The sequence below is a fragment of the Barbus barbus genome (genome assembly GCF_936440315.1).
Source record: "Barbus barbus genome assembly, chromosome: 3".
NCBI lineage: Eukaryota > Metazoa > Chordata > Actinopteri > Cypriniformes > Cyprinidae > Barbus > Barbus barbus.
In genome coordinates, this window is record NC_136731.1 from 5,605,929 (window position 1) to 5,678,017 (window position 72,089).

Here is a 72,089-nt window from a genome sequence, read left to right on the forward strand (position 1 = left end):
AATTTTCACGCCCCGGCTCTTAGTGCATGGTTTTTCCTTCTGGAGCATCAGTGAACGTTTGAATCGAAGTTACACTAATTAAACAAATATATGTTCAGCTAATTGTCAGTCTCTTACATGTATGCTTCTTGTAGACTATATGTAAACATCTTTTATGTGAAATATCTTATTCAGGTCAGTACTAAATAATAACAAGCATTTTGTATAACCCCTCTTATTTTGGTAAAATAATTAACATTTTGCAGATTCTGCAAGGTGTAGGTAAAGTTTTGGCTTCAACTGTGTGTGTGTGTGTATATATATATATTAGTGCTGTCAATCGATTAAAAAATGTAATTGCGTTAATCACAGTCCTGGAATTTAGAATACTAGGATTTCCCTGTAAATGTTGAAATAAAGGAATGCATGACAAACTAATTTAAGGAAACCGAACCTTTCACATCTCCGCCAGGAATGAGACATAATCCTTATTATTCTATTGTTTTAATTCAGCCATTATCAGCCTTTATACTGACAATAAAATGTTTACCAAGCCACATCACTTCAATCCCAGTATACATTTACCCAACTATTATCAAAAGTATTTCTAAATAAATACAACAAAACATTTTCTTGCGACCTTACATGAAGTATTATGATAAAATGCATTATGAAGAAGAATTGGACCTGTTCTGCAAGTGCATTAGCGTCATGCTACATAAGACAATTTATGAGATTATTAGTACACTTTTACTCAGAACTCACTTTAAACCACCATCGAGTATTTGTAATAACTATATTAATAACTAAATAAAGTATCTCACAGAAGTGAGTACACCTCACATTTTTGTAAATATTTTATTATATCTTTTCATGTGACAACACTGAAGAAATGACACTTTGCTACAATGTAAAGTAGTGAGTGTACAGTTTGTATACATGGATATCCTGTGACGTCACACATTAAAGACGGCGCCATCTTTAGGACCGCCCAGGGACCGGAAGTAAACAGCAAATATGCCTTCTATCTGCTGTGCCGTGGGCTGTGATAACTTTTTTTTGCGCGTCGCGAACGGAGCGTTTCACTTACCCGGTGTAGCCTTCCTGTTAGTGTCAGACACTGTTCATTAATGTGTCATTGTACAGTGCTCATCTCAAAAATACCTGCCTTTACTAGAGGGAAAAAGCAACTGCATCCAAGTGAACTTGAGTATTCAAGGGGGCTAGCAGCTGTTCGAATTCATGTTGAACGAGTGATTGGTCTTGTGAGGAATAAGTACACAATTTTACAAAGCACAATACCCATTTCTCTCTGCCTGACTGCAACTCCAGAAGAGCTTACATCTCTTGACAAGATGGTCAGAGTGTGCTGTGCTCTGTGCAACATTTGCCAATCTGTTGTGCCCTCACAATAGCATGGGTGTCAGTAACATTGTTTTCCTTTGTGTCACAATGCTAAACAATTGTGTATAAATGTAATATATATTTGGATCTTTGTATTTTATACAAGTCTGTTACTTAGTTACTTAAGAGTTTCATGTAAAATTGTTTTGTGTTTGTCTTGTTTACTTGTTTCTAAAACAAGTAGACTATCACAAATGTGTATACATTGATATTGGCTGAAATTACTTTTGAAATTATTATTCATTCAGTTACAACACTTTAGTGATGTTTATTGTACATGGTCAATTTATACATTTTCCATCACATTCTATTAGGCAGTGTTGTAATGTAACAAAATACAAATACGAGCACTCCAGTCTTGATGAAATTCACCACTTTGCCATAAGCATCATGGAAGAAGAATCATATAGAATTCGCTGGGTGAAAACTTCCTGTGGTGTCCACACCATGAAGTCACAGTAACACACCTCTGCAATGTGCATTTGTGCCTGCACTTGATACATGTACTTGTGGAAATGTCTCAGTGCCATGACCCCATCCTCTTCTATGCCAAGACAGAATGAGGAATCCTTTCAGTGAGGGAGCAGTTCCTGGTTTTGAAGGGGCATTTTATCTCTAAAACGCCATCTCCATGGCAAGTGCAGGCTACCACACCATCAGGTGATGCTCCAATCCAGGGGAGTTCTGGGTTGATGATGAACCCTGATGCCCTCACCTGGAAGTCTTCATGGTGGTCTTGCATCATAGCAACATAGCTTTCCCTTGCTCTGTCCTCATTTTGTTGACCCCATCTAACAAAGATTGGAATGTAAGCATGCAGGTTAATACAGTATGGTGCAAAATGTAAGAGCTTGTAGAATACGATGTGAGAACTTGCAGAACAAAAAAATCTGTACTTGTAACTTGAAAATTTGCACTTGTAGAAATGTTTACACACCTGTCACAGGAAAAAAAATATTGACAAATTTGTAGATTGATATGTACATAAACATGACAGCTGCAAACATGTAATGCAAAAGCCGAGGCGCACAGATTTGCCACTTTGTGATGCAAGCTCTCTTGACAGTGTTTTTTTTTCTTTGTGTGAATTCAAATTCAGATCACGTGTGTGAATATTTTTTACAAGTGCAAATTTTAACATACAAGTTCAGATTTTTGTTCTGCAAGTTCTCACATTGTATTCTACAAGCTCTCACATTCAAATGTGAACATGTCTATCATTTACCAGGTGTTGCATTATGACAATAAAAAAAAAAAAAAAAAGCATTGATTTACTGGCTTATAAACAGCGGCTTCACAAACTTGCAAGCACTATTGTACACAAGCTGTAAGCCTTAGAACAAACTAGACCAAATAATCTTGCTTTATGCATGGTTGTCTTGCACAGTAGGTCTAAGAATAGCTCTCCTATGAAACTGTTCTGTTATCGATGTACCTTGTTGCCTCAGTGGAGAACCGAGAAGCACAGGGATAGCAAATTCTTTTGATCAAGGACGCAGGTGTGCCTGCTCTGGCTGCCTCACTGAAAACTGACGCTGTGACTCTTCCTGCCCTCTGATCAAACCATACTCTAGATTTACTTTGCTCCCTGGTCTCCTCCTCAACTATCAAACACTGGGCAAAAACTTAGTGACACATGACTATTTAGAGATTAACTACCACTGAAGTGTATAGATTGACTAAAACTGATTACATTCAAGAAAATCATCCATAGGAATACTTTCAAAATGGAAAGGCTTATCATTTATTTCACCTGAACTGATACACTGAAATATTAAGAGTTGTACCAAAACAGCCTGATCATTATGGATATTACACTCCAATACAAATGAAGTAGGTCAAACTAAAAGGAGAATGTTTATAATGTTTACCTGTTGCTTCGTTAGATATAGATCATCAAAGACCTTGGTACTCTCAATCAGCAGCAAGGAAAAGTCCATCTCCAGCCAGGCGCTTGAGTACAATGTGGAAAGAGAAGCTGGCAAGTCCAGTTGCATCACCTTTGGGATGTACCTGTGATAGAGAAACAGAAACAAGACATTTTAAGTGACAATATATAGTGTCCAGACTATTTAAAGTGACAAAAGATCAAATGTACAGTTAAATATTCGAGTCCTGTAGTAATTACTCATTATAATTAGCCCATGTTTTTGTTTTCCCCTGTCATAACTGAGATGAGTTGTAAAGTATTATGTGCAAGCCACAAAATAGCTTTTCAGTCTCTCTGTGGAGCAGAGCATCTTACCTGTGGGAGTGGCCCTCAATGACAGAGAGGATGGCACTCTTCTTTGGTTTGGACTCCTGCAATTCACTATTATGAAGCGCCTCAAAGAATGCTTGGCAGTCTTTATCTGATGGTCTGATATCAGGACAACCAGGACCTTGATCTTCACGGCTTGAACATGGCTCTTGTTTATGAGAGAAACTGATGTTGCAGATCTCTTCATATGGGACCCCTCTGACAGAGTTCATACTTGTCTGAGCCCAAGCACAAGGCTTCTCGGTGCAAGCCTGCCCGTTTTTAATATCAGCAGCAGCCAACACAGAGTACAGAAGAGCTGCTGCATGAGAGCAGACCTCTCCTAGGCCTGCCTTACAGGTGCAATGAGCCATAAGCACTGTCCCGTCCTCTTGGACTGTGATCCAGGGATGTGTTGGGGTCACAGAAAGGTTTTGTGAATGCTTAACCTTAAGTATGAAACACAAATTGAGAATTAAAAAATTAGTAATATAGCCAGATTAACAATGAAGTTCAACATATAACATTATCTAAGACTCCTAGCTATTTTCTACATTATGTTTTCGATTGGCAATTGTTAATTATTATCCTAGCATTGACCTAGCTTTGCCACCTAGCTAGCACCATGTAGCAAGTTAGTAGAGTAGCTAGTAGGGGTGTAACAATATATCGTGTCACAATATATCGCAATACAAAAATGCAACAATATGTATTGTGGATAGTTCACCCAAAAAAAAAATGACCCTGTGAGAAAATGTACGTTTTCAGAGTCAGTACTACATTAAACTACAATATATTATGTTGAATATAATGTCTAATAATTGGGGAATATTAGTGGGTCCTGATAATGCTTATGTTATAAGTCTTATGTTACCAGTAAGAAGTGGCCTAAGTTACATTATTTTAAATATATCTAGCCAGTGACAGAGTGCAAGCATATTCATCTAAAATAATTCTGTATTTTCAGGTTCAGAATCATGAATATATTTATTCTGGTGTCAGACCACTGTCCAAGCCTATTCATTTACACCCACAATGTTATATCAAATTTAGCATTTAATCAACAGTACATTTTTTCTTAACCTTTTGTTATATGTCTTGGAGTGTCGCAATAATATTGTATCGTGAGTTTAGTATCCTGATATGTATCGAATCGTGAAATTAGGGTATTGTTACACCACTAGCTAGTTAAGTTAAGTAAACAAATATCTTACCTTTCCTGTAAATAAGAAAAGTTTCTTCATCTCCAGATGATAAACTCGAGGATCATTCACCCATCCTGATTTAAAATACATGTACGCTTCAGTGCTCTTGTATGCCTTGAGGGACTCCCCGCTGTATGGAGAAGGATTGTGGACGAGGTAGATGTAAATGTCGCCAAAACACATGTTTGGCAAGTTAACAACAGATTTCAGCGGGGTCAGAAGTTGATTCGGAAGTAAATACGGATCAAAACCCAAAATATCAATTTTCTTGTAATAGCGTTGCTTTTCTTTATCAGAGAGATGAGCGATTTTCGTCTGAGTAACGTTAGCACAGCCCGTTTTTGCCATTTCCCCTGGAATCATAGACGTTCGTGGCGTGGGCGCTACGGTCCTAAAGATGGCGGCCACAACAAAAAGGTGACGTCATTGATACCCATGTATAACAGCGTAAATTAAAAATTTAAAATCAAAATAACTCAACACTAACATTAATGTCTAAACCGCTGGCCACAAAAGTGAGTACACCCCTAAGTGAAAATGTCCAAATTGGGCCAAATTAGCCATTTTCTCTCCCTGGTGTCATGTGACTCGTTAGTGTTACAAGGTCTCAGGTGTGAATGGGGAGCAGGTGTGTTAAATTTGGTGTTATCGCTCTCTCTCTCATACTGGTCACTGGAAGTTCAACATGGCACCTCATGGCAAAGAACTCTCTGAGGATCTGAAAAAAAATAATTGTTGCTCTACATAAAGATGGCATAGGCTATAAGAAGACTGCCAAGACCCTGAAACTGAGCTGCAGCATGGTGGCCAAGACCATAGAGCGATTTAACAGGACAGGTATATATATGCCTAACAATAAATATTCAATAACGTGTGTCCACTAAAGCCTTTTTAGTCAGCTGAAAAATGTAAAGCCCCATTGACACTACAAGCGACACGCAGCGACAAAGCGACACAATCCCATTCATTTGAATGGTGAGCTGGGGATTTCCTGCGACAGCGAGCGATATCGACTGTTGGCTACCGGATGGGGCGTGTCCAGCGACGCGACAAACTTCAGAATCCTTCAACTTGATGCAAATGAAGAGCGACTTTCTGGAGTGACAGCCAATAGGAAAGAAGACGGTAGAACTCATGTGAGCGTTCTCCTCTCAGATAAACATACACAATGGAAGAAAGTAGGCTCTGTTTCTCATTCATTTTTGTTTGTTTGTTTGTATGTATGGATTTAATTTAGATCATATTTAGTATGTTGCCTCCAAAATGTTTGTACTTAGCGGCAAGAAACCTGATTCGCTTTCAAGGTAACCAGTAGTGGGAACGCCCACTAGCGACCTCATCATCAGCCCCTGGCGACATGCAGTGACAAAAGTCGCTGCTAGTGTGAATGAGGCTTAAGGCACTCTTCTTAAAGCGACCAGTTGGTGGTGTTTGAGAACGCTTTGGTGGCACAGCGTTTTTCCAGCTGATACGCTTTGGTTGCTCACAGCAGTAACGTATTACTAGTATCTTTAAAAGTCATATTAAGAAATACATTTGAGAAATACAAAACAATATCAATAACCAAGTTTCCATCCAGATTTTGCGTTTTGTTGTCGACAGTGAATATGCGTGAAAAAAACTGTGATATTTGCCGTCTCCAGCCTGTTTCCATCCAACTGGTGTTTTACCGATAAAGTGGTGTGCGTGATGACGTCACGAATGACGAAAAGGAATTATCGCAGTTTGTGTGTATCGCAAAAGAAATCTGCCCTTGAGCCGTTTCCATACATAATTTTGTGTATGTCGCAAAATATCTACCTTTTGTTTTCCACGTGACACCCCCCTACCAAAAAAATAAAAATAAAAATTTTAAAAAAGACAGTTTATTGAAATTTGCCAGCTTACTGTTATTTCAATTTCACAAATAATTGCAATTGTACAAAATATCCGAAGACGACCACAGAATGAAGTAGTTGCTATTTTAATTTAGCTTAATACTCCCAGTTGAGCAGAACTAGGTTGTAGTGTAGAAAACAGAGTCTTTCAGCATTCTGCCCCATAAGACTGCTTCGTTTGTTTTCATAAATGGCTCCGACTTCGCTGAAGACTCTCTCACTGGGCTCCGAAGAAGATCTGCTTATCAAACATCATAGGAAGAGAAGCTTGAATGTGGCTTGATGTATTTTCCTCGTCAGCATCTCTTTTTTTCTTTGCCTCTTCAAAGATAGTTGAGTGATGTATCTTTAGGTGGGTCCACAGGTTGGAGGTATTTTTTGTTGTTTTAGATTTTGATCCCATGCTCACATTCATTTGGCATTCTTTGCAAACTGCCAGCCCTGGCAATGCCTGAGTGAAGTAAGTCCATGCTTCACTTTGATTTTTCCTCCTTTCAGTCATCTTAAAAAAAAAAAGTGTTGAAAATTAGTAGTCTTTCATGTTAATTTTAATTTTCATATTACAAAAAATAATTGTATTTATAAACAGCAGCAACACTAATGTTAACAATAAGCAAAATAAATGTTGTAACATAATATTAATATGTAATTTAAAGAAATAGTGATTCTGTTCAAATTCCTTTTAAAATCATAAATGAAAAATCATAAATGATTCCTTTTGAGCTAAATTAAACTGTTACGGCGATTCACTGAACGAGCCGTATAACAAACTCTGTACTGGATATTAAAGTCCAAAATATAGTGAAAACACTATTAAAAAGGTCGGGCCTGGTTAGTACTTGGATGGGAGACCGCCTGGGAATACCAGGTGCTGTAAGCTTTTGGGTTTTCTTCACTACTGATCTAATACACTGGCCTTTATGGTGGCTGATCTTTAAAAAGCCCACTCTTGGCAGCAGCCCTCGCTTACGGCCATACCACCCTGGGTGCGCCCGATCTCGTCTGATCTCGGAAGCAAAGCAGGGTCGGGCCGGGTCACTATTTGGATGGGAGACCGCCTGGGAATACCAGGTGCTGTAAGCTTTTGTGTTTTCTTCACTACTTATCTAATATACTGGCCTTTAGGGTTGCTGGTCTTTAAATAGTCCGCTCTTTGCAGCAGCCCTCGGTTACGGCCATACCACCCTGAGGGCGCTAGAGAGCCAGCAGGAAGGGATACATTTGAAGTACAGAGAGAGAGGATCTCTGAATCCTCTTTATTTGATTTAATCACTTGTTTTGAAACATTTTTTTATTTTTGTCTTTGCTTGGAAAATCAGTTGCTGGAAAGTCAGGGTTAACCATGGTAATTTCCCCCGACAGCTTAGGGTGTCTGGGGGACTTTTGGACTTTTTCTGTTTGAAGCGTGCAGCAGATACGCACTATGGCTGCAGATAAAGAAACGGAACAAACAGTGATGAAGAAAAGTTTTAATGGAAAGAACGAAGAGAGGGAGCAAAGAAGAGGAGAAGACAAACAAAGAGTGATCCAAAAACAACAGGAGACACGTAAAGTCATAAGAGATCTACAGAAAGAGAGAGAAGAAAACAGCAGAGAAATGCAAGAAGGTTCAAGAGAGAAGTACAGCAAAGAGCTGACTGTGGAGGTGGAGGGAGCAGAAAAGATTTCTATGATGGATTTATTGAAGGGAGTAAAGAAGGAGTGTGGAGAGGTGATCGGCTGCAGAGTGAGAGGTGAAAGGATTTATGAACTCACAATGAAGGAAGAAGAGGCAAAAAGGATGCTAATGGATGGAGTGAGAGTACAAGGATCAATGGTGCACGCCAGGGATATTATAAACAATGATATGGTTGTTTCTTTCATCAATTTGCCGGTGTACTTGGAGGATGAGAAGATACTCTCCAAACTGCAAGAGAAGATGGACGAGGACTGTTCAAAACAAGAGGAAGAAACCGAGGTGCAAAGGATTACAAATAAGACTATGAGGAACGAGATTGATGGACAAATACAAGACAAACAATGCAAAAACACGGGGGAGGACATAGAACAAGTACTTCGGAGGCATATGTCAAGGTGCAACCTGGCCAAGAGGTGCTAGGTCACAAAACCAGGTAGATCCAGAGTTCAAGCACACTGTGCTTACGCACAGCCCATTCCTGAAGGAGTAACAAAAAATTATGGAAACTGATCAGTGACAGGAAGCAAGATGAACTAACACATGTGGTTTAAATTGATACATGCATCATCAAATTTGGAGAACACTTGTGCAACAAAATGGGGAGCGACAAAACCAAGAAAAAATACATCAGAACTAAAATGCATGAGGCTGGAAGGCTGTTGGTGTATGCTAGGAAAGTGGTAAAGCTGCAGAGCATTAAAGACTTTTTCATACCCACAAACTCCTATCATGTTATCAAGGCTGGTAAAGATACCTCGGGATTCCGAGATGAAGTCTTTGCAGTTCCATCTTTGGCATTAAAAGTGGGGCACAACCTTAAGAAAAAATGGCTGATATTGCAGAATGTGAAGCAATGATCGCAGGAGAGAAAAATGATGTCCAAAATGTAAAAATGTTTCAGCAAATGTATACCACAAAATTGAATGAATTTGTGCCCGCCTCAGTCTTGAAGAAGCTTAATGAAGTGAAACTGAACTCTCCAGAACTTCTCCCTTTTACTGAGGATGTTAAAAACATGCATGTGCATCTCAGCAATCAAACTAAACTGTACCAAGAAAAGGTTAAACTTGAGAAAAGTCAGAAGAACTGTTCAAATCTTGCCCAAGTAACTCATCTGTTTTACATTCTGATGTCGCTGATGCTTTATCTGAAGTTGAGCAGAAGCTCTGTCAGCATTTCCAACGCATCGAAATTAGAGGCAAACAAGACAGAAAGCTGCCAATACTCCTGACCTCAAGTATGCTGGACTCCACAGAGCTACTTGTAAAGAATCGTCAAACATGTAGCGTACTGATGTAAGTACATAGCAGTTAAGGCCACCTAATATAAAGTGTGACCAAAAATTTTCGCAAAGCTCATGACTCAGACATCAATCTACAAAGGAACAGAGTGCATTAGGAAGGTTCACCACCAATGTGGAGCAAACATCCAAAGACTTTGTCATCCACAAAGCTGCAGAAACATATTGCAATGCTACCTAAAGTGCTGAATCTGACAGATACTGAGCTGGGCCAGTTGGCATATTTTCTGGGACATGATATAAGAGTCCTTAGAAAGTTTTTCCGGTTGCCTGAAGGGACGTTACAACTAGCAAAGATCAGCAAGGTGCTGATGGCCCTTTAACAGGGAAGAGCATCAGAATTAAAGGGGAAAAACCTTAAGGTAAGAACACATGACATAATTTTTTGCTCTTATACATATTATATATTGCCACTATTTAGTTCAATTTCCACGTCATTGTAATCGATGGCCATAGAACCATACAAAATTAATCTTTGATCAGTTCCTAGAGCTACATTGTTGTGCTCAGGGAATAGTTGTATTACAATCTTGAAGTTAAAAGGTGGCATGACGCCTTTCACGAATCCGGTTCATGGTTTTCCATCCGACTGCCAAGTCTCATTGTGTTTCCAGATTTCCTAGTTCCTGATTCTTGCTCACACATTTTGGATTAACCCTTTGCTTGCTGTTTCGGACTGTGTTTGCTCCTCGCCTGGAATTTTGCTCATGTTCACGTTTTAGGAGAAAAACTAACACCAGATCATCACCAGCTGATCACGTGAGCAAAGTGTGCACTTCTCTTTAAAACATACAGCACAAACAAATTAGCCTATATAATTAATTTAATTAAATTGCCATCTTTGCTGTTTGATAAAGGCACAAAGCAATATCACGGTTTCGATTTTAGTTTGTTGGCAAAATAGAGACCTTTTATTTTAAACTTATTTTTAGTTCATTATGAAACTGTGGTGGCACAGGGTAATTAATGGGGAACACTGAATGAATGTTTATCTGATGGCAATGATATAATATTACCCAACTTTACACACATTTGTCAGCTAATTTATCATTCAAGAATAAGCAGAGCAATCAGAAAGTTATTTACTCCGTACCGAATCCTGCAAATTCTATGCAAAACACCTGAATGTCTGATATTTGGGGGCATGAAGCAATGGAGAGGGAGAGCTTAATTCCAGCATACACCATTCTTTATTTTCTCTGAGAAACTCAGAAGCAAGAATGGTGGAGACATGGGCTGCGTCCGAAACCGCCTACTTCTGTACTATATAGTAGGGGAAAAGCAGTAGGCGTGCGAATATGTATGTCCGAATCCTTCGGATTCATAAGAGTAGGCAGGAATTACCTGGGTGACATTAATTATCGCGAGATTCGGATGTGCGTCTACTTAAAGTGCGTCCGAATATGCCTACTTCTCTACTATATGGTGGGGAAAAGCAGTAGGTGAACGAATAAGTATGTCCGAAACCTCAGTATTCATAGAAGAGTAGTCGAGAAGTTCCCGGATGTCCTACTGCTTCTGCCCAGATTCTTGAGTGTTCATCCGATGGACACTTTTCAATCCCAGAAGCCCCCGCGAGAGGATACGTCATCATCGAACGTGATGGAGATCAGCGACGCGGGTGTTTACAAATGTGAGTAATATCGATCAAAAACACGGTTACATTTGTTAAAATCGCATTTCTTGAGCTACTGTATAGTAAACTGTTGATTTGCTGAAGGTGTAGATGCTAGACAGTAACGTTACAGTGTATTTGTAGAGCTCCAGTAAACACGCACGTCTCCAAAGTGCATTTACATAAACCCCATACATCTTAAAGACCATTAAATGTCTATTTAATAAGAGACAGGGAAATATTCTAAAAGAATATTCAAAGGCTCTCAGTGAGCTGAAAACCTTTCAGTTACTGAAATGAATAACAAATTATTTTAAATCTTAAGGTTTCGTTTATTTTAATTATTGTAATTTCAAACGAAGCTGTTACAGCGCTTTTCTGATTCTTGATTGCTGTACATTGCTGTACAGAGCTTTTGTGGTGGAGCAGGTGACAGCGGGATTTGTGGGAAAAAAAGGAAAACAAAAATATAAAGTAAGAACTCATTTTATTACTTCTAATACAGAAATCAAATGACATTGTGCTGTTAAAATGACTGCTTGTCTATTATGTTTGTGCATCTTTGTATGATCTGAAATGTCTGCAGACTGGTGTGTGCAGTGAGGATGGAGAAGTCCACAGCAACATCCTGGAAATGATCCAGTGCCATGAATGAGACGCTCCATCACTCCACCTGACCTTACTGCCTCATCTGGACCGGATGCTGCTGTGGTCTCTTCATCCTCAGTGACCCCAGAGCCAGCGACAGCATCTAGAGAAAGACCAAAAGACACTGAGGATGTGATTTTATTTAAGTTTGTCCTGCTGGTTTCTGTTCATACAACATCAGTCAATGGCGCACGAGTTTCAGAAGCTTCAAAAGCATCGTTAAATAATGTCACGAAGAATCTGAAAGTTAGGCTCCATTGACTGATATTGTGTGAACAGAAACCAGCAGGACAAACACAAACAAACACACACACATACACACACACAAGGATTGAACAGTGTGGATGTGTGTAAATAACGACTGAATGTATATGTTTGGCTGAACTAACCCTTTAAAGCCCCAAATAGAAATTGTATGAAATATATGTAAGCATTTATATTATAGAAGTACCTTGAAGAAATAAACTTTAAGAAACAAGCAGCTTTGTTGAGCACAAACTTTTTTTTTTTTTTTTACATTTAATGTTTTGTAAATTTACAATTATGTATTTGGCAGCTAGATTTTCCCACATGCGTTCTCTTGCTCTTGCTTCAAGATTGTGTGTGGTACGGAGGTGTCATCATGGTCTTCCTGATCCTCTCTGTACACTCAGGCAACGATAGCCTCGATGTTCCTTTCCCTTCCATGATCAGATTCAGTCTGACTGCAGCAGTGAGGGACGTGATGGACGGCAGAGACAGGTGAAGGTGGACACGGTGGTCTTCATCAGAAAAAGCTGCAGAACTGGCTCAGCTGTGTTGAGATGCTGTAGGATGTGGGTTCACTGACTGTAAATACATGATTGTTAGAACAATTATGTTTGAATAAAGCTTTTTCATGTGTTGTTGACTTGTTTATTTATTGTCACGGTTACTTGTAGTATCCTCCTCTCTTCTCTCACCTACCCATTTCTCTTCTCTGGATGTGAATGCAGCCACTGACACTTTATGCTCTACCTTAACCTCTTGTCTAGACGACATCTGTCCTCTCTCCTCCAGGCCAGCACGGGCTGCCCCTTCTAACCCCTGGTTATCCGATGTTCTTCGTGAGAATCGGACCAAACTCAGAGTGGCAGAGAGAAAATGGCGCAAATCAAACGATCCGTCGGACCTGAGTAGGTATCAGTCTTTGCCTTCATCTTTCTCTACTGAAGTCCACACTGCCAAATCCTCACATTTCCACAACAAGATCACCAGCGCTCCAGACATGCGTAATCTCTTCAGAACATTTAATTCTCTCCTCTGTCCCCCTCCTCCACCTCCCACCACTTTGATAACCGCTGACGACTTTGCCTCTTTTTTCACAGACAAAACTAGAACAATCAGTAACCAGTTCTCAACTCCACAGGACCTCCAGTCAACCACATCCACCGCTCTAGCTCCCATCTTCTCCTTCTGTCTCCTCACCGAGGCAGAAGTATCCAAACTTCTCCTCTCCAACCATCCTACAACATGTCCTCTCAACCCGATCCCTCACACCTTCTCCAAACAATCTCTCCCACACTCTTACCGGCACTCACACACATTATCAACACATCTCTCCTCACAGGCATCTTCCCCACAGCATTCAAGCAGGCTCAGGTAACCCCACTGATCAAAAAACCTACATTAAACGCTTCTCTTTTAGATAACTACAGACCTGTCTCTCTCCTTCCATTCATAGGGAAAACACTCGAACGAGTTGTCTTCAACCAGCTCTCGCGGTTTCTTTCACAGTACAACAAGCTGGATGCTAAACAGTCAGGTTTCAGGAGTGGCCACTCAACAGAGACTGCGCTACTGTCAGTCACTGAAGCCCTGCGAACTGCAAAGGCTGATTCCAAATCATCAGTCCTCATTCTGCTGGATCTTTCTGCTGCTTTTGACACTGTCAATCATCAGATCCTCCTGTCTACCCTCTCATCACTGGGCATCACTGGGATTCCACTTCGCTGGTTTGAATCCTATCTCACCGGTAGATCCTTCAGGGTGGCCTGGGGAGGGGAGGTATCCAAACCACATCAACTGGTCACTGGAGTTCCTCAGGGATCGGTTCTTGGACCCCTCCTCTTCTCCACATACACTACATCACTGGGTCCCATCATACATGCACATGGCTTCTCCTATCACTGCTACGCCGATGACACACAGCTCTATCTATCTTTTCAACCAGATGACCCAACGGTAGCTGCACGGATCTCAGGCTGCCTGGCGGACATCTCGGCATGGATGAAAGAACATCACCTACAGCTCAACCTGGCAAAGACGGAACTTCTTCCCTGCCACTCCGACTCTACGGCATGACTTCACGATTCAGTTCGGCTCATCAATGATTACCCCATCAACTTCGGTCAGAAATCTTGGTGTAATCTTTGATGACCAGCTGACCTTCAAAGAGCACATTGCAAAGACTGCTCGTTCCTGCAGGTTTGCACTACACAACGTCTGAAAGATCAGGCCCTTTCTGACAGAGCATGCTGCGCAACTTCTTGTCCAGGCCCTTGTTGTTTCTAGACTGGACTACTGCAATGCTCTTCTGGCTGGTCTGCCATCAAACACAATCAAACCTCTACAAATGATTCAGAATGTAGCAGAACGACTGGTCTTCAACGAGCCCAAAAGAGCGCATGTTACACCTCTCTTCATCTCCTTACACTGGCTACCAGTGGCAGCTCGCATCCAGTTGCATACAGAACTACCACAGGCTCAGCACCCTCCTACTTCCACTCACTATTACGAACCTACATCCCCTCCAGAAGTTTGAGATCTGCTAGTGAGCGACACCTTGTGGTACCATCACAGAGAGGCTCAAAATCACTCTCCAGAACATTCTCGTTCACCATTCCTGGCTGGTGGAATAATCTTCCCACTCCTATTCGGAACGCCGGATCCCTGGCAACCTTCAAGCAACAACTGAAAACTCATCTCTTTCGGCAGTACTTGACTTCACCCTAAACTCAAAAAAAAAAAAAAAAACCTCTTTCCCTCTATCTTTCTCTCCACCTACTAGCTTGTACTTATTTGAACAATGACTGAGACTTGGTGTTACGAGCACTTCCTCTGTCTGATTGCCTCTTCAAGATTAATCGCTTTTTGTATTCCCCAATTGTAAGTCGTTTTGGATAAAAGCGTCTGCCAAACCAACTAAATGTAAATGTAAATAAAATATAATTGTTTCATTAACATATGTATTAATTCATTACTTGACTGAAAATTTAGATGTATTCACCTTGGCTGCATTTGTCTAGAGTACAGTCATGCATAGCTATGGCATATGACAAAATAAATTACATTTAGCTTGTTTCACTAAAAAATATAATGATCTATTGGTCAGCATTTATCATTATTATTGTTCATAAGTGTTGGGCAACCAATGTGTTCTGAAGTAATCTTAATTTCTAAGTAGTAATACTGTAAAATCCACAATCCTCTCCAAAGTTAAATCTTTGAGCAGCTGATCGACGTCTCCTTTGTGCAGAAATTACAAACATGGAGGAAAACATACTAGGTAGGGTTGTGGATTTATTGATGCTTTGAGATGTTTGTGCGCCTGTCGCTCCTATTTTATTATTATTATTATTTATTATTACTGCAGAATATACAAGCTCGGGGAAAGATGGTAGTAGCTTTAACAATGAACAATCATAATGACACAAAGAAAGAAAACATAATTATAATTGGTTTGCATACATCATAGTATGAGATTATATACACAGGGACACAAAGATTAAATATCTTTGAATAATCATAAAATTAATATAATCATAATGCATAAAAATTGCATTTGTTTTTGTTATTTCTAAGCCTCAGGGATGAAACGAGAGGGACATTCAACAAGAAAAAGAGGAAAACAAAGGAGATTTAAGCCAGTTTTGCATGTGGAAAAATTTTATTTTTTCTTAATAAAAAATAATTTCTTTAAGGATGAAACTGTAGGGTTATATTAGTTGAGTTAAAAATATAAAAACTTAAATCAACCCAACATTTGTTGGTTATACTACAATCATAAGGGCAGCTGTTTCTTCAACAAGACCAACAATGAGCAAATTTCATCAGCATCAAAATATTTACAGATAGATGAATTAAACCTGTCGCTCATATCTTTTGTTTTTGCGCTTGTTATAACGTCATAGATCACATGATAACGTAAACATGGCGGATCTCATTCATACTCAACGAGATTTGGCTGTAGAGTACGTACTCTTTTAGCGCTCGTTAAGTACTTCGTGAAAATAAGTACGTAGGCTACTCATTGAGTAGGCGATTTTTGGATGCAGCCACTGAATAACTTGAGAAGCAACCGATTCAATCAAGTCACTGAATCATTTGAGAAGCAACCGGTTCAATCGAGTCACTGAACTACTTGAGAAGGAACCGGTTCAATCGAGTCACTGAATCATTTGAGAAGAAAACGATTCAATCGAGTCACTGAATCACTTGAGAAGCAACCAATTCAGTCGAGTCACTGAATCATTTGAGAAGAAACCGATTCAATCGAGTCACTGATTCATTTGAGAAGAAACCGATTCAGTCGAGTCACTGAATCACTTGAGAAGCAACCAATTCAGTCGAGTCACTGAATCATTTGAGAAGAAACCGACTCAATCGAGTCACTGAATCACTTGAGAAGCAACCGATTCAATCGAGTCACTGAATCATTTAAGAAGCAACCGATTCAATCGAGCCTCAAAAAGCTCAGTTTCTCCGTCACTACTTCGAAGTGAGCTAAATTGTGTTTAAACTAATTCATGACACAGGGAGCGAAATGAGACACACCTTTTCTGTTACTCGTGCGGATGTGTTTACTCGCACAAAATAACGCCTATATATGTTAAACAAAGCATTTAAATACTTAAAAACAGACCTTTCTTGAAATCACAACAGATGCGGTAGCGTGGTGCCAGAGCAAAAGTAAAGGCTGTGTTCGAAATGCCATACTATCATACTACTCTTACTATTTCTGCAGCATGCAGTATGTATATATGTCAGAATCTGCTACACATATAACTCAAGTATACTGAAATCAGTACAGAAGCTGTGTTCTGAATGGCATACTATAACACAACTCCTACTATACTGCAGTATACTGTGTGAATGCTGTGAATAGTATGCGAGTTTTCTGTATGCATGGAATGCCCAGATTACCTGCTACATTTGCTGAAATTTGATGTATGCATCTGAAGACACTGCGTGGGAAACTGTTTCCCAGAATGCAACGCGCTCCATGTGACGTTTCATCTTCAAATGCGTGAGTGAACTGGAGGCGGGGAATAGTAATAGTTACACTTGTATATGTACGTATATACTTATAGATGTAAACTACAAACTATAGCTGTGCACTTAAACAATATCATTTGTAGGACATAAATTGTTCTTTAATCTCCACGGCACTTTTCCGATAAAGTCACCTTTATCTCTATAGCGCTTTATACATTGTTTTAAAGATATTACATAATAATATTAATATTGCAGTAATATAATATATACTTTTTCCAATTAGAGTAACTGCTGAAAATGTCATTGTTCATTTCACTATTACTTTCTCTTTTATCATTGCTATTTAAAAAAAAAATAGTTTGTTGTTTTCTTTCACCCTGAATGCATCTTAAAAAAAATCCTAAATAAATCACACACACACACACACATATATATATATATATATATATATATATATATATATATATATATATATATATATAAAAGCGTAAATAAAGTGTTGAATCATTTACGGAATCTCACGAATTAGATGTAGTTCAAACTCTTTAATTTCTAGTTATTTTTTAGCAAAACATTCATGTGTTTCACCAAGAATTTAACTCTGAACATCGTTGATATGTTTTAATATTTGCATTTAAATATGTTTGCACATTTCTGATTTTAGCGTGCGAGTGGGACTTTTATTTTGGAGGGGAGATATGACATCATAAGACTTTTGCCAGTTGATAACTTTTTGTAACATGTTACTTTTACCATTGACTTTTTTTTTTTTCTTTTTTTTTTGAGTCTGTGCCGCTATATAAAAAAGTTTCATTATATGGACAAATGTTTGTTGAATTAAAGATTGATAAATCTCTTTCTAAAAAAAAATGATCAAATAAAACATAAGTGTATAGCCATTTACAAAATCTCACAGGTTATTTTCATTCAACAACAAAAATTTTAATATGTATTTCACCAATACTTTAACTCTGAACATCATTGATGTTTTATTATTTGTATGTGAATATGCTTGCACTTTTCTGATTTTAGCTGTTGGCGGGACTTTTATTTTGGAGGGGGAATATGACATCATAAGGCTGTTCCTGCTCTTTTGTGATTTGTCTGAAGAGAGGTTTGTGTTTTGATCTTCTGAACTGTTTCAAACTGTTCAAGCAATTGTATGAACTCTTAAATTAATGTTTTATTACTGAATGTAACATTGTAATGTTTTGTATAACATTTTAGGTATTTTAGTTTTTTAGGAAAAGTACATAAAACACATTTAGTTTGGATTAGTTTTCTTTCTGTTAATTATTCTCATCTTGTCCAAACTCACAGAAAGACCTCCACATGACACACTATTATAAAGATGGCGTTTATTAAAGAGGAGAGTGCAGACATCAGGATTGCAGAAGTATTCAGCATCAAACATGAAGATACTGAGGAACAAACAGGTCGGTTTCTTTCTCAAAGCTCAACTCATTTGATTCATATTCACAGCTCTACAGAAATGAAGGATATTTCTGAAGAATGTCATGATTTTCTTGCTTTTATTTGACCTGGAGTGTAGGCTAAAGGGAAAAAAATATATATCCTGGCTGTTCCAAGCTTTATAATGGCAGTGAATAGGGGGTGAGATTTTGACGGTCATTCGCATTTGACTTACGTTAACGTCTGTGACGTAGTGCACACTCTTATGGTGCGTTCACACCGGACGCGACTTGCGCGAATAAATCGCGCTATTCGCGCATAGTTGGGCGCGTGAACATTTTGGGATTACTCGCTTCATTCGCGCGTGAAATTCACTGCACAACAGACGCGAATTCGCGTCATGGGCGGGGCTTCTGCCAGGGGGCACAATGACTGCCACAGAGAGCATATGTATAGAATTTGGCAAATAAAATCACCTTTATGTGCTATGGAAACACTGGACGTGTGTATTTCATCCGAGAATGTAGTTGTTTAAAACTCAAATCTGAGGTTTATTTATAAAAACAGCCCCTATTTGAAAATGTGCTTTGCCGATTTCGGAGCCGTGAGCTCCAGGCGATCACCGGGCGCTCGTGCTCATGTATGCCGAAGAGAGGAGCATAACCTCGGCTAGTCCTTCTGACATTTGCCGCTGGCTCTGATGTCTCTGTAGTGGATAAACATAAGATATCATTTGTTTTGGGTAAATCTAACATGTAATCTTTGGTCTATGGTACAGCTCCGGGTATCCACATACAGCGACAATGATTTTGTCCTTTATTGTTGTTTTGATTTCTGCCTCCGCTCTTAATCACGTCACTAGCAAGCTCCTGATTGGTTGGCGCGGCGCGAAATATCCGCCAAAGTTCAGATTTTTCAACTTGCGCGCGTCAAACGCTCAATTCGCGTCGCGCCATTCGCGCGAATCGCGTCATTCGCGCCGCCTCATTCGCGCAAATCGCGCCGCAGGATGTCTAATCTTGTCTTTGCATTGACTTAACATGTAAATCACTTGCGCTTAACGCTTCATTCGCGTCTGGTGTGAACGCACCATTATGTAAGGAATAATTGACGACGGGCTTCGCGTCGTGGCCGCATCACCACCTCGGGTGTGCATTATTTTTCTAATAATTCAACGGTCCGGAGTCAATTATTCCGCTTATACTACGGTTGCCACACCTCAAGACATCGATCAGATTATATATTTCAAGGGATTCGTCCGGTTTTTCTACTTAAATCGCTATTGTGAGTAGGATTATTTCTTCCGCATCTCATCCAACGACTCTTTTGCTAGTTCCAAAACGTCATTTTAAAGCTGGCAATGGAGGCTTGAGCCGTTGATAGCAGACTAATGCAGTTAATAATGAAGTTATTAGAAAGAGAGCGAGAGAGAAAGAGACACAGAGAAAGAGAAACAGAGAGAGAGAGAGAGCTTGTATGAATTAGGCTACCTCTGTGTGTCCCTCAACAGTGTTCTGAAGCACCGTCTCTAAACTGTAAGTCTGCTTTAAGATGCAGCGCTGTTATTACCTCGCTAGTGAGAAAGGTCATGTGTAGCCTTTAAGTTGCTACACTAGGCTAACTGATAAAATCGTCAGGGCAGCGCTGACAACGATGCGAAGTGATATGGAACTGTAATGCGGTCAAGAAAGCTGCCTGGAACTACGTTCGCCGTGCGTTTCCCTGAAAATAATTGCACACCTCAGAACGTTCGTCAGCCAATCAGATTCAAGCATTCAACGGCCCCGTAGTTTAAGATGTTCTACGCAACACAACACATTCTGAACACATGAGCTGCGCAGCACATCATAGAGTGTGCAGTGCGTCACGCAAGTTAACACAAGTCAAATTCGTATCTGCATGGCTTTGGAAGTTAGTTGTTTTGCTTTTTAAAATTTTAAATAAGGATATTTGTCTTACACCAATGCATTGATTCACTTCACAAGGCCTTTATTAACCTCTTGGAGCTGTGTGAAGTATGTTTTATGATCACTCGATGATTTTTGGGCTTCAAAATCTCATCTCTTTTCACTACAATTGTAAAGATTGGAAGACGCAGGGTATTGTTTTTTAATAATTCTGACTGTGTTCATCTGAAAGAAGAAAGTCCTATACACCTAGGATGGCTTGAGGGGTGAGTAAATCGTGGGGTCATTTTCATTTTTGGGTGAACTAACCTTTTAACTTGTATTTGTCTCTATTCACCTTAGACCTGAAGCTGCTGAAAGAGGAGAGTCAAGAACTGAATGAAAATGAAGAGAAGTACCTGGTTGAGAAAAATCCTGATTTCATAACGGAAGAAAAATATATGAGCTGCTCGCAGACTAAAAAGACTCGAAAAAGAGCTCAGAAGACCGGAACTAGAGGTTTCTTCTGCCAACGCTGTGGGAAAAGATTTACTCAAAATGAAAGCCTTAAAAAGCACATGAGAGTTCACACTGGAGAGAAGCCTTATGCATGCACTCAGTGTGGAAAGACTTGTACTCATAAAGGACACCTTAAAAACCACATGAGAATTCACACTGAAGAGAAACATTTCATCTGCAAACACTGTGGAAAGACTTGTACTCACAAAGGAAACCTTGAAAATCACATGAGAATTCACACTGGAGAAAAGCCTTATGCATGCACTCAGTGTGGAAAGAGCTTCACACAAAGTGCAGGTCTTAAAGTCCACATGATAATTCACACTGGAGAGAGGCCATACACATGCCAACACTGTGGAAAAGGTTTCAGACATAAAGAAAATCTTAAAGACCACATAAGAATTCACACCGGAGAGAAACCTTTCACCTGCCAACAGTGTGGAAGAAGTTTCAATCAAAAACAACATCTTAAAGTCCACATGAAAATTCACACCGGAGAGAAGCCTTATGCATGCACTCAGTGTGAAAAGAGCTACACTGAGAAAGAAAACTTAAAACTGCACATGAGCGTTCACACAGGAGAGAAGCCTTATGCATGCACTCAGTGTGGAAAGAGCTTTAGTGGGAAAAGATACTTAAGACTCCACATAAAAATTCACACTGGAGAGAAGCCTTTCACCTGCCAACATTGTGGAAAGAGCTACACTGAGAAAAGAAACCTAAAACTCCACATGAGCGTTCACACTGGAGAGAAGCCTTATGCATGCACCCAGTGTGGAAAGAGCTTCACAACAGCAATGAAACTCCGGTGTCACATGAGAATTCACACCGGAGATCACATGTGATCAGTGTGGAAACAACGGGTGCTTCTCAATATCCCTCCTCGCTTCCTCCGTCCTCCATCCTGTGACCCAGCAACCGATCGAGCTCAGCCATCTTGAAGGACATCTCGATTCTCTAATTGCAGAACGAGGAGGCAAGGAACGAGGAGTGAGGAGCCTTCCAGAGCCGCTATGACAGAGGATACACAGGCGTATCCTATGCGGAAGTCTTTTTCATCGAAAAACCAGATGCACGTGTAAATTCTCCTCCCCCTTCTCATCTATTTTAATAATTTTGATGTATATTTCACCTTAGCAATTTAAATAAACCATACATGCCATATATTTCAACAGGGCATCTTGCTTTATTAATATATATTTTGAATGTCTTAAAAAACAAACTTTTGAATAGCTATGCACATGAACTGAGGATTTGTCCAAAAACCCACACTTGCAGTCTTGGCCACTTGAGAGCGCGTGCGCGCGACAGGAAGTAAGTGCGCAAGACTGTCCCAGGTCTTAAAAACGGCAAAGTGCAGTGCTCTTAACGCACACTAAATCCACACCATCTCAAATACCGCTCCGGAGCGCTATTCGAGGCTTAGTGTATCCCATCATGCATCATGTTCTGGAAATAAATCGTGAGACTTTTTGCAGAGATCTCGCGAGAGATAATGAAACCTTTTCAATGTAAGTTAAATATTCATATATTACAAATAATTTGGTAGAAAACTTTTTATTGGTGCAAAAATTAGTGGTGATATTTATTTTATACAACATTTGTAACTGCTTTTTATCATTTAATTAGAAGCACCACAAATTATAATGGTCATGTTATATGAACAGACATTTAGAAGTTGATTTTAAAAAGGGAAAGTATTTCAAATTAAAATGAAATAAATCTATGTAAACATTTGCATTTTTACAACACTATAAGTGTGTCCCATCAGGTCGTCTTCATCCTCACTTGAACACTTGGGCTAAATACAGGAAATACATGTCATTTAAGTAGCCAAGTGGTCAAGTGCAAAGACTACAAGTGTGGGTATTTGGACAAAGCCTGACATTATTTTACAATAAGAATAAAAATCTGTTCAAATTATCAGAGCATGTTAAATAAAATGAATGACTATTAATGCTATTGTTTGCTTTCTTGTTTTAGTACGAGCTGAAACTGCGCCAGATGTGAAGGTCCTTGCACACCGAGTACAACATTTTCATCTGAAATTTTTGGACGCAAAAACGCATACGAAAATGTCTGACTCAGTGTGTAAGGACCTTTACTCCACACAGAGAACATATCACATCACTGAATATTATCGTTTATTTAACTCGACCTGAATTTCGTTTTGGAAACTTTTCTCTTTCGCAACTGTTTACATTAAGAAAAAAACAACAATGCTTTTAAGGATACTCGCCAGGATGGCCATTTTAATGTAATTTTGTGTGTATTTTTGCACTTTTAGAGCCCCATATTTCAGCCCCGACTTTTAGTTATGGCTTCGGGACAATTTTCACGTCAGAAGCGGGCCGGGCATCGGGCTTGTTTTAGGCTTCCTCCTTATTTTTATATTTTAGATAAGTCTACCGCGACTGATAAGAGCAGCTCGACGTGTTAAGTGTCCCACCTGCAACAGCAGCAGCGAGTGCTGGAAGAGTTACATGTTAAAGCGCACGCAAGAAAGCTTGCCGCAAAACCCCAGCAAGTAATTACCATGACGAATGTGTCGGGGCCAGGGGAAATAATATATTCGCTGAGTTTCGGTTCATATTTGTGAAGCAGAACGCAAAAAGCGCATCATGTTTGTTTTCGAAAAAAGGACAATGTATGCTGATATTGCGAATGCACACAAATAGGCCTAAAAGTAGACCTTTAACAGTCCCGAATGATATATTACTCTTACCTTTGTGAGCAAAAATTATGGTTGTTTCCACTGTTATAAGAAAAAAATCAGAATCAGAATGAGCTTTATTGGCCAGGTATGCCCTGGAGACACAGTAGAGATACTGAAGTCCTTCCCAGCTGTGTGCCAGCTGTCACTTAAGCTTAATACGGCACTCCCTGCCTCAGCAGCCTGTGAAAGACTGTTTAGTGTTGCAGGGCTCATCTTCAGGCCAAGAAGAGCATGCATTGGCTCAAAGAACTTTGAGAATCAGCTGCTTTTACGGCTGAACAAAGCCTATTGGTAACTCTTTGTTGCATGTTCTGTGCTTAACTGATGTAGATCCTGATGTAGATTACCCTGTTGTTGTACATACAGAATTGAGTCCAAAGTGTTTGTTACATCTTCTAGTTAAATGTGACATTGTTGCCATTAGCTATAGAATTGAGCATAGTACATACCAGGAAGGTATCAGGATTATGAGTCATTTTTTATTTTTATTTTTTGATTAATCACTTGAATTAATCATTCATTTTGACAGCACTAATGTTTATTGTGTATATAGACAACCATACAAGGGTAATTGTTACTAAGCCTGCCCTGGGTACACCAGTTTTCTTGTCCGTTGCCCTCACAGATTCCTGCAGCTAAGCTTGGACGTACATTTACATTCCAATAAAGGTTATTGATGACATGCCTCTGAAGTTTGACTTTTTGCACCATTACAATACTTATTTACAACTAGTCATCATATCTTCCGCTCCATGAAACACGTTAATGCTCAGTAGTACACATATGTTTTTTTTTTTTATGTATTTGCATTGTACTAAAATGCGTTAATTTTCAATGGGCATATTTGAGGCTGAAACAGGTAGCCTAGTGCATCCCAAATATTTTAACATAACATTATAGTCATTATGGCCTTTAGAAAAATGTTTTTTTGAGGAAGTGGGGTAGTGCACAATAGGCCCCTGTGGCCTAAGCTTTTTGTACTTAATGACATTTTTTTCCTTACATTACTTTTATACATTAAGTAGTTTTAAAACCAGTACTTTTACACTTTTACTTGAGTAAAAAGCTTGAGTTGATACTTCTACAGAAGTCTTTTTAAACCCTAGTATCTATACTTCTACCCGAGTAATGAATGTGAGTACTTTTGACACCAGTGCTTTTTAAAAATATGAATACTAGTTGACTCTCTCACCTTATTTGGAAGACAGTTCCAAATTTTTGGAGCATAGTGACTAAAAGAGGTACCGCCAGATCGCTTGAGATTTACAATGTTATATGCTAAAAGTCCAGCACTAGAGGATCGTAACATTCTATTAGGAATGTATCTTGACAAACAATCAGAAATATAAGGAGGTGTCAGGTTAGGCAATGCTTAATGTAAGAATCGTATAATCAATCCTTTGATGCACATGTAACCAATGTATGAAATACAGACTGAAGTGTTTCTATCATTATGTTTTTATTGGTAAAACTGGATTTTTTCTCTTTGCCTTTCCCTGTTGGATACTGTTTGCAGATCGAAGACCCACGCTTGTCCTAGGAATACTCTTTGTCTTGCCTCATTTATGTCATTTATGTTTGCTGTATATCGACCCATGCTCATTTCTGACCATGCTAATGAATAAAGCTCTGCAGATGGATCCGCACGTCTCATGTTCTGATCACTTCGTAACACTTTCACTGAAGATCTCATAAAAATTTTATGTCTTTACTGTAGTTACAATAAATATATTTGATTAAATGCTGTGATTAATGTCATTTTATAACTTCAGAAACTCTCCTGAAGCTGATTTCAGTCAATTAATTAAGTCATAATTCATATGGCATTTCACACATTCATCATCAAATAAAATAGGATCTCAAGATGACATTGACATTTGTGTTTTATTACAAACAATAGAGAAAATCACATGAACGACAAGATATCAGACTGAGTTTGATAGTAATAATACAAGAGTTTGAGAAAAGGACAGAAACACAGATCATCACACACTGATCTGACTGTCTGGATTCATTATATACATTTATTCTGTTTCATGTTAATATTAATGTGAAGAAGAGACTCTATAACATCTATAACTGTCACTGATTGATCATGCAGCTCAAAGCATTATGGGTAGAATCTCTGGTCAGTCTCCTTTGATTCATCAACACAGTTTCACTGATGATTTATAATAAACCATAAACCCAGGATAGAGTGGCTGAGTGAATGTGGTCTGAACAGTGTGGATGTGTCTCATTGTGTCAGAGATGCTGTAGAAGGACAGAGTTCCTGCACTCTTATCCACATACACTCCTATTCTATAGATATTACTGTTGGGCTTCACAGGGAGAAAAGTGTCTATGTTATTGTGTATGAATGAGTATCTGTCAGGATAGCAGTTCAAACTCCAGGACTGATCATTAGCGCCAAACCAACAATCAACACCCTTTCCCTTCCTGTTGATGCTCTTATATGACACTGATATATCCACATGATCTCCACTGCACTCAGTCTCCCAGTAACAGCGTTCTCTCTCACACACACTCTCTCTACACAACACCTGAAAATAATGATCAAATCTGTCTGGATGATCAGGATACGACTGGACTGTCCCAGTGTCACTAATCACTCTGTTGCTCTCAGACAGAGAGAGGCGTGTATTCACTGTGTTCAGATCCAGAGTGAACTGATGGGAATCTGATGGAGATAAAACACATCAGAATCAGGAATCATGAATGAATTCATAAATCAGACACACAAACACATGATCCTTAATATAAGACTATAAAATCATCCAAACCTGTGTCACAGAACGCATTCTGATATATATTCTCATATATCTTATGTGTATGTGTCGCGGTCCTACTCCACCCGCTCCGAGCGGGATTCGAACCACGGTCTCCGGCGTGGGAGGCGGGCGCTCTAACAAGGAGGCTAAAGGCCACGACCTCTAGCGTCAGTCGCTAGAGCGCCATTTGAGGTCAGGGAGTGAGGTTTAACCTGCACAGCACTTACCCGCTGGCCTCTGCTACACTCACCCCCCTAAGCCTCACTCCCATCCGGGTCACGGCACCAAATGTCACGGTCCTACTCCACCCCGCTCCGAGCGGGAATCGAACCGCGGTCTCCGGCATGGGAGGTGGGCGCTCTCTCTGCTACATATGCTTTAACAGTCTTTTATAAGAATATTATATAAGAGTGTTGAAATGTTCAGAGAGCTCACTACACACCGGCTGAATGATTGATGTGGTCTCCTAGCAACAGTGACAGCAGCTGTTGCCGAGCAACAGTAACGACTGTACTGGACTGTTTAAACTGATGCTCAACCGTCTGAATCCATTCATGTACAACATAAACAAATATAATCTCTGTGAAATCACGTCACAGATCGAAATGTCAACATTTACACCGCTCTGAAGTGTTTTTATATCATCAGCTCTCTGACTGAGTTGAAAGCAGTGCTTGTAGTTTACAGTGTGATCTGTCACCGGTGTGCAGTGCATCATGGGATACTGTGTGTGTGTACATACATTTGTGTAGTCCTGCTGTAATTCTGGATTCTCCTCCATGATCCACACTATAAAACACACAGTCATATTATTATATTTTCGATTACGATTGGCTTCCAATGGTTATAAAAACAATATAATCAAGATAAAACAACATGTTAAACCATGCTTTAAACATACTAACAATATTATAGATGTTAGCAACATGCTAAACATGTTAGAATAGCACTAGCATCAGGGTTGCAGCTCTCACACACTTTCAGACTCTGTCTGTCACTGACCGACTAAATCTCGCAGCATCATTATCTCGCAGATAGAGCATCATTTAGATATGGTCTAAACAGGGATTCAAATATTTAGGAGCTGCAATTGCACCTAAAGTTTCACAGTTGTATCAAGCAAACTATGACTTTATCCACCCATAAAAAGGATTTATTAAGGTGGGAGGTGTTACCACTTTCATTCTTTGGTAGGATTGAGACAGTGAGAATGAATGTTCTACCTAGACTGCTCTTTTTATTTCAGTCCCTCCCTGTATGGATTCCGGCATCTACATTTAATGTGCTGGATAAACTCATATCAAAGTTCATTTGGCAGAACAGACGACCCAGAATAAAACTAAATTAGTTAACTCTAGGAAAAGATAAGAGGGGGGGGGGGGGGGTAATAATATCTTAAATAATATTTAAGATATTATTACTGGACCGCTCATTGTAATTTGTTTTAATGTATAAAAATAATACTAATTAGCTGAAATAAGCACAAATAGGGTGTGTGTCAAAACATCTCAAGGGCCCCAAAATCACCTTAGACCCAGAGGGTTAAATGACAACACACAATGCACTCCACTATCGTCTTTCATTAAAGGTAGAAATATAACTTTAAAAAAATAGTTTATATAGTTGCATCTTAATTATTTGGCTTCAGTTAATACTGCTCTTGGTGTTTGTGGTGGTGTGGCAAGGCTCAGACTAATGCTCTTTAAATCTGTTATATTGTTGTTTCCTCTAGAACCCCCTAGACTTGTGTCTACATAGAGACACTGAGTAGTTAAAAATCAAATAATAAAACCTAAAAACTTGCTTGTCAACATACTTGAGTTTGTCCAGATTCTTGAGTTTTTCAGAGAGCAGCTTCACTCCTGAATCTCCTGGGTGATTGTAGCTCAGATCCAGCTCTCTCAGGTGTGAGGGGTTTGAACTCAGAGCTGAAGACAAATAACCACAGCCTTCCTCTGTCACCATACAGCCAGACAATCTAGACACACACAGCAACAGTCCACGTTACATTAGTTTGGCTGTCAGACATCACTAACACACAGTCATTTGTCCTGTTGTTTTCTTTACTTTCAGTCATAAAAGTAAAGAAATCAGAAACAGTTATACTCCCTTAAAGTACAAATGTATTTAAAAACAGGCACAAAGTACCATTTGATCCAGCAGAGATCATTGCTGCTTAGTAAGTAATGTTTCTTATTGTGACATAAACTTGAACAAATTTACTAGTTGGACTTTTCCCAAACTGTCTTAGTTCATATAATCTATTGTTATAGTATATAGAGTATAAAACATCCTAGCGTCATACAACATTTAGATGCAATGTTGCACTCGACTTTACACATTTTAGTTTGGAATTACAGGCATGAGTGTGTTTTTTTCACTGAATTTTTATTAAAAATGTTATAAATTTTATAAACATAACAATATATACATAGCATTTACTTAAAATATTAATTCTGGGGAAATAACAATATATAAATAATAATAAATAAAATACAAATGGATAAATAAATAACCAAACAAAACAGAAAATGTCCGATTTCAACTGTAAATCTGCAGTCACATATCTGATTGGAACTCTTGAAGAATCTTATTTTCGTTTTCCAGTCAAATTTCTTCCATATTTGACTGCTAATACACTTATGACAGCTGGCACATATTTTTAACCACATCTCATCCTTTATTTTAGCATTTAACTCTAATTCCCAATTTCTTTTGGTATAAAATGAGTCATCAGATTTGTCTTGCATTAGTTTTCTATAAATATGGACTTCATGATTTTTAGTAGGTAAACCATGTTCAATAATATTAACCATTCACTTCAGATCTACTAAAGACACTATCCGATATAGAAGAAAGAAAATCTGGGTTATCTTTAATAGGTATTGCACGTGATAAGCAGAGGTGGGGGCAAGTCACACATGTTCATGTCTCAAGCAAGTCTCAAGTCCCTACCATCAAGTCTCAAGAAAGTCTCAAGTCACAGTACAAACTAATCAAGCAAGTCAAGTCAGTGGCTCACCTCAAGCAAGTCAAGTCGAGTCCTGATAAGGGTCAAGTCAAGTCACAGTATCTAACAGGAACAAATATATTTTTGCCACATGACCTTCTTCATTTTTCCTCAGAAATGAACTTTTTTAATTATACATTTTAAATAATAATGTTTTAAATATAACATTTTGAAAATAGGCAAGATACTACTTTGTATACTGATAAGTCTTTAACTGGGAAAATATTGGTATAAATACAAGATAAAAATATATCTCATATTTCTCATGTATCTCATATTTATGTTATATTGAGTTTGGCCATCTGTAAGAGATGGGTTATTTTTGTGTGTGCGCTCAACGGATGAACACTGAGGGATTGAGACTCTAGGGGGAGATGCATTCAAGGTTGTACCTAGTGCAAAACAATATTTCTATCTCCTGAGAAAGAACAACGAGTCTAGGACAGTGGCTTACATCTTGTCGTTGATAAGCACTAGGTGCAGAATTCTGGCACATTTCAATGATTGCGAAACCTCAGAGATGTTTCAATTACAAAAAGATGAACCATTATTCAGCAACAAGTGCACCCAACTGGGAGGGGGATCGAGTCTGGCCAACTTGCTTTCTCTCTCACTTGGAGGTTTGTTCTTAACCCGCACCTAATTTTGAAGTATAAAAAGGGGTTTCTTTCAGTAAACAGTGGAAGCTCAGCCGTGGGATAAGTGCACGTCGCCCGGCATTTCTCGGACAGGTGTTGGTCTTCCACTGTTTGACTACAAACGGGCTCTTCAGTCTATTGAAGAGAGAACATGATGGCACAGTTCTGAGGTTGTATATTTGTTATACTACTTTACTTTGTTTGCTGCTACCGCAAATGCTGATGGGTGGGACCCATCCACTTTGGATTGGAATATTTGGGATTCTGATGATTATAATACTGGACCGGACGAAGATGTCGGTCCAGCTGAGGGATCTGAAATAGATCCTCCAGCTGTTCGGGTAAAACCAATTCAGAGAAGGAGATTAGTGCAGGGAGCATTGGGTAATAACAGGCAAGATGTAATGGAAGATTATACTCATCATGAAATTTCAGACATCAGATAGAGAATGAAACAAAAATCAGGAGAGCCTCTTGATCATGGGCTAGTGCGTCTTTATGATCAGGGAGCGAGTCAGGTCAGAGTGGATGCTGTTGATAGTATGCACTTTTTAGATCTGTGTAATGAACCGATTGTCAGAGCCGGAATGAAAACTGAGGCAGAAGCACTTGATGGAAATGACAGTAGTTTGTTAACTCTCATTGCTAATGCAGTGTATCAACGATTTTCCAGATGAGGGTAGTTGGCCCTCCAAAGAAGGGCAATGACACACTGTGAGTGAGGCTGTGTCACGTTTAAGAGAGTTAGCTATGAGAGTATCTGCAGTCACAGGGCATGCAGGAAAGTTAGATGACACCCCACTAACTTTATCCATGAGAAATGCCATTATTAAGAATGCCCCTTCCCAGTACAAAGGACCAGTAATGGCTGTCCTTTTGGGGGCAGAGGATTGGACAATAGGGGGTACAGTTACCAAATTACGGGAGTTAGGTGATTTGGGGGACTGGGACAAAATTGAGAAACCACGATTCACTCCCAAAAATGGTAATACATCAGTAAATTTTGGGGGAGGCAATCAGGAGGGGGTTTCCAGAAAACAGCTATGGGCTTTGCTGCGACAGGCAGGGGTTAATAGAGAAGATATGGATGGAAAACCCACCAGTGAGTTAATTAAAATGGCTTGAAAGAAAGGAGTGGTTAGGGGCGATCCGCCGCAACCAGTGAAACAGATAAACATGGTGCAGTGTTGTGAGCGAATGTCCTTCAATGAATCAACTTGCAAATGTAATCACTCTGTGTGCAAGCCAAAGAGTAACAAAAAAGATGTGTCTTTTTCTTCCTCAGGGTCATCTTCCTCGGAGGATGAGTCAGAGGAGGAACCAGAGGAAAAGGCAGAGGTTTGTGAACGGAGATCAAGGAAGAAAGGGAAAAATAAATGTAAGAAGGGAAAAAACAAGAAAAATAGTCTTTACCCGCAAAAAGAATTAAAGGAAATGGCCCAACAACATCACTACTAGGAATCATGTCGAGCCCCCGCAATTCGAGCCTCCCATGTGAGAACTGTGTTGTGAGTTGAATTCTCAGCTGCATCCTTGCTCATTGAGGTACCTTTTTACTGTTTTGTCCATTCCAAGCTCCTTGCACGCTTCGATGAAATTGGTACCGCAATCGGAACGGAACTGTTTAGCAGGGCCTCTGAGTGCAAAGAAGCGCCTGAGAGCATTTATGCAACTTGACGTGTCCATAGACTCAATGATCTCGATGTGCACAGCTCTCGAACTCATACAACAGAACATGATGGCCCACCGCTTGCTCTCTGCCTGTCCTCCTCTGGTGCGTCTACTTGTGACAGACCAGGGTCCAAATACATTGAGCCCCACATATGTAAAGGGAGGGCAGACTTTGAGACGTTCAGATGGCAAGTCCGCCATGTGTTGTTCTTCAAGCTTTCCACGCAGCTTGTGACAGGTTATGCATTTATGGAGTACTGAATTGATTAGTGACTTGCCTCCCAAGATCCACAGTCTTGCTGCCCTAATTGCTTCTTCCGTCAGGTGACGCCCTTGATGTTTCAATTGCTCATGGTGATGTCGAATGAGCAGTAGGGATAGGTGGCTTATCTTTGGGAAGAATTATTGAGGTGTTTTCCGCAGTTGCAGCCTCAGAGTACTTAAGTCGTCCTCCAACGCAAATGAAATAGTCCTCCATGATCAGACTGAGTTTCCGCAAGCAGCTACTTTTGGATACAGCTTGGTTAGCGTGGAGGGCTGACAGTTCTTTTGCAAATGCAGCCTTTTGTGTTGCTTTAAGGATAACATTTCTTGCTTGGTCAAATTCGTCTGGAGTACGAGGTAAGTCACATTTGCTGTTTTGGTTTGTGTGCTTGAAGGATTTTTCCATGTGAACTAGAAATTTTACTCCTCTTACTAGGAAGGTGATGGTAGAGAACCATTGGAATCGGTTAGAGGTAAGCTCTGGTTCTTCCAGGTTAGTAGCACGTTTGTACTTGTGGTCAGATTTTCGAGTCATTTTCAGGTTCAGTTAGCTCAAATGTCTCAGTTATTTGTGTTTTTTCTGCAGGTGGCTGACGCAGGAATGAGGGGCCAGTGAACCAAGAAGTGTGTGCCAGGTAGGATGCAGGTAAAGATCACGACGCATGATCTGCATGGTTTTCTTCTGTACGTACGTAGTGCCACTGCTCAGGTCTCGAGGACTGATGGATGCATTGGACTCTATTGTGAACATACACATAGAATCGTTTTGACTCGTTATAAATGTAGCCGAGCACCACTTTGCTGTCGGTAAAGAACTTTGTCATTTAACTCAAGATCTAGCTCATCCTCAAAGAGATCTGCCATCTCTGCTGCTAAGACAGCAGCACACAGCTCAAGCCTTGGGATTGTAGATTCGGACAGGGGTGCCAGTTTTGCCTTGCCCATAACAAATCCTACTTCGACTTGCCCATCTTTCTGAAGTGCTTTCAGGTACACCACAGCACCTGTGGCCTTAGTCAATGCATCTGAGAATACACACAATTCTGTGTGCACTGCTTCAATTAGTTAGGTTGTTGTGTATGTACGTTGAACATGAAGCTGTTCTAGGTCTTGGACAGAATCTCTCCAGGCTTCCCATTTGCTTAGTTTGTCCTCAGGGAGGAATGTGTCCCTGAAGACAGAGGTAAGTTCTCTGAGAAGGGCCCTTCCCTGGATTGTGACAGGTGCCAATAGACCCAGAGGATCAAAAACACTGTTGACAGTGGAGAGGACTCCACGACGGGTAAATGGTTTGGTAATGATCGATGCAGATTAGGTGACTGTGTCAGTCGTGATCTCCCATAGCAGACCTAAACTCCTTTGTGTGGGTGAAGTTTCTCCACTCAGATCTAGGTCCTTGATTACCGGAGCACAATCTTTTAGCGGAAAAGCTTCCATGACTGTCTGAGAGTTAAAAGCAAACTTGTGCAAACGGAGGTTTGACTCAGCTAGTGAGGCCTGTGTACGTTGGAGCAAATCGATTGCCTCAGCTTCGGATGGTATGGATACCAAACCATCATCAAGGTAAAAATGTCTTTCCACAAACTTGACGGTATCAGCACCATGCTCCTGTGCACCTTCTCTGATGGCTCTTCGCAACCCATAAATGGCCACAGCAGGAGATGGCTGATTGACGAAGACGTGGACCTTAATTCGATACTCAATAATTTCTTTGTTGACATCATTGTCCTTGTGCCATAGGAATCGGAGGAAGTTACGATGGTCATCATGTACCAAGAAACAATGGAACATCTGCTGAATGTCTGCTAGGATTGCAACCCAATCTTTCCGAAAGCATAGCAGGACGCCGACAAGGGAGTTATTGAGGTTGGGACCTGTGAGGAGCACATCATTGAGAGAGATGCCCGAGTAACGAGCACTGGAATCAAAGACCACGTTGATCTGATTGGGTTTTTGAGGATGGTAGACCCTAAATGTAGGAAGACACCAGCATTCATCCTCTTCTCTCAGTGTCGGCGCTACCTCAGCATGTCCGTTGGTAAAGATCTTTTCCATGAATGCCACATACTGTTATTGCATCTCAGGTTTTCTCTTCAGGGCTCGTTGCAGGCATGTGAATGCATTAACAACTTTCTCCTTATTGTTTAGTAAGTGCTGGCGTGGTTCTCTGAATGGTAGAGGAGCTACCCATCTGTTAGCATTGTTTCTGTAGACATTTGTGTCCATTATTTTTAGGAAAGCTGTGTCTTCCACGGCTGGAGCAGGTTTGTTGTCAAGCTCAGTTCTGCTGAACACTGTCTGTCCAAGCGTCTTCTCAGTTGCTTTGGTAGACATGCTACCACTTTGTTGCGTCTCCTTGACCTGCATAAAGCTTGTACATGGTAGAAAAATTGAATGGTGGCCGCTTTCCAGCACGTTGGTCTTGAATGTGTTGACCGTTGGCCTATGTACATTACACAGGCACACTTCTCCTATTACTACCCAGCCCAGGTCCAGTCGTTGGGCAAAGGGGACGTTGTTTGGTCCATTGACCTGCTGCCTGACCTTGTGTGCCCTAATCACGTCTCTTCCAAGTAGCAAAAGTATTTCTGCTTCCGGTTCTAGCTCTGGAATGTGCTTGGCAATGTGTTGGAGATGAGCCTGGTAAAGAACTGCACTTGGCGTTGGAATCTCGATGGAGTGATGGAGCGTCTCATCCATGGCACTGGATCATTTCCAGGATGCTGCTGTGGACTTCTCCATCCTCACCAGTCTGCAGACATTTCAGATCCTACAAAGATGCACAAACACAATACAAACACAGTCATTTTAACAGCACAGTGTCATTTGATTTCTGTATTAGAAGTAACAAACTGATTTCATACTTTTTCTTATTTTATAGTTTTGTTTTAAGTTTTTTTTTTCTTTTTCACAAATGCCACTGTCACATGTTCCACCACAAAAGCTCAAGTCAAGAATCGAAAAGTGCTGAAATGATTGAAAGTACAATAATTAAAATAAACTACAACTTAAGATTTAAAATAAGTTTTATTGATGTCTGTAGTGTACTCACTGAGAGGCTTTGATGGCAGCATTCCTTCATCAGTCACTCTTCACTGGATAAACACACGTGTGTCTCATCTGTCCCTGTAACATCCAGACAAGAGTCAGTCACCTCTGTGATTTATCTGCTCAATACTATATTTATTTACATGTTGAGGTACAGTAGTTGCTCCTGTGTTAACTCGCTTTTTATCCAACACAAATGTTCTACACTAAATACTAATGAACTAATGAAATAGATAACTTATATTGAGTTACTCCATGTAGAATTGTTTATTTAAATTACTTACTTCATCTAAAGCAGTGTTGACAACAGTGAATTCTACATAACGACACACATAACGTTACATTACTCACTCAGATGTGTGTTCATGTTGTGATGTGCTCATCTGTAATTCTTTTAGAAACATTTTCTGTCATATTAAATAAACATTAAGTAATCGTCTTTAAGATGTATGGTTCATGTAAATGCTTTGGAGACATGCGTGTGTGTACTGGCGCTCTCAGTTCGCTATATGCAACATAATAAAACATGTTTTTAATCATAAACATGCTGTAACGTTACTGTCTAGCGCCTTTACACCTTAAGCAAATGAACATGTTTACTATACAGTAGCTCAACAAATGCGATTTCAACACATGTAAACGTGTTTTTGATAGACAATACTCACATTTGTAAACAGCCTCGTCGCTGTTCTCCATCACGTCTGATGATGACGTATTGAGCTCCCATGGCCTCCTGGGATTGAAAAGTGTCCATCGGATGAACACTCAAGAATCTGGGCAGAAGCAGTAGGACATCCGGGAACTTCTCGACTACTCTATTATGAATACTGAGGTTTCAGACATACTTCTTTGCTCGCTTACTGCTTTTCGTCTACTCTATAGTATAGAAGTAGGTGGTTTCGGATGCATTTTAAGTAGATGCATGTCTGAATCTCGCGAGAATTAGTACGTCACCCAGATAATTCTCGCCTACTCTTTTATAAATACTAAGGATTCGGATATACTTATTCGCACACCTACTGCTTTTCCCCTACTATATAATAGAGAAGTAGGCGGTTTCGTACGCAGCCTATGTCTGTCTCATTGTCTTCATGCAGAACCGGGAGCACTAACAGGAAGTGACTAAACAGGAAGTGATGTCATCACATGAAACAAATAATATATTTTTTTACAAACAAGGTAGATAAAGGAAAAGTCATTATAAACGTCACATTTCCACTTGAGAATATGTACCAAAAAATATTAAAAGAAACTATTTGAAAGTTAAATTCCTTAAAGGGCAACACAGGTACAATGGTTTCATTCTTACAAATAAACTAAAAGGTAAAACAGATCCTAAGAGATTAGAGATACCTAAGATAAGATCCCAAAGAGACCTCATTGTCTAACTGAGTGGGCCAATGTCCTGATATCATTGCCTCAGATTTATTAGCATTTATTTTGAAATTAATCAAAATCCCCATTATTTTACTCTCCTCACATTCTTTTTTACCAGCTTCACAGACACATTACTGACTGATGGCTCATTATGGGAGGCCCTTTGTCTCTCAGGTGTGAATCACTAAATATTCATGGCCATTGTCACTCACATTGTCAAATTAGTGTGTTCATTAAAAAAAAAAACTTGTCACAATTTATTATTATGTAAGTGAAATATGTAAGGAAAAATTGATGATGGGCTGTTGAATTATTAGATAAATAACGTACACTCGAGGTGGTGATGCGGCCACGACGCGAAGCGGAGTTATATACCGTTACACCTCGGGTGTGCAATATTTTCTAATAAATCAACGGCCTAGAGTCGATTATTCCTCTTATACTATGGTTACCACACCACAAGGCATCAAGCAGATGATCTATTTCAAGGAAATCCAGGTTTTGTCCTTAAAACGCTATTGTGAGTAGACTTCATTTTTTCCACATCTCATCCAATGCCTCCATCGCTAATTCTAAAACGTCATTTTCTACCTACTAATGGAGGACTAAGGCGTTGTTAGCAGACTAATGCAGTTAATAATGAAGTTATTAGACAGACAGAGAGATGTGTGAATTACCTCTCTGAGTCTGTGTCTCTCTCATTAGTGTTCGGCAGCAGCATCTCTACTACCAGTAAAACTTTACATTCATTTTCTTCAAGAACAGTGCTGTTGTTACTTCACGTGTGAGAAATGTCATCTAGCTTTAAATTTGCTAAGCTATTTTACTGATAAAATCATCAGAGTAGCGCTAACCATGTTAGCGTGTGTGCATTTCTGTACTATATGTGCGTCTCTAAGGGAGAAAGAGCGAGAGAAAATAGTATGTGCTTTCTGTACATAAAACATAATTTTGTGGCAAAAACGTAAATAATCATACATTTTTAGCATATTGTTTACTGTATTTAATTGTTTGGTCAATGTCATTGTGAGTTTTGGTCATTTTGTCACAGCAACCATGAAGCTAAATCGCAAATTTGTACTTAATATTAATGCATGGGTAAAGGAAATGAGTGAAATTAATGAGCTGAAATCATTCATCGGGATAAATCATTCATGCTGAGTGGCGGAACGTGCCGAAGAGTGACGGAAAGTACCAGATGCATGTGGAAGAACGGGAAAAAACTCACAAGTGCGTGTGTGCGTGCAGAAAAGTGCAGTGAAAGCTGGAAAATGCAATCGTTCCAGTGAGAAATAACGTGGACTGCAATGCACAAATGTGTCTCAGGACAACATATGCGCAAAGTTTAAAGCTGCAGCGAGTGAAGCACAGAGATGGAAAACGCATTAGCACTTGGTCATCTCAGGGATACGGATAGTATGACAACGTCTTATTCTGATAGTAAAGGACTGATCGTCATGTAGATCTGCATTATTCAATCATAATAATGTGCAATATGGAAGAAAACGGTGATTTGTGTTATACTGTGGTTGTTTATTAAGTGTGAAATTTGACAGTTTGTGTGTTTGTTAGAAATGCTACGCAGTTAATTATACCGTTGATTTATTTAAATAGTTCACGAGAAATGGAAATGTTATGTCTCAATAACTAAAGAAAACAACTTGACTATGTAAGTTAACAAATAATGAGATAATTTTGTATAGAAAAGTTTCTTTATTTGCATTGTGTTGTATTTATATTTAAGTGAATGTCATAAGTAATGGATATTTTCTTTCTTTTATTTCTTTTCTAAAGTTTCCAACATAATTCACCTAATTCAAGCCAATGTAAGCCAATTCAGCTTGATGCTATTTGCTTGCACAAACTGAATAATTGTCAAAATTCTGAAAATACAGAGGCTAAAACTGATTTCGAGTTGTTCCCTGTGTCCCCTGTGAATGGCCCTTGCTGCAAGAAAACCCTGGCGCCTAAAGGGTTATGTACAGTTAGAAAATGTTAAAAATATTGAATACAGTTTCATAGGTGTGCTATTTGATAGCAATCTTTCCTTTGAAGAACATGTTTCTAGCATTTGTAAAACCACATTTTTCCATCTTAAAAATATAGCTAAATTGAGACCTATGCTCTCAATGTCAAATGCAGAAATGTTAATTCATGTGTTGACCTCAAGGTTAGATTATTGTAATACTTTATTGGGTGGTTGTTCTGCATGCTTAATAAACAAAATCCAGATGGTCCAAAATGCAGCAGCTAGCTACATATAGAAAACTTGAGCGAGAAAAACAGTAATTGCGCACAGAATAAATCTTAGGGTGGGGGGGTATCAATGAAAGCGTTTGAAATCAAACCTCAGTATCTCCAGCTGACATTTTGGACTCTTCAGTCCATCAGAAAGCAGCTTCACTCCTGAATCCAGCAGGTCATTGTTACTCAGGTCCAGCTCTGTCAGAACACAGTTTGAGGATTGTAGAGCTGATGACAAACTCTCACATGACTGGACAGTGAGATTACATATAGAAAACCTGAATGACAAAAACAGTAATTACATACAGAATAAATCTTAGTAATGTCATTTTTAATGATTAATTTAACCATCTAATTGCCAAAGTCGCAAAATTGTGACAAGATGTCATACTTCATGAAATAGACTGTAGTTCCTAATATGGTGTTATATCAGAATCAGCTTTATTGCCAGGTATGTTTGCACATACAAGGAATATGTTTTAGTGTAGCTCCACAGTGCAACAAAATGACAGTGACAGGACAGGACACAGATAATAATAATAAAAAAAATTCAATAAAAATAATAATAATGTACAAATATACAAAATGTACAATATGCAAAATAGCACAAACACAATTTACAAAATAGACAATTCAGTATGTGAGGCATGTTAGGTGCAAATTTGAAGCCCCTGCTCCTTTGAGGTCCGACGGTAAGGTGCCCTTTCGGTCCAGTGCCCCTGGTCTGCAATTTCTGCCGAGGGTAGGGGTGTTCGATATGACCATTTTTTTTTATCGTGGAAGATAAACATCGCCAAGATCTGCTTTTTTGAAGAAATATCGTAGTATCGTGCTACAGCGCACATTCTATCAGCTGCAGTTCTGGCGCCGCCGTACTGTACAACCCCAGATACATTCACATCAATGTTAACTCAGCGGTAGAGTTACTCTCATGGGACACTGCACTTATTCACAATCACAAAAGTAAATTATTTGCATCTGCTTTAAAGCCTTGCTAGTTAAACTTTGCATTCATGCGGTGGTCAGGCATGCACTTTTTTTCTGAGCACATACACCCGAACAGGTAAGGCTATAGCATCAGCGGGGTCCAGCAACTGTGGTGATGGGACGTACGTCTCCGTTCCCTCCTTCAGGGAACGAGGGTTACCTATGTAACCGAGACATTCCCATTCAGTCGGTCACGTTCGACTTACGTCGGACTGACCGACAAATAGGAATCCCTACCAAAGCGCCACAGGAGCTGCCCCCTTCCAGCGGTCTGTAGCAAGCCTCCTGTACCCCCTTGCTTAAGGATGGTGGGACAGGGCAAACACAGAGTTTCAATCACTGCTGTTTGCCAAAACCCATTCAGTGAGACTATTGGATAACACCTGGGAAAGCGTACCCTTTTACTGGAAAGGAAAGGACACATCCTTCCCTGAAGGAGTTATGTGCAGAAGTACATATGGACTAACCCCGTAGGGCTGTACTACATATGGAAGTACTGGGGTGACTCCAACCTGACGAGAGGTGGGTTCTCCCAGAGGGAAAGACACAGGCTTCGTTTAGGAGCAACCCGTGGAATAACACATATGGGATCTGTCAGTATCTGTCAGTGAGGCGCCACGAGTCAGCGCCCAGGAGGATGCCACGCCTCTCGTAGAGTGGGCATGCAACCTGAGCGGGTAGGGCACGCCTTGTGCTTGGTAAGCCAAGGCGATGGCGTCCACTATCCAGTGGGCCATCCTATGCTTGGAGACAGCCTTTCCCTTCTGCTGGCCTCCGTAACAGACAAAGAGCTGGTCTGAGGTCCTGAGGCTTTGAGTTCTGTCGATGTAGTCGCAAAGCACGAACTGGACAGAGCAAAGCCAGGGCTGGGTCTGCCTCCGCCAGGGGCAGCGCTTGCAGGCTCATTACCTGGTCCCTGAAGGGAGTCGTAGGAACCTTGGGCACATAGTCAAGCCGGGGTCTCAGTACCACGTGGCTGTCACCCGGACTGAACTCTAGGCACGATTTGTCGACCGAAAATGCCTGCAGGTCCCCTACCCTCTTGATGGAGGCCAATACAACCAGCAACAAAGTCTTCATAGACAGAATCTTTAAGTCTGCTGACTGCAAAGGCTCAAAGGGAACAATCTGGAGTGCTCGAAGCACCAGAGCAAGGTCCCAAGAGGGTAAGGAGGGGGGTCGAGGAGGATTTAACTGTCTCGCTCCCCTAGGAACCTGACGACCAGGTCGTGCTTACCAACAGACTTACCATCGATGTGGTCGTGGCATGCGGAAATAGCGGCAGCATGAACTTTGAGGGTGGAGGAAGACAGCCTACGCTCCAACCCTTGCTGCAAGAAAGAAAGAAAGAAAGCACGACACCGATCGAACATCTTCGGGGGTCTTCTCGGCAAGAAGAACACCACTCGACAAACAGGTTCGACTTCAAGGCATAAACACGTCTCGTAGACGGTGCACGTGCCGAAGCGATGGTGTTAAGTATCTCAGGGGGTAAGTCACCTAGAACCTCCGCGTCCTCTCCAGGGACCAGCCATGGAGTTTCCAGAGGTCTGGATGTAGGTGCCAAAGGGTTCCCCCGTCTCTGAGAAAGAAGATCCTTCCTCAGAGGAATTCGCCAGGGAGGGGCTGTCGCGAGGAGCGTGAGTTCTGGGAACCAGGTCCAGTTGGGCCAATAGGGCGCAACTAGCAGGACCTGCTCCTCGTCCTCCCTGACTTTGCACAAGGTCTGTGCAAGTAGGCTCACTGGGGGAAACGCATATTTGCGAAGGCCCCTGGGGCCAGCTGTGCGCCAGTGCATCTGTACTGAGTGTTCCCCCGGACAGGGAGTAGAACAACTGGCAGTGAGAGGTTTCTGGTGAGGCAAACAGGTCTATCCTGAGCTTCGCCGAACTCTCCCCAAATCAGCTGGACCACCTGGGGGTGGAGTCGCCACTCTCCCGACAGCGCAGCTTGTGAGAGCTCGTCTGCCACACGGTTGAGCACACCAGGGACATGAATGGCGCGAAGCGACCTCAGATGCTTCTGACTCCAAAGGAGGAGATAGCGGACGAGTTGCGACATGCGACGGGTGCGCAGACCCCCTTGGCGGTTGATGTACGCCACGGTCGCAGTATTGTCCGTACGGACCAGCACATGCTTGCCACATAACGGCCCTTTCAAGCGGCCCAGGGCAAGGTGTACTGCTAGCAGCTCGAGGCAGTTGACGTGCCAATGCAGTTGAGGGCCCGTCCACACCCCTGACACTGCATGCCTGTTGTACATGGCACCCCAGCCGGATGGGTCTTCCCCATCCGTGAAGACCACCGCATGCTGGGACACCTGCTCTAGGGGCACTCCTGCCCGAAGAAACAAGGGGTCTGACCACGGGCTGAAGGTTTGGTGGCATTCCGGAGTGATTGCCACGTGCTGCGTTGCCACGCCCATCTCGGGACTCCTGCGGCTGCCATATGCCTCAGGAGCCTCTGAAAAAGTTTCAGTGGGACTGCTGTCCTGCCCCTGAATGTATTCAGGCAGTTCAACACAGACTGAGCACTTTCCTCTGTGAGGATGCTTCAATATCTATTATTTCCTGAATATTATTGATGAACTGAGCAAAAAGTAGGCTACTGTTCACATGCGTTTTACTACTATATAGCATAGTAATATAGTAATAATTTAGTACTTTATCCTGTTTCATTGTTGGTTTCCTCTTTTCTGATCATTTGGAATGAGGATAAAAAGTAAAAAAAAAAAATCTAACATCAATTCAATATCTACTATTTCCTGAATGTTATGAAATTCAACAGGGATGAAATTCAAATTCATCCCTGATGACGCCATAATATGCAAATTAGAAGAGTATATTTACACCCCACATAAACTTTTGGTCATGCCCAACATTTTTCTAATTTACAGTAGATCTCTATCTTTAAGCCCTTTCAAGCCACAAGCTTTTGAAATCTTGATGTCAAAATCCAGCATTTTTTCCAAAAAACCCTGGCGCCTAAAGGGTTAAGTACAATTAGAAAATGTTAAAAATGTTGAATACAGTATATTTAGACACTGTCTAACACTGCCAATTCTTCATCATAGGTGTGCTATTTGATAGCAATCTTTCCTTTGAAGAACATGTTTCTAGCATTTGTAAAACCACATTTTTCCATCTTAAAAATATATCTAAATTGAGACCTATGCTCTCAATGTCAAATGCAGAAATGTTAATTCATGTGTTGACCTCAAGGTTAGATTATTGTAATACTTTATTGGGTGGTTGTTCTGCATGCTTAATAAACAAAATCCAGATGGTCCAAAATGCTGCAGCTAGCTACATATAGAAAACTTGAACGAGAAAAACAGTACACAGAATAAATCTTAGCAATGATTAATTTAATGGGGGGGGGGATCAATGAAAGTGTTTGAAATCAAACCTCAGTATCTCCAGCTGACAGTTTGGACTCTTCAGTCCATCAGAAAGCAGCTTCACTCCTGAATCCTGCAGGTCATTGTTACTCAGGTCCAGCTCTGTCAGAACACAGTTTGAGGATTGTAGAGCTGATGACAAATTCTCACATGACTGAGCAGTGAGATTACAAATAGAAAACCTGAATGAGAAAAACAGTAATTGCATACAGAATAAATCTTGGGAATGTGATTTTTAATGATTAATTTAACCATCTAAGTGCCATAGTTGCAAAATTGTGACAAGATGTCATACTTCATGAAATAGACTGTAGTTCCTAATATGGTGTTATATCAGAATCAGAATCAGCTTTATTGCCAGGTATGTTTGCACATACGAGGAATTTGTTTTAGTGTAGCTCCACAGTGCAACAAAATGACAGCGACAGGACAGGACACAGATAATAATAATCAATAAAAAAAAAAAATAATAATAATAATAATGTACAAATATACAAAATGGACAATATGCAAAATAGCACAAACACAATCTACAAAATAATCTAAGAAGCTGTTTCTGTGTCTCATTTGTATTCCGTACCACTAGATGGCGGACATGTAGTACTTCGATTCTAGACCAAAAGTGTTGGAGGAAATAGCAGAGCAAGTGAGCTATCTTGTCATTGATGTGGAAACAGTTCAGTTCATAGTGTCTAAGTAAATTGTGAGATTTGTGAGGGAAAATTGAAAAATGGCTAATAAAAATTTGTACCATGAGGATGTGTTGCAAAAGTTATTCGCCGATTCTGACTGGGAATATTTGCCTTTTGGAAATGGCGATCGGTTGTCTAATGATCGTGCTTCTCCCTGTACATATTTGCAGCGCAATGGTGCCACCACGCAAGGCGCGAGTGTTCAAGAAGCACCATCAAGTGATCATTTTGAGCCTTTGCCCAATGCGGATGGGGGTGCCAGGGGTGGACGTGGTCGTAGTGTCCATATGAGAGCTGTTGCTCTTTGATGATCGGCCAGATTGCGTTGTTTGTTCTGATCGCGCGCGCTCAAAAGGTCGCCGGCAGACAAAGTATAAAGTATATATTATCTCAGCGGTAGAGTTACTCTCATGGGACACTGCTCTTATTCACAATCACAAAAGTACATTATTTGCATCTGCTTTAAAGCCTTGCTAGTTAAACGTTGCATTCATGCGGTGGTTAGGCATGCGCTTTTTTTCTGAGCACATACACCCAAAGCGCGCGCACGAAAAAGCCCGTCAAACAGCGCATGTTTACTGAACATCTCGGTTACATTGGTAACCCTCGTTCCCTTAAAGAGGGAGCGGAGACGTATGTTGGACTGACCGACGAACACGAATCTCGCTAGAGAGACCAATCTGCTTCGAGTGTAACTAAAACGAGCCGATGCACATTTGCATGCAATCATATGCAGCAGCTGCTCACCTCGCAGCGCAGGTGTATAATGAGCAGCAGGTGCGTTGCATCTTCAGGTTTTCGCTGAGGAGCCGAACAGGTAAGGCGGTAGCATCAGCGGGGTCCAGCAACTGTGGCGACGGGACGTACGTCTTCGTTCCCTCCTTCAGGGAACGAGGGTTACCTATGTAACCGAGACGTTCCTATTTAGTCGGTCACGTTCGACGTACGAAACCCTGACCTCCGCGAAGAAAGGAACCGGGGTGGGTGGCTGAGAACCAGCTCGTGCCACCCCCAAGAACCAATCGTCCAGCCTCGAGGGCTCGGGACACGGTGGAGGATTCCACATGAGCCCGACCCTGTGGCGGCCCGGGAAAGCATAGCCATCATTTCCGGATCCGTATCAGGCACAGCTACTGTACCGGTGCCACTACTGTACGAGCTACTGTACGAGCTACTGTACGAGCTACTCACCAGTGCCACCACTCGCAGCAACCCTCTAAGGAGGATTGGAACGAGGCAGCGGCACTGGGACTCCGCCCCTTTGCAGGAACTGGAGTCTCAACCACAACTCCGAGATCTTCCCACAATGGGTACATGACTCATCCACAAACGCTGCCTCAGCATGCGCTAAGCCCAGACACACGCGATGCAACGCTCATGACTATCCCCCAGCACCAGGTAACGACCGCATCCAGAAACACACAAGTAGAATGTCATCTTTAAAAAGACGCAAGCTCTACTTGTGTAAGCTCTTTTAGGGACTTTGCTCGTTTAATCAGTGCTGAAGCACGCAGGGGAACGGCTGCGGCAACACAGACAGGGATTGTGCAGCCTGTCGTGTGCTCTCTCTCTCGATGACGCTCTCTTACCAGCTGTGAAAACAGCTTTTACACGCTCCTTAAAGCGCACCATTTACCAGCCGTGAGAACGGCCTTTGCAGCTCTTTCTGCTCAAAAAAAGGCAAAAACTAATCAAATTTGACCCCACTGCTGTGCTGTACTTTACACAAAGAGATTGTCTTGCAGAGACTCTTTTAGAACTTCCAACAGAGAACAACTGTTCGGCTCCGAAGTGAAAAGCTGAAGATGCAACGCACCTGCTGCTCATTATATACCCGAGCTGCGAGGTGGGCAGCTACTGCATATGATTGCATGCATGATTGCAGATTGGCCTCTCTAGCGAGATTCCTATTCGTCGGTCAGTCCGACGTACGTCAAACGTGACTAACTGAATGGTAACTAAGTTATCTTTTGTGCTAAAATTGTCAAAACACAAGGTTTATGTATAGACTTGTTGGTTATGTCTAAAATGAAGTAAACAGCTGAGAGAAACGGATGTGTTTTGGCCAAAGAATCTATTTATAGAAATAAAAAAAACAAAGAGCGTTCAGTGCGCTGACGCACTGGCAAAGGTTAACAGGTTAAGAGTGACTTGGTGACACCTACTGTCTGTTTTAATTTCACTTTTAAAGTATCTTTTGATTTTTTTTTAAATATAATTTCAAATGAGTATTCAACATTTTGTCTTATATATCAAAACATTATTTCTGCATTTGTAACTGCAGGTTATGCATTCATGTCCTGCATTAAGCAGTGTGTAAATACCTCTAATAAGTGAGTCATTGTGACTGAACCGAATCATTTAAACAGTTGATTCATTCAAGAACGAAACACAGATGCAAAATAGTGTTTTGGCTGTGTTTGGGATTATTTTTGTTGTCAAAATAGAGCACAAACAGGTAATATGGTGTCTAAAACACAAGTCTCTTAATTAATTTCTTGTTTATTGAACTGTTGTAAAAAAAAAAAAATTTAAATCTATATGCATATCATGCTGATTTTTGGAGAAAACGGCACTCTTAAGGCCATTGCACACTGAGTCCGAATTTTTTGTCCTAAATTTTCGTACGTTGAAAAATAAATACGACCTCACGTATGTCAATCGCGTTTGCACACTGCCTCTGAAATTTTCGTCCGTCAAAAACAAAAATATCCGTATAAAATATCCGTATCCGTCGCAACCGTATAAAGCATTTTGAGATGCTTTGAGAAGGTTTTTTTGACAATTCAGAGCCACCGTACAAGTGAAAGCCACAATCCAAAATGGCGTCAGACAAATTAATCCACTTCGTCTCGCAGCACAGAGCACTTTATAACAAACAAAGTGCGAAATACAGAGATACAGAATATAAAGACAGATTGTGGCAGATGATTGCGGAACAGCTTGGAAAACACGGTGGTAGGTAGTGGTACTGATTTCAGAACAAAGGGTGTGCGAAAGATTATACAGCATTGTGCTAAATAATAGCTTGTTTCTAATGTTGTTCATCCATTTGTAGTGAATAGTGCTAACATTAGTTCCAACCAGGGTTTATTAATTCAGTTGCTAGCATGTTTGGACTTTTAATAGAATGTATGCAACCCTGGTCACCTGAATGATTGCTTGCATGTAGTAATTTGCCTTGTTTTATATGATGTTAGTTGAAGCAGTGAAGAAAATGTGGCGTAGCCTGCGGGACACATACGTCCGCTACAGGAAAGAGGGACAGGGTAGAAGTGGACAGGGGGCCAGCAAAAAGAAGAAGTGGATTCATATGGACGCAATGTCATTCTTGCAAAATTCCTTGGCAAGGAGAAGGTAATGTTAGCTTATCCAGAAATGCACCACAGAAAGAGGACGCTTGCAGAGTGCAATGTAGCCTATCGTTTCATTACTCAAATAGCCTACTTTCAACAGGTCAGATAGTAATATCCACATGGATGAGGAGGAGGAGTTTGGAATAGGGGATGATGAGAGAACGCAGACAGAGAAGGAGTGTGGCATTGTAGTGATGGAGACAGAGAGTGAGGGCAGCACAACTCCTTCAGGTAGCTGTGGTGCCAAACGCAAGAAGGCGCAGGCAGAGAGTGAGGACAGCCTAGCGAGGTACTGTCAATGGAAAGAAGCAAGGGATGAAAGGAGAGAGAAGGAAAGAGAGGCAGAGTGACAGCAGCGTCAAGCCTAGCAGGATCTGCAAACTGATGAGGTGTCCACCTTTCTCTCCAGCTTGGCCCCCTGCATGAGGAGACTCACCCCGGAGAAACTGTCCTATCTAAAAATCAAAATGCAGCAATTGATTCATGATGTTGCCTTTGGAGGGGTTATTATCAGCAGTTTTCCCAGGATCCAACCTACAGTTCTCTGTGATTATTGTTTTTGTACAGTACAATGTTTGAATAATCTTTTCACAACCATTTAAGATCACCAGTTTTAATGTAATTATCATTACTAATTAATTATTCCAGTTTAACTAGGGCTTAAGGGGTTAATGTAAAATTCCAGTTTAACGTTTTATTAACTTTTATTATTTTTGATATGCAGAAGCACTTTTTTACTGTTTACATAAATTCAGGTACTGCTCTTCTGAATGCAGAATAAACAAGAAACAAGTCATTCATTGGTCTTTTTGTTTTTCTTTATATGTATACTATATACATTTTGTATAACAATACTACAAAAAATTCAATGATACAGAAATATTGCAAAAATTAATACATACTGTATGCACAAAATGTAACAAACTATATAAAACATTGTGTTATACAGAGTATAATGCGTATTATATTTATTTAGTGTTGAATTTAATCTAACAATAAGATAATATTAGTTATAGTAAAAAATGGTAGCTGATTGTGTATATTTGGTTTACAAGATATAACAGCTAATGACTAAATTGTGTGTGTGTGTTGACGTGTTTGCCTCTTAAATCTGAAGAAGACCGCCAATTTGATCCTGAACAGGGCAGGCAGTATGTTTAGGAATGGAGACAGACTTTAATTGCCATTCCAAATTGTTGCATGTTAAATGCCGTGCTGGTGTGCGATACTGCAAATTGTGGTATCGATCCGATACCAAGTAAATACAGGGCCAGTATCGCCGATACCGATTCCGATACTTGTCATTTAAAAAAAACATATATTTAAATGACCAACAACAATTAAAAAAAATAACAATACTAATGTTGATATGACTAATATTATATTTGTTACATGTTGGGTTTTTTTGTGACTGTTCCATGTCGGGTTTTCTGTTTTCCCCTGTGTCCTAGTTCAGTTTAATTAGTCATTGTGTGCACCTGTCCATCCTCGTTATCTGTCCCTTTATAAGTCCTGTGTTAGTATGTCTGATTGTCGGTTATTGTTGCTATCATTGATGTGTGTGCACTCCCCTGTTTGTATCTGCTCCTGGAATCCTGATTAAAGGAAAAACTATTGTATATCCTCGTCGTGCGCTCCTTGTTCCGCACAGCATCGTAACAATATTCACCTTAAGCTACATGGATATTATTTGCCTTTCTAAAAGGACTTTGCAGGCAGAGGAGTCCAGAACATGAAAGCAATGCACAGTTTCATGTTAAGTATTTTCCTTCCATAGAAAAGTTATACAAATAATTAACATGGCTTAATAAATTAAAAACGTAATATTAAAAGACAAAACTTAGTATACACCTTATTAATGTTTCAAACTAGATATACAAGTAAGCAGCTGTGCCTAGAACATGAAAGCAACGCTCAAAGTTTTCGCATTATGTATTTTCCTCCCATAGAAAGCCATTATAAAGAAAAGTTTAACGTAAGTGGCTTATTGAATGAAGACATTGATATGAAAAAGAACTATTAAACCATAACTCGCTTATTATTGAAAGGATTTTAGTATGTTATGTACGTACTGTATTTTCTGTGTGTTTTATACATACTGTAATATGTTTGTTATTATTGCAATAAAAAAACTGTGATATGAAAAGGCCAAATTCGGTAGGCTATAGTTTATAAAAATATATAGGCCTACTATGCATGTACAGGTAAGCAGATGAGCCCAGAACATGAATGCAACACGATGAATTTAATTTTCTCTAATTGCAATATAAAAACATTTAATATGGTGCAATTAATGGAGGAACACAGTGATAAAGACCAAATAAATAAATGAAAACTAAATTCGGTATACAGCTTGTTAATAAAATATAATATGTTGCAAGCAGCTGAGCCCAGAATATATATGCAAACATGCTAAACAACATGATGAGCATTTTACTCCCATAGAAAACCGTTATAATGAAAATTTAAAGTGTCTTAATGCATTAAGAAATTATTTTAAAAAGCTAAACTCAGTCCACACCTTACAGTGATACTGTATAAAAAGGACAAATTCGGTATACAGGTATAATATGCACTATGTGAAGGATTTCCTTCCTCCCCTTTTCATTTCTTTAGTAGCTCGGAGTATCTCTCACTGTATCCGCTCGCGCTTGGAGCCGCCGAGTCACGTGATGGCATGACAACCAAACACAGCGTAGCAGCAATGTTTGCATAAGAGATCTGAAAAGAGCGGCATATACACCCACAGACATGTCTACACTTTGTTATATGTATTAAGCAATGTTAACAAGTGTATAGGAGAAAAAAATTAACCTAAAGTATCGATCTTATCAGGCTAGTATCGATCCGATACCAATACCAACGGTAGTATCGATACTATCGATATTAGGATCGATACGCCCAGCCCTAGTTCACACTTGCAGTGCTTGACACACACACACGCATACACTAATATTGTACACAATACATGAATGCAGCTCAGCCATTACACACAACAATTACGATATTGTCGCAGCAGACGATATCGCACACCCTGCACCACTGTCTCTTTGGCTAATTTGTGCAAAACCTTTTTCTAAACTGCCAAAGCTTCATTTTAACCACCAATGCAACGATGCAAGTATTTACCTCTACTTGCTTGCGAAGGGGTGATGTCGAGATTTTATAAGCTGCTAGTTTGGTCTCCCTAGGCAAAGACTGCATAATAGAGCATAAACATGGCCAGGGGTTCACTTCATTTCCAGAGGTGTCAAGTAACGAAGTACAAATACTTCGTTACCTTACTTAAGTAGAAATTTTGGGTATCTATACTTTACTGGAGTAATTATTTTTCAGCCGACTTATTACTTCTACTCCTTACATTTTCACGAAATTATCTGTACTTTCTACTCCTTACATTTAAAAAATAGCCTCGTTACTCCTATTTCATTTCGGCTCGTTTTCATTCCGGCTTGTCATCGTCATGGGCGTTGCTAGGTCATTTTTAGGGGGGCTTTAGGGACCCCCCAAAAAAAAAAAAAACCTCAGATCTACGCGAATCACATGGGTCGTCCCTCAGATGACGGAAAATACGGAAATCCGTATTTATACAGAAAAATCACATCCCTGCATTTTTCTAATTTACAGTAGATCTCTATCTTTAAGCCCTTTTAAGCCACAAGCTTTTGAAATCTTTGTAGTGAGTGGGTCGGGGCCGAGAGCCGTGGGAGCGGAACGAGGCCGGTGGAGTTAATGATAATGAGCGACACCTGCGCCACTCACCGGTCTCGAGTCCCACGGAGGAGCTCCGGAAGGATAAAAGGAAGAGTGACGACAGTGGAAGTCGAGAGAGGACCAGGCCTGGACTTTATTTTGTGTTTTGTGTGCGGCAGTCGTCCGTGAGGGGCTGCCGCAGTACTTTTGTGTTTATTTTATTTATAAAATTGTCTTTAAATGTTTGCCGGTTCCCGCCTCCTTCTTCCCGTTCTTCGAACTGTGTTAAAATCTTGATGTCAAAATCCAGCATTTAAAAAAAAATAACTGCCACTCAAAGGGTTTATGGGAAGAAATAAAATCAATGATAGTGTTTGAGATCAACCTCAGTATCTCCAGCTGACAGTTTGAACTCTTATATACCTGGTAAACACATTCAGACAGCAGTCAGAAAGCCAATTCATTCCTGAATCCTGCAGGTCATTGTTACTCAGGTCCTGCTCTCTCTGGACAGAGTTTGAGGATTGTAGAGCTGATGATAAAATATCACAAGACTGAAAAGTGAGATTACAGCCATATAGCCTGTGAAGAGAACAAAACAAACAGCCATATTAATGTGTTAATGTGTGACATTGCCTGCCTTGTGTCCTTGGAGAAGAATCACTGATACATTAATTCTACAATATAAATGGGATAATCTGCTATCTATAGTTATGAAACGCCAATTCATCCACATTTTTTAACTTAGTGATTTAGTGAATGGCAAACCTCAGTATGTTCAGCTGACAGTTTGGACTCTTCAGTCCATCATAAAGCAGCTTCACTCCTGAATCCTGCAGGTGATTTCTACTCAGGTCCAGCTCTCTCAGATGACAGTTTGATGATTGGAGAGCTGAAGATACAGTTTCACAGCATGTTTCATCAAAACCACAGTCGTCAAATCTGCAAAAACAGAAGGTTATGCTAGTTATGTTCTGATGTTCAGTGTTTCTGCAATAACTTATTTTACCCTTCATAATCAGAAAAACAAGATATTTTAAATTTGGTCAAACAGCAGTTAGTGAAATTACTCACAGGGCTTTTCTGCAGCATCTCACAGCTGGAATGAGTCTTGTAAAGCCTGCTCGTGATGACGTGAACCTCTTTGGGTTGAACTCATCCAGCACCGTCTCTGACATCAGCAGTACTGTGGTCAGCATGGTGCACATTGAAGATGAGAGTTTTCTTCCTGGATGTTCATCTGAACTGAGGTATCTCTGGATTTCCTCATATAATGAATGATCCTTGAGCTCAAGTAAGCAGTAGAATAGGTTGAGTGAAGCTTCATCTGTGATTGTCTTGTTTTGCACTTCTTGTTTAATGTAAACAGTTGTTTGTCTGATGCTCTCTGTGGTGTCTTCAGTGCATGTGATCAGACCTGTGAGGAGGTTTTGACTGGATTCCAGTGTAATGCCCATCAGAAACCGTAGGAACAGGTCCAGATGTCCTTTCTCAATGTTCACGGCTTTAACAACAGCATTCTGTAGTAGCTCCGGCAATGTGATATTTTCTTTGGTCTCATCAAAGAAAAACTGAAGCTCCTGCATGTTCTTGCTCAGGTAACAGAGGAATATATGCACTGCAGCAAGAAACTCTTGTACAGTCAGATGCACAAAGCAGAAGACCTTCGTTTCATGAAGTCCAGCTTCCATCTCAAAGATCTCAGTGATCATTCCTGTGAACTCTTCACTCTTCAATCCTATGAAGTTTTCACTCACATCAATACCACATTCTTCCAGATCTTTCTCATAGAACACAATCTTTTCCTTCCTCAGCTGTTGAAATGCTAGCTTGGCTAGATTCAAAATCATCTCTCTATTTGATTGTAAGAGATTTTTACGTTGTCTTTCTGTCTTTTCATCATACTTCTGGCTCTTAATTTTCATCTGTATCAGCAGGAAATGGATGTACATTTCAGTGAGTGTTGTGCTGATGATGTCTTCACTGTTCTTAGTGAGAATATCCTGAAGTACTGTGGCTGTGATCCAGCAGAACACAGGAATGTGGCACATGATGTAGAGACTACGAGACGTCTTGATGTGTGAGATGATTCTGGAGGCCAGAGTCTCATCTGTAATTCTCTTTCTGAAGTACTCCTCCTTCTTTTGGTCAGTGAATCCTCGCACCTCTGTGAACAAACCCACATGTTCAAGAGGGATCTGATTGGCTGTTGCTGGTCGTGAGGTCACCCAGACCAGAGCTGATGGAAGCAGATTCCCTTTGACCAGATTCGTGAACAGCACATCTACAGATGATCTTTCCTCAACATTGTTCAGTGTTTCACTTTCAAACTTCAAAGACAAGCGACTCTCATCAAGTCCATCAAAAATAAATGCTAGATTGCATTCCTTATATAGCTTTGTTTTCTCCAGGCCCTCCAGTTCAGGATAAAATTTCCTCAGAAACTCATGGAGATTGAACTCTCTGTCTTTAATACAGTTAATATCTCTGAATGGAAGCAGGAACACACATTGTATATCCGTATTGGCTTCTCCTTCTGCCCAGTCCAGGATGAACTTGTGCACAGAGACAGTTTTTCCAATGCCAGCAATTCCCTTAGTCAGCACAATATTTTTTGTGTCCCTCAATTTGCTGAAAATCTCATTGCATTTGATTGGTTTGTCCTGTGTTTTTTTGGTCTTGAAAGCATCGTCAATCTGCAGAATCTCATGTTCCTGATTGACATCTTTCATATCTCCCTCTGTGATGAAGAGCTCAGTGTAAACATCCTTAAGATGTGCTTTATTTTCTTTCTTGCCCTCAAAAATACGTTCTGCTTTCTTCTTCATATTGGATTTGTGAGTTTCCAAGAATTTTTCCAAATCTGTTGATGATTACGTTAATAAAACAGGGAAAAAGCAAAAAACAGATTTCATTTTTTTTAAAGAAACATGACAAAGCTTTTGCCTAACCTTGTCAGAATTCATTCAACTTATTGTAATTAAATTACTTTTGAAAATAACACCAAAGACTTTAAATATACAAAGATTATGCACATATAATACAAGTGTAAGGCCCAAAATGGTGGACTAGTCCTGCTTCTAATTAAAAGAGCCAGCTGCTAATTGCTAAACTCATCACATCACTGCAGCTGCACTTATAAGCTTCGGTTGCTATAGAAACAGTCAGCATCCTGGGATGTGCTCTTAGGACGGTGTATGTGCAATGACTGGTTTAGCCTGAGAAATAAGACTTTTTAACACTATTTGAGTATAAGGAACAAATCTTATGAGACACTTGTTGTCAGATTTCATTGTTAATGTAAAATTTCATCTTATGTTTAGTGAACAGCTTTCAGGATTCAATGTTCCCCATTTAAAGAGATGGGAGCTGTACTTTCATGACTGAAATGGCTGAATGAGAGGCGATTCAAAGATGGCCACCGAGTGAAATGACTTAAAGGGAATTGGTAATACATTCCTGAGGTTTTCGATTTAATTCACAAAATTTTCCATAAATATATTACTCTGGTGGATTGAAGCTTTCAAATCAAGTTATCCATACTTACAAAAGATCGGATTTTCTCTGCCAGTGTAAAGTATACTGGCATGGTCATTGTTGGTCACATACGGTAGTTGGCTGAAGCTTTTGGCTGTTGAGGAGGTCAATCTGGTTACAGGTGCATCTCAATCAATTAGAATGCCGTGGAAAAGTTCATTTATTTCAGTAATTCAACTCACATTGTGAAACTTGTGTATTAAATAAATTCAATGCACACAGACCGAAGTAGTTTAAGTCTTTGGTTCTTTTAATTGTGATGATTTATGCTCACATTTAACAAAAACCCACCAATTCTCAACAAATTAGAATACTTCATAAGACCAATAAAAAAAACATTTTTAATGAATTTTTGTCCTTCTAAAAAGTATGTTCATTTATTATATATGTACTCAATACTTGGTAGGGGCTCCTTTTGCTTTAATTACTGCCTTAATTCGGCGTGGTATGGAGGTGATCAGTTTGTGGCACTGCTGAGGTGGTATGGAAACCCAGGTTTCTTTGACAGTGGCCATTTTTTGGTCTCTTGTTTCTCATTTTCCTCTTGACAATACCCCATAGATTCTCTATGGGGTTCAGGTCTGTTGAGTTTGCTGGCCAGTCAAGCACACACTGTTAAAAATTGCTGTTAATTTACGGCCGAATTTCAACAGTATGTTCAAAAGCAGTACATTACTGTTTTTGTGAAATGACGTATACACAATATAACAGCATTTTACTGTATTTATTACTCGAAGGAAATAAAACATTACTATCCAGTATTTTTGTAAACTGCAGTGAGCACGCAGAGACTTTCAACCGTCTTGTTAACAGGTAAGTTCTCCGTTGCGTTGCCGATTTCATAGACAAAATACATTACAATTGCTACTGCAACTAATCTGTATAATGGATATTGGAAGTGACACTATCTTTTGTCTGTTATTTTCAGTGATTAATGCAAAAAATATGACATCATCGAGTGCAACTGGATTTCTGCGTCCGTGACTCTGATTATATTATTCCCAATTTCAGGGTGAGTTTTCTTATGCAAAATTAATATTTCAAACACTGTTGCATTGAAATCACATTGATGTCTCTGTAACGCGCTGAAATGACTGGTGTTGTTCGCTAATAGGCTTAAGTTTGCAGAATTTGCTAAACTAATAAATGGCTAATATTCTAGTAATATGCATGCTAATAAGCAAATAGTTAAGAGACAATAAAATAAAGTGTTACCATCTTTTTCCCCCTCCACACTAATTCTAAACACACACATTTGTTTTTCAGGTGGTTCATCGGGATAAATCCGGAAAAGGGAACCAAGGCTGGAAGAGTCATATCAAAGCGGACAGGGAGGTCACACAGAAAAAGAAAACCATGAGCCCTCGTGTCTCTAGGCTGCTTAAAATATTGATGGATTTTGAGTGGGACTTTATACAAGTATTACACACCACAAACCACACACACACTCACACTCTCACACACAGTCTCTTGATCTCTATTTTTTTCAGGTATTCATTAATTTCGGTTTACTCAAAAACATTTACTCAGGTGTTCTCTAAGTTTTTCACTTAATCTTTGTGTCCAGAGTTCATTTTTCGGACAGCCTGCATGACCTATTAGTATGAATTGTTAAAGAGTTGTTAAAGCAATTTATTTATCATTTATACAGCTGAAATGTACGTTTATTGTCATGAATGTAATAAGCTTTGGGCTTTATTTTACAATTTGGGGAATATTTTGAGTTTATTTCTGTTATGACCACTTCTTCCCTTTAAATTTCAATTATTTTCTTTAATATTATTTAGGTATTTTCTAAGAAAGTTTTTTTTATAAAGCAGAGACATGTTTTGAAACAACACTTTAAAGCTGCTTTACTTGTTACATTTCAAGTCACTATTTTAAAGGGTACAAATATATATTAAAAACCAAGAGGAAAATGTTGTCCTTTTTACTAGCAGGCCATTACTCAATAGCGCACAATAGTATTGTATATTTGTATTGTAGTTTACATATTGTTAGTTTAGTTGTGAAGAAGCCAACTGTAAATTTCACCAAAAGTAAGACTGATCAGTTAATTTTACAGTAACTTGCTGGCAACCAATCTGCCAGTTATTTACTGGTTTTTAACAGTGCACCAACACCATAGTCATTTAACCAACTTTTGTGGGCAGGTGCCAAATCCTGCTTGAAAATTAAATCCGCATCTTTAAAAAGCTGGTCAGCAGAAGGAAGCATGAAGTGCTCCAAAATTTCTTGGTAAATGGGTGCAGTGACGTTGGTTTTCAAAAAACACAATGGACCAACACCAGCAGATGACATTGCACCCCAAATCATCACAGACTGTGGAAACTTAACACTGGACTTCATGCAACTTGGGCTATGAGCTTCTCCACCCTTCCTCCAGACTCTAGGACCTTGGTTTCCAAATGAAATATAAAACTTGCTCTCATCTGAAAAGAGGACTTTGGACCACTGGGCAACAGTCCAGTTCTTCTTCTCCTTAGCCCAGGTAAGACGCCTCTGACGTTGTCTGTGGTTCAGGAGTGGCTTAACAAGAGGAATACGAAAACTGTAGCCAAATTCCTTGACACGTCTCTGTGTGTGGTGGCTCTTGATGCCTTGACCCCAGCCTCAGTCCATTCCTTGTGAAGTTCACCCAAATTCTTGAATCGGTTTTGCTTGACGATCCTCATAAGGCTGCGGTTCTCTCGGTTGTGCATCTTTTTCTTCCACACTTTTTCCTTCCACTCAACTTTCTGTTAACATGCTTGGATACAGCACTCTGTGAACAGCCAGCTTCTTTGGTAATGAATGTTTGTGGCTTACCCTCCTTGTGAATGGTGTCAGTGATTGCCTTCTGGACAACTGTCAGATCAGCAGTCTTCCCCATGATTGTGTAACCTAGTGAACCAAACTGAGAGACCATTTTGAAGGCTCAGGAAACCTTTGCAGGTGTTTTGAGTTGATTAGCTGATTGGCATGTCACCTTAAGCCCGATTCGGACGATAATTGTTTCTCAGGGGGACGTAAGTGATTTTCACCATATACAGGGGGTAGTTGGTGATTTAATTACCGTCCGAATACAGGACGTCAGTGTTTTTCTCTCACCACCCCCGTAAAAATCCCCAGCCGAATTACCTACTGTTTTTTGACAAACACCAAGGTCGTGTGGTAATTTAATTGCCATCTGAATCCACATGTCTGAGTTTACGAGAAGAAATCGATTCAAAATTCAGCGTTTAAACCCTTTTTGAACACTCCCGAACACCGTACGGTAACTGTTGTACTTCGGTGTAATTTGCAGGATCACAGAACTCACTCCTCCACTGTAAATAAATCACCATCCGAATCCATGAGTTTTATCACTGAGGTGATGTGTAAATACATTTTTACAGACGTCCATATGAGAAACAATTACCGTCCGAATCGGGCTTAATTTGTTGAGATAGTGAATTGGTGGGTTTTTGTTAAATGTGAGGCTAAATCATCACAATTAAAAGAACCATAGACTTAAACTATTTAAGTTTGTGTGCATTGAATTTATTTAATACACGAGTTTCACAATTTGAGTTGAATTACTGAAATAAATAAATGAACTTTTCCATGACATTCTAATTTATTGAGATGCACCTGTATATGTGATCTGGGAATACAGTACATCACTCACATTTCACCTCTGTTCTAATATTAATACTGCTCCCAAACCTGATCTGCCCAACATTATGAACAACACCATTGCATGGCAGTGTTTAGGTCACTGCCACTGACATTCTTACACTATCTGATTTATACAGTGAAATTTGTGAAAAAGAAAAGTTTTGAATACGACCTTTTTCAGTGTCTTTCTCTGCTGTCTCTGTGAGAAGAGAGAAAAATAACAGTGAGTAGAAAAGTAAAAAATAACTAAAAGTGACAAAATATACAGATACGTGAAAGAAAATACTATAAAGCATATCTGCCTCTGAACAATATGTCCATAAATGAACTGAGATAATTAGAGGTGTCTCGCAGTCCTCCCTGTTATTCTCTTCCTGAGTGTATCATGAGTCACCATTCACTTCCCTTATGTTCAGTCACCATAGAGAACGTGTGAGTGAAGAAATGTTACACAGCCTCCTTTGTATTTTCATAAGGAGTTCTTTTTCAAGTAATGTATCTTTTTTCCTACCTGTCGAATTATCGTTTTTCTTTGTTCAAGGTTATATTAAAGGACTATTTGCCTTCATCTTCTTTGTGCGGGAGTTTATCTTAGACACCCGTTTCAAGACACTGACAAGTAAGAGAAATCTAATTCTTACATGTTCTTTAACAGGAATAGGGTTCACAAACACTCAGCATTATTTTACTTTTCTGCTAATAAGCAGTGTGTCTCAGTCGGCACAGGTATAGTGAGAGTACCGTGTCCTGCGGTGATGTGCTTGAAGGTCACTGGGCCTTTGAAGGTGTTTGCAGTGATTACAGGAGCACTTACAGTCGCTCCCGTCTGAGCGTTCAGATCAATACTGACTTCAGTGTGAACACCACTGCTCATCTGGACTGGAATACAGACAGAGAGATTCATTACATTTCCTAAATGACAACTCCCAGGTGAAAAAAAGTATACTGGAATGCACAAAAAAGTGGGCCACTGGCGGCCCACTGGAGTCAAAGTCGGCGGCCCACCGGCGGACGCCGCCCAGCGTTTTGCTCATCGTTATTCCAGCGGCAGCCGCCGCTTTTCCGACAGTGGTCCGCTGACGAGCCGCTGGTTTATAATTTCTGTATGCTGGCGGTCCACGGGTCGTATTAATCTCTTCACATCATCCATACTGATTTATGCAATAATGAATCAAGTACACAACTCTTAATAACCATTGTAAATTTAATATTTGATGAAATAAAAACCGTAAACATTTTAGACTATATGTTGAAATATTTGACAAAACTACATTGAATATCTGTAACAATAAATTAATAAATTAGGTTTATGTGTATATTATTTAAATGTAAGTTATTTACATTTAAATAATATACACATGCTTATGTTAACAGGACTTATGTTAACATTATAGATATATACAAAGATAGACATTTATAAATAAATATAAATAAACTATAGCTTTTAATAAATATAATATAACATTCCATAAATAACATTTTGAATAAATATTAATATAAGTATAAACATTTACATTACAAAATCATTTGAGCTTCAGTATTATAAAACAAACTGTAACGCATCCTGGAGTTATTGTTAACAAGATACAGATATTATACATTAATATACTATATATACATTATATTGCTAAAAGTATTGGGTCGCCCCCTTCTAATGAACATGTTTGACTACTTTAGTAATTTCCATGAGTACAAATCTTAATGTTTAAGCATATAATGATATTCTAGGGAATTGTGTGCTTCTAATTTTATAGCAACAGTTTGGACAGAACCCTTTTCTATTCTAACATGACAGTGGCTCTGTGTATAAGACACGGTTCAAAAAGACATGATTGATTGAGTCAGTGTGGAAGAACTTGACTGGTCTGCAGAAAGCCAAGTCCTAATCCCAGCTGAACACCTCTGGCGTGACTTTAAATGCAGACCTTGAGCCAAAAACTCATCACCAAACACCAATGACTTGTACATAAGGGTACTGTCATTTAAGACACGTCCAAAACTGTTTCAACAGGGATTGAAATACAATTTTTAAATACATGAACAATGTTTTCATCTTTGTTGCCACAGTTTTGTTAGTGTCTTCTTCTGTTCTAAAGAAGGGGGTGTCCCAACACTTTTGTCCTTATAGTGTCTATACAAGTCATTGGTGTTATATACACGCACACACATACACACACTTTCAGTACTACTTCTGTGCTTTACTATAAATAAACAATCATTTAATCCTCTTTTGCTTGCCTTTGTTTCCTGCCGCCCTCTCGACCAGCAGATCCCTTTAAAAACGTTGAAACTATTTCTTGGAGGCTGCCTTCTGCTGTCTCTTTTGTAGCGGGGTTCTTTCTCATCGCTCCTGAAATAACAGAATCATCAGTCATCATTTTTGTTCATCATCGGCAACTAGTTTGTTAGCAACTAAAAAAGGTATTTTATTGAACATCAAGACTGCATTGATTTGATCAAATTTACAGTAAAAAAAAAGACAGCCTGGACAGGTCATTAGAAAAAATGCAGGAAAGCATCCTCCTCAGAGTCTTTTATTGTCTTCCCCCCTTTTGCAGCCAAAAACCTAACCTGTAAAACAAACTGGCCATAGTCAGTGATCTTTGTAGACTTAAAGCGTGTACAAAATAAAACATAATTTTGATTCATCCCGTAGACAGAGCCCTACGTATTACAGAAATATGACAGCACCCTATAATATATTAAGTGTCACTGTCAGTAGGGCTTCATTCATAAACATTGTGCATGCACAAATATACACAGAAGACCAAAAATACTATTGCAGCATCCAGGTTTTCCCCCACTTCCTGTATCTATAGCATTATATGTTACGTGGGGACATTGATGACATACAGAATTGCTACATACTAGCATAATCTTCATTTTAAGGCCCATATAGGTCCTTGTAAATGGAAATACCAAAAGAAAAGTTTAAGACCTAAAATCAAAAATTACATTAAGATATCTTTAATTCTTCCCGAGTTACACGAATGCAAACTTTTGCAATTTATTTTTTATTTTTTTGGAAAAGTGCTTTTTTTCCCCCTTTTTTTCTTGGTAACTATTGACATATTATGCAACAAAGATGGCTGAAATCAACAGATTTTACTAACAGACCTAACAATCTCTATGTAAAAATATCATAATGATGCTGCCATCTTTCTGAAGCCACGTTTACCCCCCTGTAATTTGGCTCTGAATCTCAATTGTTATTTTGACCCAGTTCTAGATTTTTCGTTAAATATAAATTACTGACACCCACACACACAGTGCCCTCCACTAATATTGGCACCCTTGGTAAAAATGAGCAAAGGTGGCTGTGAAAATAAATCTGCATCGTTGATCTTTTTGATTTTTCATTCAAAAAAAAAAAATAATAATTCACAAAAAATATATATCCTTTCATTGAAGTAAAACGATTGAAAGTGGGGAGAAAATATCATGATGAAATAATTGTTTTTCTCCAATGCATGTTGGACACAATTGTTGGCACCCCTAGAAATTCTTATGAGTAAAATATCTCTGAAGTATATTCCCATTCTTATTTACATTTTTAGCACACCAGAGTGATTATGAACAGGAAATTGTCCAGCCATGACTTCTGTTCCAAAGGATTATATATAATATGAGGAACACAAAGGCTGATTCCCTTAATCATCCATCACAATTTAAGAATATATTTCTGATGTGCAGAACAAGATTGTTGAACTTTAAAAAATGTGACCCTCGACCAGTGTTAATTTCGTTGACGAAAACTACGACGAAAAATATTCGTCAACGAACCTTTTTTCTGTGACTAAGACAAGACGTTGACGAGCTAAAACTAATATCTGATGATAAAAACTATGGCAAAATTTATGCCACATCTTCGTTAACAAGACGAGACGGGACTAAAATGTTATTTGAGGACTACCGGACATTCAAAATACATCCTATAGGCTATGTTAACTGTCTTGTCTTTCAAAATGTGCGTCTCTGTCATTGGATAAGGGGCGTTTGCATATCTAGTCTCAGTATGGCAGCCGCAGTGGACGGATAGGCTACCAAAACGCGAACTATAGCGATCTGAAACAATGGCCTCAGCACCCGAAGGGTTAGGGAGTGGGTGACCAGATGTCCCGTTTTTCCCGGGAGTCAAAATTCATTGTCGATTAACTTAAAGTCAGTGAAGGTGCGATAGGCGGAAATGCGCTGATAGAAGTGCTCTCTCTCTCGCGCACGCTCCACTTCTTCAGTTCTCATACAGCGCGCGATCAGTTCTCAGCGCTCAAATACACACACAGCAGTCCAAATGTCTCTCATGTAGAGTATCTCACGGAAATACAGTCCGTTATGGTTTAAGTGAGCTTAAACAGGTGGGTGAAAACTGAATGTATGTCAGTAGGCTATTAAATACATACCTTAAATGGACAGCATTCCTAATTATCTGTCATAAATGTTAACCAACAAAAGATGTTAAATAAATGTATACTTGTATCTGAAAAATGAGTTTAATTTATATTTCTACCAAAAAATTAAAATTTATTCCAGTTTTTCCAAATTCAATCCTTGATTCAAATTTCTCATAACTAAGCTTAATTGATTTGGTCTAAAGAGAGAAGAATTGATGACTGTTTTTGTTTGAATACTACACATAAAATAGCTTCCAAAATAAATGTTGATAACTGCAGTTTGACTAAAAGTAATGACTAAAAGTTGACAAAAATGCAAATGACTTTTCGTCGACTAAAACTATGAAAGACTCAAATGACTAAAATGTGACTAAGACTATTAAGCGTTTTCGTCTCAAGATAAAGACTAAGACTAAATCAAAAATGCCTGCCAAAATTAACACTGCCCTGGACCACAAAACCAGTCTTAAGTGTCAATTTTTCAAAATTGAGTTGTATACATCAACCGAAAGCTGAATAAATAATCTTTCCATTGATGTATGGTTTGTTAGGATAGGACAATATTTGGCTGAGATGCAACTATTTGAAAATCTGGAATCTGAGGGTGCAAAAAAAAAAAAAAAAGAAATTGAGAAAATCTGTCCAAACGAAGTCCTTAGCAATGCATATTACTAATCAAAAATGAAGTTTTGATATTTACGGTAGGCAATTTACAAAATGTCTTCATGGAACATGATCTTTACTTAATATCCTAATGATTTTTGGCATAAAAACAATTCTGACCCATACAATGTATTTGTGAATATTGCTACAAATATCCCCGTGCTACTTAAGACTAGTTTTGTGGTCCAGGGTCACAAATAGAAAGTGGCTGTGAGAAGACAGCTAAAGCATTGGAAATCCCCGTTTCCACCACCAGAGCAATAATTAAGAGGTTCCAAACTAAACTTTTACCAATCTGACTGGAGGAGGACGTGTGTATATCGTCCTAATGCATGGTGAGGAGGAGAGTTTGAATGGCCAAGGATCACAGCTGGAGAATTGCAGAGAGAGTTCAGTCTTGGGGTCAAAAAAACAAAAAAACCGCACAGCCCTACATCACCACATGTTGTTCGGGAGAGTTTCAAGAAAAATTCTCCTCACTCGTCCAAAAAACAAACTCCAGCAAATTCAGTTATCAGACACGACTGGAACTTCAAATGGGACTGGCTTCTATCAGATGAAACCTATCAAATGTTGTGGGTCTGTTTTTCTGCCAGAGGTCCTGAACATCTTGTTCAGATGCACGGCATCATGGATTCTATCAAATATCTAAACCTTACTGACTCTGTTAGAAATCTTATATTGGGCCGTGGTTGGATCTTCCCAATAATCCAAAACAAACATGAAACGCAACATGTCCAACAATGTTAACTAGCTCATGTTCATGTTCACATACAAATACACAGCAGCAGATGGAAAAATGTTGAGTGGTTGTGTTAGGGAGACGGGGATATTTTGTATTAATTACAAGTAACTCAGCAAAATTTTAGCAATTTTCAAACATTACAAAAGTAAAGGTGCAGAAAACAATTTCTGAGAAACGCAATGGAAAGTGGATCAGACATTTAAGATGTGAGATTGTGCTTGCGCGTAAACCCGCCTCAGAATGCGCGCAGATATGAAGCTCTCAATTAAGTATTGTGTTTGAATGGACAATTTCACACAAAAAATGTCAAAATGCCCGTCTTGGTAAGTATCCTAAGCAGACATAGCCAGCTGAACGTACAGTATCAGTGAATTCTCTTAAAGTGACAGCACTTTCTTAATATTAATCATACAGCAACAACAAAGAAATCATTCACTGCTCTTGAATGAATCGCTTTTGCAATGCTGTTTTACATTTGATTACTTTATTCAATTTCTGTAGACCTACCTAAAAAATCCCCCTGAAAATCAGTTTATTTTATTTGGTATCTTTAGTCTATTGTATTTATTTGTGCTGTTGTTTATAGTTAGATTATTCTTATTTTCTTTATTTTTATTTGACAGTATAGTTTTTTCCCAAAAAATAGCACATACCGAACCGAACCGTGACTCTAAAACCGTGATACAAACCGAACAGCGAAAAAGTTTAACTGTTCCACCCCTAATATTTACAGTATATATATATATATATATATATGTCAGTCCTGTCTCTTGTGTTCCCCTCCTCTCGTGTCTATATTTGACCTTCCTCGTTCCCCTGAATATTAGTTAATTAGTCCCGAGCCCCGTTTGATTAGCCCACACCTGTTTCCGTTGATTTCCTTGTGTTCTTAAACCCCGTGTTTCCCAGCCCCTATGTCCAGTCTGAACGTCATTCTATGTTCGTCTCTCCCCAAGCTCCTCGTTCGTTGATGGTAATTTCAATAAAGGATATTATTGGGAATCTCCTTGTCTCCTCGCTCCTTGTGCCCCGAGTGGGAACCGACTGTATATATATATATATATATATATATATATATATATATATATATATATATATATATATATATATATATATATATATATATATATATATATATATATATATATATATATATATATATACACACATTTAAATAATATTATTTAAATATATTTGACTCAAATACATTAAGCAGCTGATGAGTTAAGAACAGTCTTTAACCAAACTTTAATGGTACAAGGTAAACATAGCAGAATAACTCAATGAGATGTGAATATTCATTCTGTTTTTTTTTTTTATTTAAAAGCAATGCATTGTTTAATGTGTTAAAATGAAACTGTACAACTGTACACTTGATACAAATTTTTAAAATAAACCTCTGCAATTTCATAGAAAAAATTCAATAAAAATTCAAGTGTACAGTTGCAATGTGATTATATTTAAAGCTTTTGTCTTTTGATTGTACTTTATTGTACACTTTAGTATTCATATATATATATATATGTGTGATAAAGAATGATGGGAGCAGGCTCTTGGGGATGCAACTGCAAATTGTGGAAATAACACAAAATAAATTGAACAAAATATAATTCTGTACAGTTTGTGAAAATCACAATGATACTGTGCATGAACAACCATTACCATAAAATTTAATTTTGCACATACTTTTTTTGGCTTTAGCCACAACCCCTTTTAGGGCAAATTTGGGGGGCTTTGGCGGTGGTGGGAGCTCGTGATCTCCTCAGAATCAGTCTGATCAAATTTAGGATTTCGTCTGGGAGTGAGAGCAAGCATAAAATACTTAGATAGTATAGTGTTTAGTTTCCATTTATCTGAAAAAAATCAATCTTACTTTCGCTTTCTTTGATGACACTCTGGCTCTGTTTCCATGCCTGAGCCCCTTTCAGCCCGAATCAGGCATTCATGGGCTTTGTCATATGTATCTGAAAAAAGGAAAAAAAATCAAGTTATTGATTTATGTTTGCAAATTATACATTTAGTGTTTTCATATTCATTTGAAACTCTCACTTTTTGTCTTTAGTAATTCAAATGGGTGTATCTCCCATGTTTCAGTGTTCGGCTTCTCATGTAACATACTGCCTTTCTTAATCTTTCCTGGCTTTTATACGGAGGCCAGCAGCATCCGTCTTTGGTGCACCAGCTTTCTGAGATGTCGTCTTCATTTGGAAAATTCACTACAGAAAACATTAAACTGTGAACAAAAAACAAAATGAGTTAATCGGTTTCACAAAATACAAAAAATTTTTTCACAAACTTAAAATTACAACATCTTATAACATACAGACCTTTTTACAGACAACTGCAGCAGATAACTTTTTCACAGTTTCCTTGAAAAAGGAAAAACAAATAAATCAGACTGGTGCATCACATCCTACAAATGGAGTAATGGCATCCCAGCAAAGTCCTTTTTGTATGGAAGTAAAACAAACTTCCGTAGCATATTTGTGGCTTGGGTGAAAAAAGTTCTTCCTTCATGCCAGAGAGAAGGAAAATGTCTAGCTGTGACGATGGCAGGGGATAGACAAAAAGATCTGTCTTGTTGCTGAATGTTCTGTACACAATTAAAGTTTCTCCATGTTCCTCCACCACCAGGTTTTGCACGACAACAACCTCCTTGTTCTTCAGTTGGACACAGTTATTCCCAGTGGATGTCTGCACAGAGAAGTGAGTGAACAGCATTTTTGCATACTGCTCTTTCACGTTTAGTCCATTTGGGACTGGGCCATTGTCATGTTGCTTTTGTAGGGTTTTCTCTGTTTCTGACTGTGTTGTTCTCATAGGCTCTCTTTCTGACAGACGCCGTACGACTTGTTCTAAAGGCTTGTTTGGTTTTCTGATCATTCTTTTTAACTGGCCAAGGTAATTCTCAAAGGGAAAGCAAGAAATGTTGTCAAGCACACCGAATGCTTGCACGTTCTGAATTAGATGAGTCAAGCCATGCATGTTGTAAGTTATGGTTTCTTTCCCATACAGATAGCTGCAGTGGTCCACAAACAAAACCAGGAGGTTTCCAGCATAGTCTGCATAATCTGCACACAAGGACGGACTTAGAAAGATGGTCATGGCAACTGCAAGCAGCATGAAATGTTCATACATTGGCTTTGGAATATTTCCCTTTAAACAGACAGGTGCAGTGTACAAGAGAAATGTACGGAATTGAGTAGCCTTCCAGCGGTCTGACTCGAATAGAGATCTCGGTTTTCTGTTCATTTCTGATGGAGTGTGAGGACGTAGCTCTGTCAGTTGTGAAGACACATTTCTGACAAATGTTGGACCTAAACGGGTCTTCAGTGGCCACAGAGATATCAGTTTGCGTGTAACTCCCAAACACACAAGGTGCATATAATCAAGAGGAAATGATGTCACCAAACCAATAGACAGTGATTCTAAAGGTGTTTTTCCAATGTAGTGTGAGTCCTCAGTTAAAGAACCAAAATTGTCATGATTGGTCCTCAGACAAGCTGTTGTTTCTGGGAAGGTCATTCGATTATTCTGGTAAACTCCCTTTTGAGTGCATCTTTCACATCCGTAGTAACCATTGTGACCTTTAGAATTTCTGATGAAGGCCCTTGCTGGTGCATCGCAATCAATGGCAGAGATCTGGACTTTAATGTTTCTGTCTTCAAAAAAGACACCTTCTTTTTCAAGATGCCCCATTTCCTCAATGAAGTCTTCCAAGAAATTGAGACTGGTTGGTTTCTTCTCCCCAAAAAACAAGCCAATGACAAACGCCAGCTTGTTTGTCTGGACCCCATCTTTGTGGTTTTCTACTAGGCCTAAAATAGGCCAGAATTGAGAGTTTGAGCTCTTGTATAGAGGAAGGCCATCTATATTGACTTGCAGGAACATTGATTCAGACCACATTGGATGAACTAAAGTTGTGAGGTGAGACAACAGACCATGTTCAATGCCAGCATGAAAATAAGTTCCCCCAGAGACTTCTTTCATTTTCACCACTGATTTTGTTTTCAACAAAGTCCGTGAATCTTTAGGAAGGCCTAATTCAGGTAATTTGGTGCACAAAATCTTGAGAAGTTCAGTCAGTGATGAATGTGGAATTTGTTTTCTGACAGCCCAATCAGAAAGTAATGCTCTGATATCATCCTCATCTGTGCTGTCATCATTGCTCTCCTCTGTCTTCCCAAAGCTCTTCCCTCACTGCTGCTTTGTGTGCAATCATCCACTGAATCCATTCTATCATTGGATTCTGGTGTTGTAGGAGCCAATTGCTCTAAATTGCTTATGTTATGATAGTCTTAAGGAAGTCTTTCCTCAGTTCTTTCATTTGTTTCTACAGATGCTGACTCCGTTTTTTTTAAATCTTGCTCAACTCCTCTTAGAATTGTTCTACGTTTACTCCAGTAACTGGACATGTTACCTGGAGACCACTTTTGAATTTATCTGTAAAGGAAATCAAATGATAGCATCAACACTGGGATGTTGATGATCATATTGTCTCACAAATAAGTGATTTTAGGCACTACTTTCGGTTTCAAGTTAAATAAAAGTTGTTGAATTGAAACAATCCTGCCAACTGGTCCGTACATATTTAAGCATCCGCAGGTTGATGTTGTCATCTGACCTTATTAATTTGAAACTAAGTGAGCCGCCATATCACCTGATCAATCGTGATCATTTTGTCAAGGGTAATTAACGGTTTGATGGAAGTGGAGATATGGGGGGAGAGTGATAGTGTTGATAATAGTCTTCCTTGTTGTAATATCCTTCTTTAACAGATGAACAGTTAGTTATTAGTTGGTGAGGGTGACCTATGCGTGGTGGTGGATGTGGATTTGAATTGGAAAATGAAGAGAAAAGACATAGTCTATATGTGGATAGCTATCCCATCACTATTATAATAATAATACAGTTCATCACTGGGAATGCCTTTAAGTGACACTAAAAATACTACTTACCTTGAGTAAAGGATGAGAAGAAAAAGACACAAAGTGGAGGAGTCAGTCGAGGGTGACCCAAAATCTAAAAATAAATAATAAAAAGAATATATTACTGACAGTTAAGCACAACGCCACAGTACCGTCCTTAGCAAATGTTGAATGATGCTTGTAAAGGCAGGTAAATGACTGGCATTTTTAACATGGACATCGAAGTACATATAGGGAAAACATCTCAAAGCTGTATGAAATATTTCCAAATAAATACATTTTGAATTGAAATATTTATCAATCCCCAGACCTACATCTCACTGATCTTTTTTAAAGACCTGTCCCTCAAATATCTTTTGCTTATCATTGTAACTCGCTGCTTGATGTTGCTTTAACTGATCTATATAAAATAAATATATAGTCACAAAGCCAAAGACGCTCTCGAGATATGACTCTGGAAAGAGCCTTTGGGGTGTATGTAGCTGCTGTAGACACAAGCAAAACAGAAAAAGAATGAATATGAGTGAGATATGTCTGAACAAATTAAAATGTTTTCAGTTTCATCAGTGATTATTGATTAATTAGCATGTTATGATGAATCTGGTAAATCACAGACGCAGGATGCTAGCTTTTATTTACTTATGTATGTGTATTAATATTTACTATTTTCACTTAAAACAATCAGATAGCAATCGACACTGAAAAAAGAGAGAAGAGAATAATTATTTTCATGATAGTTTATAAAGGCTCTGGTGAATATGTATAATATCATCTAATAAAGCAGGATGAGAAGAATGCAGAGACCTTACAGTCCATTAACAAATAAGCCACAGTAAGAGGACTTTTTCGAAGACACTAAACCATTTTTATGAAGTAAATATTCAACAGAAGCGTGTCAATTACAAGTAAGAAAGGTGTGATTAACAGTTGTATGCAATATTTATTTGATTTTATGGACTAAACTCACCTGAAAACGGTGAAAACAGCAGCGAGAGACGGAAGTTGTTGCAGCTGTCAGTTGGACTGCGTGCTCCGTTTCCATGGTAACTCCCTCCGCTGCAGCATTTGAATGAGACTCAGCGCGCGTCCATCAAAGCACGTCACAGTCACGCAGCATTTAAATAAACATATATAGAGCATAAACTAAAACATATATTACATTTTTTATTTTACTCGTTTTGTGACCCATTCATACATAGGTGTAAACTGCAACCCGCACGTGATAGTGGGACAAAATAGCACTTTTATTTTATTGTAATTTTTTATAAGATTTTGTATTGTTTTTACGATCATTCCAACTATTTATTTCATTTAAAAACGTGCTTGCAGTATTTTATACTAAACTTTTGTTAATAATTATAACTCACTATTTTTATTCAGTGCTTCAGATTCCTTTTAACTGTAAAACTGTAAAAATGTAAAATTTAAATGTAAAAAAAATTATAATGATCACAATATATATATATATATATATATATATATATATATATATATATATATATATATATATATATATATAACAAAGATGTCATGTAAGAGCAGTAGGACAGACCCTCCGCTTGCCACTGGTGTACCGACGGAGGCCCAGCCATGGCAAACCGCTGGTGGCGTGCCACCCAAAAAAAACGCCAGCTGACCGACAGCATTTTTAGATTGGTCGGCTCGCCGATGGTGGTCCGACCGTGTTAAGCCGCTGAATTTGTGCCGCCCAAAAAACGCTGGTGGACCGCCAGGTCATTGTTTGCTGGGAATTTCATAGTTATAAGTACATTTTCCCAACTGTGCTACTTAAGTACACTTAATATAAATAAACTAATTATCATTAACACTTAAACTGATTTTAAGTGTAGACAGATGTTTTATAATTGCATTGCTTAAAAATGTGCTACCATCGCTTTACATACAATTTTAGTGGATTTTTATATATATATATATATATATATATATATATATATATACTATCACTAAGTTCTATTTGGACTTTCATGAAACATACAGTAGAAATGCATTACTTAATTAAAACCCTGTAGGCTACTGTGCTTAGGCTACTTTAATTGCACTATTGCACTAACTGACCGTTCACAAAACCCACCCACCCTTAGTTAGTAGTAGTTTAGTAGTTCTGTATGCAATAGGGATGCGCGGTATACCGATACTGGAAAAATACCGGTATATATTATATTTCAAACGGTACGATATCATAATTTTGCTCAATTCGGTATTTCATATGCTGCTGTTGCAAAATGCACCTGTAGGTGGCAGTGCTTCCCAAATTGGTAAATGTGACAACAGAACAACGCGATGGATCAAACAGATGAAACTCAGCGCACCCAAAATTAATAAATAAAGAGAACAGTAGAAGTGAAATATGGCATTACTTTGGATAAAAAACAGATGACAAAGGTGAAGGAACTGACCTTACGGCACCTGTATGCAAGCGTTGCTATAGGCCTAAATCATGTTGCCATAGGAACACAAATCTTTTTAAGCATTTGTCGCTTGCTGTCCTGATCTTTTCAGAGAATTAAGAGATCGACAGGTGAGTGCATCATTCATAAATTCAGATTTGATTTGACCTTTTATTTACAACTGATCAACACACATTCAGATGTAATACAGTAAGCGCAACGATACTGGAATTTCTAACTTCGATACGATACCTTGAAAAATATCGATATTCGATACCATTTTCGATACCATGGAGAAAAAAACTGCCACAATATTAAGTGGGTAATTTTTTTAATTTAAAGATAAATGTAACAAGTCGAGAACATGCGGTATATTTTACATGAACAAAAAAATGTCTTGAGGTACTGCATTTGTTGATTTATTTATTAATCTTAATTAAATGTTAATTGAAGCTAACGTTTACTAATACATGTACTAATTAAAATCCAAAGTTCTATTTGTTGATATTCTCATTTGCTTCATAACCAAATATTTCCAGATACAGGGCCCTATGAAATCCGTTTTATTTTTCCCCAAATTCCGTTTTATTTTTTTTCTACATTCAATTTTTGCCATTTTAATTTTTCTGGATTCCGTTTTTTTTCCGTTTGAATTTTTCTGGACTCTTTTTTTTTAATGGTCAAATTAAATGCTATTAATCTAAAAGCATGTCTAATTCATTAAAATCATGAAAATTATACAATTTAACATTTAATTTATTAAAAGTGTAACAAAAATGACACGTTTAGGGCCGTATGAAATGTTTTATTGTTACCAAATTCTGTGTTTTAGCATGTCTATTATTTGAATGCATACAAACAATTTTTCTTTATTCTTACAGTAGTCTTATGAAATGTGTTTTCCCCCTCAGAAA

At 39.2% G+C, this 72,089-nt stretch overlaps 2 protein-coding genes across 2 annotated transcripts; one reads left to right on the forward strand and one right to left on the reverse strand.

The window, feature by feature from the left end:
• The first annotated feature begins 18,265 nt into the window (after positions 1-18,265).
• LOC306854723 (uncharacterized protein) lies at positions 18,266-24,395 on the forward strand. The gene is made up of 3 exons (XM_079392962.1): positions 18,266-18,294; positions 18,501-18,616; positions 20,843-24,395. The coding sequence occupies exons 2-3, from the start codon at positions 18,532-18,534 to the stop codon at positions 21,841-21,843; spliced, it is 1,086 nt and encodes a 361-aa protein (XP_079249088.1). The 5' UTR covers positions 18,266-18,294; positions 18,501-18,531; the 3' UTR covers positions 21,844-24,395.
• A 1,183-nt stretch (positions 24,396-25,578) lies between these two features.
• On the reverse strand, positions 25,579-58,913 carry LOC306854357 (protein NLRC3-like). The gene is made up of 10 exons (XM_079392293.1): positions 58,782-58,913; positions 58,213-58,239; positions 51,939-53,727; positions 51,633-51,806; positions 51,288-51,446; positions 43,132-43,305; positions 38,842-39,015; positions 28,302-28,463; positions 27,228-27,274; positions 25,579-26,394 (listed from the first exon to the last, which is right to left on the reverse strand). The coding sequence occupies exons 3-10, from the start codon at positions 53,690-53,692 to the stop codon at positions 25,862-25,864; spliced, it is 3,177 nt and encodes a 1,058-aa protein (XP_079248419.1). The 5' UTR covers positions 53,693-53,727; positions 58,213-58,239; positions 58,782-58,913; the 3' UTR covers positions 25,579-25,861.
• Between the last annotated feature and the right edge of the window lie 13,176 nt (positions 58,914-72,089).

Coding starts and splice junctions, on each gene's coding strand:
- LOC306854723 (XM_079392962.1), top strand. CDS start 18,532: ATGGCGTTTATTAAAGAGGAGAGTGCAGACATCAGGATTGCAGAAGTA. Junction 18,617..20,842: donor AGATACTGAGGAACAAACAG/GTCGGTTTCTTT, acceptor TATTCACCTTAG/ACCTGAAGCTGCTGAAAGAG.
- LOC306854357 (XM_079392293.1), bottom strand. CDS start 53,692: ATGAAGAAGAAAGCAGAACGTATTTTTGAGGGCAAGAAAGAAAATAAA. Junction 43,306..51,287: donor TGTCTGAATGTGTTTACCAG/GTATATAAGAGT, acceptor TTTCTCATTCAG/GTTTTCTATTTGTAATCTCA. Junction 39,016..43,131: donor TGTCAGCTGGAGATACTGAG/GTTTGATTTCAA, acceptor TTTGTCATTCAG/GTTTTCTATATGTAATCTCA.